The 61,194-nt window shown below is 40.5% G+C and overlaps 1 protein-coding gene across 1 annotated transcript; it reads right to left on the reverse strand.

The window, feature by feature from the left end:
• Window positions 1–11,853: 11,853 nt before the first annotated feature.
• Window positions 11,854–48,281, reverse strand: LOC105459222 (protein Wnt-6-like). Its single transcript, XM_011705079.1, has 5 exons — window positions 46,895–48,281; window positions 31,571–31,791; window positions 14,673–14,792; window positions 14,139–14,338; window positions 11,854–13,392 (listed from the first exon to the last, which is right to left on the reverse strand). Exons 1-5 carry the CDS (start codon window positions 46,960–46,962, stop codon window positions 12,931–12,933), a joined length of 1,071 nt encoding a protein of 356 aa, XP_011703381.1. The 5' UTR covers window positions 46,963–48,281; the 3' UTR covers window positions 11,854–12,930.
• Between the last annotated feature and the right edge of the window lie 12,913 nt (window positions 48,282–61,194).

Raw genomic sequence — 61,194 nt, forward strand, 5'->3', positions numbered from 1 at the left:
AGATTAAATCCTGCGATGATTTCCTCTCGTAATTAATGAAACATACCAACGATTCGTTACCGGACTAACATCTTGATCTCTAAAACATAGACTCTATCCTATGTACACATCGGGACTGCGCAATAAATATACCGAGATTCCAAGACTCGACCCGATCGATCCGGCTATAAATAATCCACTCGTCGAATCCTTAAGGAAATATCACAAGTTACTAGTATTATATCATATATACATCATCGAGCTCGCTGTTTGCGGTTAATTAACGCCAGTTACAGCCAAATACCCTTTCGCTATTTCGAATGTCTTCCGCTTTCCGTTTTTTTCTGGTCTAAAGTTACATCTAGATAAAGCATCTTTCATCTCAAAGGATTTCTAAGCAGTTTTATGGCACAATCAACTGTGGAATTTAATTCCAGTCACAATTTAAAATAACAATAGAACCAGCGCTTTGCTATATACTTGATTCTATATTTCAATAAAACATCATAACGGAATTGCTGTAGATATATATTTCCTCTGAAATCTTATTCATAATTGAAGTTTGCAACATAAACATACGTATATCATATTAATAAAATAAAAATGTATACAAATAGTAAGACATTTAAGTATATTCTTATATAACATAAAGAATCGAATGGAAAAAGGAAAGAACTGTATAATGAAAAATTTATTCTTACAATGAAAAAAGACGTGCGCATCCAATAAACTTGGCACAAAGATGACAATATAAATATTTTTCCAACATGCTCATTAATTAACAACACGCCGTAATAAGTCGCCGTGTGAGATTTACGATCGCTCTCCCCCTCGATCGACTTTCGTCCGCGAAGCCGCGCTATACGGCGAGATCGTCCCACCACGTGGGTGGTGGTTGACTATGTGCGCGCGTGCGTATGTTACATTATGTTACTGTCCGCGTATGTAATGGCGACGCGGCCATTCCGTAGGAGCGCGATGATTCAGGACCTTTCCGCGTATAGTCCCGTCGGCTAAATGCTCGCATCCATATCGCGGCCGTCGTAGGTGGACGCGCGACATGAGCGAGAGAACGACGGGACAAGTGCAGGACATGCCGCGCCCCTCCCTGTCGACCCTCATGAAACGACCGTTTAAGGAACGGGATGAAGGGACTAATTAATATCGCATTCCGCCGGATTGAGCTGTCGTCTCTCGCGGCTGTTCTCGTCACATCGAATGGGGAACGATAACTCCTATACAGGATATGGTAAACAGTTTCCGTAACACTTAACCGCAGCGTTGAAGTCGAAGTGTGCTTGTAATATTAATACTGTATTTTCTAAATAATTACAAATCTCCTCGAAGTAAGTAATATAAAAATAACACTGATTTAAAAAAATAATACTTTTTAATATTATATTAATAATGCTATAATAAACGAGACTATATTGAAAATTAGCACTAATTAAAATATATCATTATTACTTCATAGAGTTTACATTTGCAAGTGTTGCAACATATTAAAGATTCTCTGCTTCACAAAGGATTCATATAAAGTCACAAATGAGCAGTGGATACCAAAAAATCGAAAGGATTGTCATCGGGCTTTGCGGCATTGTCCGCGTACATTCGTCTCATATGGATATGCTCATTGTAATTATTCTCATATCAATGTCCATTACCATCCGCCACTATATCGTCCCGCATTGTCATGACGGGGAGACGTCGCGGCTGATAAATGGTTAATGACGATCACGGAGAGCCGCTATCGGGCTCGTCGATCGTCGTGCGTGCGATCCGCGGGGGTGCACAATCAACTCCGACGAGTGTCTCAATCGGAAAGACAACCAAATGCGATCGGATAATCTAAGATAGGAGAAAGAGAGAGAATAAGAGACGATGGGGGATCGTGAATTACGTCCAAGTTTCATCCGGGCGAAGTTCTCGAGGATCGATAGCCGATCGCGAGCCTAAACGCCGATCTCAGATCAAGTCTTGCCGATAAAAGATCGATCTCTCCCCCTCAGCCACCGACGGGACGACGGTGGGCCCGTTCACCAAAACGGCTTCATTAGGGCCCGGCATCTTTCGAATGCCCCACGCAAGGATGTCCATGCTCTCGTTACTGTCGACCGGTCGTACTCGCGTTAGCAAATGTCACGTGAACGCTGCACAATGTATCGACTCATGCTGCTCTAAAAAAAAAAATGATGATAGCGATCGATATGATGCCGGACCGTATCTTTTCCGCTTCGACGCAATATCTTTAAAGTCCTCATGGAGAAGAACTCTAATTTATATTTGTTTCGTGATCGTGTCAAATTTAGAGTAAAGTTTAAAAAACATGATTTTAAAATTGTATTATATAATATATATATAAGATAAATTATACACAAAATTCACAAATATTGCATAAAGTTGACAAATGCATTTTATCTTCTAACATGAATAACTATGAATTATTATAATAAGAATTATAGAAAATTGTTAATACAATATATGTCAATTTTTAATGTCACATATCTTAATGTTATTGTGTGTCACGCAATATTAAAACAAAAATTACAAAGGAATATGTGAAATGCAGATGTTTTTATGCCAATATTATAACAAATAAAATTTTATATTCTATATTTTTCTATTTGTATATTTCTATATGTATAGACTCAGTATTTCCTAGTATTACGAAAATACCGAAAAATACACGCGTGATCCCGAAGAGATGAAGCCGTCGAACGAGCTGCAGTAGCCGAGTGCGAAGAAATGACATAATTCCCCCAGGACCAAAGCGCGCGAACGGTATATATGAGAGAGGGGCGAGGGGACGGGAAGAGACGGAAGGGAAGAGGAAGAAGCGAAAAGAGGAGACGCGAGGCCTAGAGGCCTCGATAGCTCTCTTTATCTCGTGCTCGCATCGTTCCGTCGTCGCCCCTCCTTAATTCACAGCCAAGCCGGGCCATAACTCGCGTTTTACCTCGCGGTGTTTATGTACTTTTAATAATGCCTGATATCTCGTGGATAGGCGCTGCTCACTCGCCCGCGCTGCCCCCTCCGCGACGCATCCCCCGGCGCTGCGTCGTGCACCCCGCTGCGAGCCGATGTGTGGTCGTAATACGGACCGGACCGAGAAACTTTGGGCCCGTGCGGTCGAAGATATTGTCTCGCGATTACGACGTTTCTCTCTTTCGCATTTATATCCTACTTAGCACGTTTGAAAAACACGCGTGGCGTCAACTATCAGGTAAAGGATCATTATAGCAGTATAAAACCACGTAAAACAGAGTGTACACACATACTGACAATTATTATAACAATGGTGAATCTATTATAATTATTCATAAATATTATATTATATAAATTATTCAATAGATAGAATATCTATACGAATCAAAGCTATATATACCTAATTTAAGTATGAAACATATATGAAAAAACAAGGACATATTACATTTCCGACTTTTGAAATCTCGCATTTACGCATCTCTTTTATATATCATAAGACTTGCAACGTTAATTTTGTAAATATACGCAACGAGATTAGGAACACATTGATGATTTCGAGTGCAGCAATAGTTTTGCTGTCATGACGAATTCCCTCCGCCCACGTTCCCACCCTGTCATGCATTCCCTCGGGCAACCCCGTCTCTCTTCTCCCCTTCCACTCCAGCACATGTTAACAGGACTTTAAAGTTTTATTAATAAGGATAAATCAGAGGCGCCCTGCGGATGAAGTTGTCGGTGCCGCGCGGTCCAGCGCGTATAATCTGGCATCGGGTACACGAGAAGGGTCAAGGGGGGCGCGACACGAGGGCGCGGAAGGGGGACACGAACATGTCGGTTTACGACCATTGCCCACAATGTCGTGCGCGCTTGCAACGTGCAGCGCATAAAGATATTTATCGTCCTGCCTCTCTCGCGTACGCGCCGGAGACGCGTCGTGCCGACTCCGACTCGCTCTTGGGTCGCTTCTTTTTTAAACACCCCTTACGAGCATCTCGCGCGGTGTCTCAAAGACCCGTACACAGTGGACAATGTCGGTGCTCAGGTTTCAAAACAGTTTTCGAGCGATTGAAAAGGTAGGCACTTTCTTTCACTTAAACTTCATTAATAAAAAGAAAAGTATAGTGAAATCTTATTCTTCACAGTCAAGTTTCGATTAAAATCTTCGATAGAATTTCAACTTTTGGATTTAAATTTTCAAGATATAATTAATACAACTTATTTCAAAATATGCAATAAGATATTTAATGCTGAATCTTTGAAATCATCCATTACAAATGTAAATGTGCCACCAATTACCCTGAAAATCCCTAAATAATTTTCTTATTTAGACAGCGAGCTCCAAAAGTAATAAAAGTCGAGTTTTATAAGACAATTACCCAACCCTGTTAAGATAAAAAATATAAAAGCTTAACAACAGGCAAGCAAAAACTCGGTAAAATTCGGGTCTCAGAGCACATACATAACATAATCCATCGTCCAGCACATGCATGAAGACGCATTCGGTGCGCGCGGTGTTCCAAAGGTGTACCGGTCGTAATATAAGGGATCACGGCGATACTTTGTTAAAAAGGAGGATCCCCAGTCTCGTCGCCGACGATCTTGCGTATGTCATTTTCGGCAGGTTCATGATTATCCCAAAATCTCGCTAATTACCTACACGAAGGGGCCCCGCGTCTTAAGAGGCTCCAGGTATTCAGAAGGCGCGACGCGCAATCTCGTCACAAAGGCGTATACCTTTACGCTCGACTTTTACGTTATGTAGTCGCGTACCTCGCGGATATATTGAGGGCCCTAATTAACGATTCCCGGATGGAGCGTGGAAGCGGTGTGTCTGACCGGTCCGGCCGAGGCCCCCCGGCCGCCGAGTAAAATGGAAAATCTCACCGGCGCGGCATGTCGGGCCCAATTAGCGTAACATACGCGGGACGCGGATAGCATGGCACATTTAACGTTCGTAGAACCTATTGCGTCGTATCGGTTTACTACTCGCTTAAGAGAACGTTAAGTCGTGTTTTAGCAGCGATCTTTCGGTTATTAGAGCGCGGCTATTAAGCGTACAAGCAACTTTAAATCCGTGCGTTAAATCTTCTACCTGAATGTTGCCTAAATAAAACCATTAAGAAGTTTGAAATAATTTAATAATCGCAGAGATAAAAAAAAGAATAAGTATAGTGATGATTAATTGTTGTAGAGCAAGAATTAATTTGCATAAAAAATTAATTTATTAACGAATTGATAAATAAGTATTTGGTCTAATAATTGCAAGTATTATTTTATAATATAAATTACATGCTACCAAGCTAACATCAAGATTATATATAATTGTAAGCATTGCAATTAATATCTATTAATTATATAATTTGTATTGCTTTAAATTATAAAATAAATATTAATTTATTACAAATATTAATAAGGTAATTGCATAAAGAAGAATGTAGTTGGTTAAGCATTAAACCGCGTTGAAGTAGCTGTATCTCTGACGGACTCAACGTCGGTTGCACGATTCGCATAAAATGTGCAACTGCAGGTGCACTTATGCACGACTCAACTTTAAAGTCGCTGCTTACCTTCGCGTAACGATCTTTCAAAAGTGCCATACCGATAAAGTGGCATTCTCGAGCCATAATGCCGGGATTTTTAACAAATACAAAGTATACAAGATTATGTTCCTTGCGACTCTGCGGCTCTCCTTGAGTGAACTGAAATATGTCGTTATCTCGAAGTAAGAATTTGTCTGCCAGTTTCGTTTTAAGTGAAATTATTGATCATACATTAACAATATAAAAATATGAGTTTATGGTATTAATTAATTATTATTTATAAACAACTCATCTCCGACGAAAATTTAATGATTGCGAAATCTGTATTTTTATTTTATATACAAATGTCTTTTTATCTCGCAATTTATTTTATGTATTATGGAGACAGCACGTATGAATTATATGACTTTGCATTCGTCAAATAAAAATATGATATAATATGATGACAATTCTGTTTTCACGAACCGAAGGCTCGGGCGGCTTTCGATGCCCTAGGATCGATGATGCGATAAGCGTTATCTACCGCGCTATCATACTTTGCACTTCCGCAGTTGCGGGTGCACCGTCCTACTACGAGAATTAGCCTAATCTGTCTGGAGAACGCGGAAGGTCGCCTGGAGGAAGCGCTAAGTGCTCCTAAACGCTACTCTAACGAGCGCAAATTGCTGTTTACGCAGCGCCGCGGCGTGGCATAGCTGCATACGGAATACCAAGACTCTTGTACACCGAAAGAAAGACCTCTCGCGAGAGAGGAACACCATTAGCAAATGTTTTCAAAATAATATCCGGATCTGTATCATTTCATTATATCGGTAATACTTAAATGTCAACCTTCGTATCGATACGACATTCGATCGAGATGAAACCCATTTGTCTGTATTTTTGGCTCTATCCCGTATCTCAGGACTATCAGATCCAGCCAAGCACTTCCTCTCTCAATTACATGTGACGTAGAGAAATGTGATACATATATAAAGCGTACGTTGCCGCTTAATTTGCAAATCCTTTTCGCCGAAAAATCTTATCGCCTCCCGTACAGTAAAGGAAAATTACTCCCTGTCGAACCGCCGCAGCGATTCTCTCTCGCTGTCGCCGTCACTCGTCTCTTTCTCCTTTTCGCTGATTCGCCCGAAGATAGAGGAAGCGGGCATGTGCAAGAAAAAAAAACCGCGGGCAGGTAATTACGCAAGACCAAGTGTATATCGGTGGCGTCGAAATTCCGAGAAGCTGAAGAAACCATAAAGATTTCAATGACCTCCTCCACCGGTAATCGGTATTCCGCGTCCTTCGGAGGTGTGCTTCTGGCACTCCTCGAAGAAGCGGGCGGGAGAAAGAGGGAGAGATATTGCGCGATGGAGAGAGGAAAGACGCCGAGGTGGACATCGAGGGAGATCATCCCCGGGGAGAGCAAAAACGAAGAGGCGCTGCAGCGGCAAAGGACACTGTAATATCGCATCGGAGTGGAACCAATGACGCGACGGCGCGGCGCGGCAGGAAGGAACGGAGGATGAGGATGGGATCCGCAAGGAGGACGCAAGACCCGTCGCGTCGCGTCGCGAGAAAGACGGCCCCAGCGCGACGTGCCCGGTGGCCCGCGCTGCGCAGCCCGGTAGAAACGGCGCAGCCGGCTTAAGGCCCGTGGAATTATCCTCCTGTAAACACCTACCTAATTAAGATTGGAACATTTTAACGTCCCGCTCGGGGACCCCAATAAACCGCCTAACGTACGGCCAGTTTGTTAGGCGCTTATGGGATCGTTTAATTAATATTGGCGTCGGAGCAGCGCGCCCGGCTCGAAACGGCTGACGACCACCTCCGGCGCCTCGGTATCTTTGCCCCCGTACACTTGCAGTTTGCGACTTGCACGTGTAATCTCGTGTACGACGTCCAATTCGATTCGTTCGCGTATATGTGTAGCGTGCACGTGTGTGCGTGCTCGCGATGGGCGCCCACGGTCCCCGGGTATATTAGTCCCGGGGCTGATGGTCATTTGCTGTGTCGCGACGGTACACGCTCGATGGTATCCTTATCGGACCCTCGTCCTGCGGCCACGAGTGCATATTCTGCTTGCTACGCGCGAGCACGCAAACACTTAATCGATCGCGGGAATGTTCGCGCGCGGATATACACGCTCTTTTCGTTTATATGTTTAAGTTGAATCGTAGAATTTTTTAATACAAATTTTCTAAAATGTTAAATTTTCCATTATTGAAAATTTTATAAGTCTCTTATTCGCGCGTTTATTGTATTATTTAATTGAAAAAAAGCTGTTTAAAATATAATAATATTCTTTTCTTTCACATCGATATAGAAATTCAAAAAGAATTTATTTGAAAAATTCACGAACATGCAGATGTAACGAAGCGTCTAAGAAATACTGATAGATATTTATTAGATATTTATCCGCAAATTTCATGTAAAATCTACAGAATTTTAAATGTAACTGTGATTTTTGCGCATATTTTATTTCCATATCACAATTAAAATAAAAATTAAAAAGATAAATATTTGTGCGCTAATGTAAAATAATAACTCGCGGCTTTGAACCATATAACCACCGTGTTACCGACTTCCCATCGCAAGTCTCGAACACGTTCCTTCCGTGTCACATCCAGTATACGAGCATTCGCGAAAAATGCGACGGAGGTTGCTGCACCTAGCACCGAGACGCGCCGAGGAAGGGTACAAACGGACGCTCGTTGTCGTGGAAATTTATCATCGGCTTCCACGAGACGTGGAACGGGCGAGTGCTCGCGCATTAAGCGCGCGCTCGCGGGAGGGTTGCGCGAGCGTGTGGCATGAGGCCCCGGAGAGAAGAAAATAGAGTCACGGCGCGTTCCCGTGGTACGACGTGTTCTTGCGCGACCGAAGAGGGCGGCCAGGGCCGATTAATCACGGTCGCATTTTGCGGTTTTGTCGCGCGTCACGACCCACGTGCGTTCCGCGGGCTCCATTGTTCCGCGCCTAATCGTTCCGGGAACGGTGTCGGACAGTCGTACGCCGTGGGAGAGTTCCCGTCGTACGTAAAACCCGCGCGCGCGCGCGCGCGCACGCTCGCGCGGATCCTCGTATGCGCATTTTGCGCGAGAGCCCATCCTCCACACTCCTGGCTGAAGTGCGGTCTCGGAGTCCGGTTCACTTAAGAGCTACAACTTCAACTTAATATATTTGTTTTCTCTGACTACATCAGGTAGAACGATAAGCAAAGGATAACGAATTACTAGATTAGACTTAATTAATCCGGACCTTAATTAGTGCGATTTTAAAAGTATCGCGATTCCATCTTAATTTAAAAGCAATAACCCTAATGTAAAAATTAAATAAATGTAAATATTAAATTCTCTATACGGAACATCTTAAAGATAAAATAATTTTCATATATCAACTCCCCACTACGTAATTGTTCATAATTTTCTTAATGTATGTGTTCAATAAATCAATATATAAATAAATATGTTTAATAAGTCAGCATAAAATTATATCATTTCATTTTGTCCTCTCCGATGGATGATGGATAAAACCAAGACCTGAAACCGCATTCTCACACCGTTCCTGATGATCCAATGTTTTCATCAGCGCGTAATAACCGGTGTACCGCGTTTTTTTCCCAAAATTGAATTACCAAGAAAGCCTCTCCTCTCCCGAGGAGAGGAGCGTCCTCGTTCTTGGCCCCGGGGGAGGGGGGAGACGAGGATCGGAAATACGGAAGGAGGGGACGAAAGGAGGTGAGGGCAAGGTGGAGATTCTAAAAATGGCGTCGCGGACCGACGTGGCACACGGTAACTCCGGGGCCAATTTCGAGGGGCCATTTTTCCCCCGAAGGGGAACGTCGACGGCAGCCGAAAATTACCCCGCTCGGACCACCCAGTCGTCCCGCGGCAGACCAATCTCCTGGCCATGGGCTAATCGAGTCCAGACAGTCTCCCTTGGTGGGGCTAATTGCGCCTCACCACTTTCGTACCTCCGAGAGGTCGACCTCTCTATTAAGAGACTTTTACCCGGACGCGCTCGCACGCCGCGCCGTGCCGCGTCACGTATTAAATTGGAGGGTGTAAGCCTCGCCTCTCTAAGAGTCTTTTCTTTAAGGAGGGTTTTTTGGGGGGAGGGGGAAGGGTGGCTTGTGTGTGGGAATGCATGGAACCGTTGGTGGTAAATCGCCGTTGATCAAGTAATCTCGGACGTTCGTGACGGTATACAGGAAACGTCCTGTAAATATCCCCAGTTAGATTGCGATTTAAGCAATGCTGCACGCTATGTATTGTTTATTATTATGCTGTCACTTTGATTATTTTATAATGTATCAATGGACAAATACATTTAAAAAATCTACATTTAAATAAATTGTATATAAATATTTTTTTACGCAAAAAAAGATAAAAGTTAAATAAAATGTTCTTCGAAAAATAAATCCACGTATTTCATAAACTATATTTCCTATTAAAAACTTATTTAATATTTTATATAAATAAAAAACGATAACTAATCATCATTTTTACATTGATATTTAACGCTTATTATAGTTTATCTCAATATTAATCGTGAAATTAAATTTTCTCCAATTTGTGAATTTATACAAATGAAAATATATAAAAAATGATGCAAGAAACTCTGTTAGTCCCCAAAATTTTATAAATGAATAAACTGTCGCTCCAGCAGATTGGAAAATATAATAAAAAATAAAACAAGGGAAATTTTTTTCGGTTTATGGCTTCCGCTATCGCCGAGAGGCGATGAATGCACGCGATATGGCGCGAGCCTTCGGCAACCTTTATGGTTATGCGAAATTCCTCTTGATGGTGGCCGTAAAACTATTTTACAAAAAATGGCAGTAGTCCTTTTTACTGCCCGTGCGACTGTCGTGTATAAACCTGAATTACAGGTAAAAGCCCGTGTTCTACACGGCGCCTTGATATACGAGGCCTCCCAATTCTCGGTGTTTCCTTAATTTATCCCTATTATCACATCTCCAGGCACGAAGGGACAAAAAATTCCTCGTCGTGTGAGAACGTGTCAAACATCTTTCAAGATTAATCTTTTAGCACTTTTTTTTATTCTTAGTTTGACCAAAGATTTTGAAGTATCCTGTTCAAATAATGGTTATCATTAGAATAAGAAAAAGAGAAAAGAAAAGCAAACCAAGTGAATATCTAACGTCAACAATGGGCTGAAGCCTATTGACGTGCGCAATCTCTCAAGCTCAACTTCAAATTCTAAAGACAACAATGAAACTATTGTGCAAATATAATAAATTTTATATCGTATATCTTTACTGTTTCTAAACTGTTTTGTAAGTTTTGAAAATTGTTTTCAGCACATTTGAATTAAATATTAATAAATAAAAAAATGTTTAACGTGCAATAATATATCAGGATAGCGTTCATTGTATTAATATCTTAAATAAAAATATATAGAAATACTCTTACCTGTAATTTCAGTAGAGGAGACAGTTTATTTGAACAAAAGTTGGATTAAATAAACTGGAATATAAAATACACAATTGTTTATATATTTTTCCTTTTCATCCTAAGATAAATCGTCACTGCAAACAAACTGATAAACCTTAATAATGACAAAGACGAGATTCATCCGTGAGTATAATTTTATCTGTATATTGCGCGAAGATGCAATTCTAATAGATCAGTCTTATATACACAAACGAGAAGAATAAACCCTACAACAACGACGTATGGCTCAATAAGAAGTGTTCACCCGAAAAACGAGAGAATGTGTATATCTCGTTGGTCGGTAGACGCGCAGTAAACATTGATCGATCGAATCGTAACGTATGGCACAAAGCTTATGTCACGCGAAGGGAAAGCAGTGTAATAAGATACGGATACGCGTCAAACGAAAGCAAAGTCCCGAGTTTTTTCTCGGATATAATCAATATTTAAAAAATTTGTATTATAATAAAAATTCGATTCAGTATCATTGAAATATTTCCAATGCCACTAAATTCGAATTTATCACTTGGGACTTCGCTGAAAGTCGCAGCGATTTAAGCAGGAAAGCGATTCACCGGGCATCGCTGTGCGAATACCAGCGCGTTACGATACTTTGACGGATATGCATTACGTACATTACAGTATCTTATGTATATCTTAATACATATTACGAGCACTGGAGATACGTGGAAAGCCCGAAACATGATCGCCTCGCGCAGCGTTGGCGATGATAATAACAACTACATGTGAAGTCGATTCTACATAGTAGAAAGTCCACCACACATACACAAACACATATACACACACACAGACTTTCATCAGAGCGATGTGTTTTTATCAAAAGATATTCGAAATTGCATAAAAAAACAGTTTAATATTATTACATTTTTCTTAACAATACTTATTGTTAAGATAATTAAGACAATATTTTGTTAAGAAAAAACGTTTTTATATAATATTAGCGTAAATTATTATTCGTATTATTCTATTGCCAGCTTGGAGAAAGTAACAGTCTCATATCGCACATAACAAAAGGCGACGAAAATCTAGAATCGACTCTAATTGCAACAGTAAAAACCGTTGACTACAATCTATAAATCTGCCAACATTGATAATTACCATGCTCTACGTCAAATACAAACGTACGTGTCCAAAATGGCCAATTTTATAGCCATCAGCAATTTATAGGTACAGTCAAAGATAGGCATTATTTCGCGAAATGCGAGAAATCGCGTCTAACTGCATTCGCGACTCGCGTCTGACTTAGCTCGCGCATGCACTACTGACGTCCTCAATCCCGCTTCTCGCGTTTACACGTCGCGCACGATAAACCTTCTTGGAAATCCTACACGTCCTTCTCGCTCATCTAGATTTAATCCAGGCCTGTGTGATCGCGATAAATTGTAAATCACATATTGTCTGAATATTCGTCAATAAATATTCACGATCAAATCATATTCTAAAAATTGATATATTACAAACGCTATTACGTAATAGGGGCATTATCACGATCGTATCGAGAGGAGAAAAAAAACCGATTAGATCAACCGCCGATAGTGACGGCAACGATAGAAATCGAAAAGTTTCAATCGCACTAAACATCGACATTGAACAACCTCATAATACACTGCACACTAATACAAGCTAATTAACGCTTTTCGGCAATTATACTAGTAAAAAAACAGATGAGAAAAAGACTCGATTGCGTAATATTCCTCCCATTGTTAAATAAAAACGTACTTCAACACTCTGTAAATCTCTGCGCGAAACTTTTTAAAACTCTCAAAACCCTATAAAACTCTTCAATTATAACCTGGTCTATCGTTATGGCACACATCAATTTGCGCAAAGAATATAAATCATTCCTCTCAACATTGTCTTCTCTAATCCGCTAACACCAAGCAGAACAAGCTATCGCACCAACTCGATTCTCGACACTTTCAATATATCGGTACAAGTTTTTTCTTTCACTTACGTCGACACTAGCGGCAACTGTTGATGGTCTTCTTGATGAGACACATATTGCACGTGACCTCGCAACACCACCGGAACCTACACTGACAATTGACCTTCTCCTTGACGATTCTGGTGTCGTAGCCTCTACCGCAACAGAGGAGCTCACAGCCCTCGACCCCAGGACTAGTCGCGTTACACTGACGACCCGTCGTCCCCAGGGAGCCGGTTTTCCGGTTCGGCTTACAAAAATCCGGCGAGTCTTCGCTGTAGATCAGGTCGAATCTACCGGGCGGCTTGATCGTGGGACCCTCGGTAATGAAACTGTGGCCGTCGTTACTGGGGATGACTTTGGCCGCGCCGTCGAAGGACTCCTTCAGACGGTTGCCGACTTCCCGAAACGGCGGCATCTTACGCCAACAAGTGCGCACCGTGCAGGAGCCGGAAAGCCCGTGACACTTGCATTCGGTCCTCATGAAGTTACGTACGGCCTGAGGAGCGAATGCACATATCGCGTCGGGTGGTAACATATACATCCATTTTATCTTTTTAAAAGAGTCTGTCCTTTCAAATTCTAACAACGATATCTAGCATACAGAAATCGAGCCCAAAATGAAATATTTAATAATTAAAAAAAGTATCAAACTATATGAATCCTCGTCATAAATCGGTATAAATCCTACTCTATAATATCCTACTCTATGATATATATCCTCCAATTTTGTTTAAATAATATTTTGTTCGTCAGAATCTTGAAAATGAAATCAAGAACAATAGAATTGGAATATACTAATTTGGATTTCCATAAGTTCTTCGCAGTATTTTAAGATTCTTATAAGCATCGAATTGAGAATTGAAGATTAATTGTGATTTCGTTATTTCAACTTCAGCTAATGATTGCGTTGCAAGTCCGATATTGATTCGGTGCGCAGTTTAAATGGCTGAATAATGGATTTAAACATTCATAGAATTTATTAGGCACCAAGATCCAGTTGTGAAGATGCTCTTAAATTTTGTATTATTCACTTACGCGGTCTAGTTTAAATTAATATTGTTTTGCAAAATTTTTCGGAGACTGTCTCATAAAGCAAAAAAGCATGGCTTTTCCGTTGTATTGTGCATAATTGTGTGCAAAATTGGTTTCAGTTATCAAACATGAAATGACAATCAATTGGATAGAAACGCACGAGTATCAAAAATTATAAATAAACAGAGAATAAAAATAAAAATGACTTACCAGACGACCAGCGTCGTTATTGTGAAGCTTTACCAACGTTTTAATGTCACTTCTTTTGCGATACGGTGCGTCCATGAATTCCCGTGATTTTTTAAAACCAAAGTTTACATTATCGCCGCATCCTCCCCATTCCCAGTCTCCTTCCGTCGGCAAACTTTTCTTGGCTTCGATCGTACGCGCAAATTTAGCCAGACGGTTACCTATGGAAGTCGTCACATTTTTTTTCCTATTTTCAAAATGCAATCGCGAGAAAGACGGTGTAATAATAATCTATAATTTTTGACGCGTAAAAAAATAATCTCAATTTATACAGTTTTTAAGAACTTGCGAAAGTAGTGTTACGCTACAATCTTTCTCAAAATAGAGATATAAAAGTATGTATCTTTTAATTTATGTAAAAAGGTATTAATAATTTTAATGTATTAATGGACTTTTAAAAGGCCATAAATTACTGTAAATTCCGATGAGAAATTAATGGGAAATCGATATGCGGATATTAAATCACAAAGAGAGACTAAAAGAGTAAGCTTTTACCCTTCGACGTCATCTTATCGCAGGAGCATTCCACGAGGTCACCCATAGTGCAGGCTCTGGTAACCGCATAAGTAACTCCAGCGGCGGTGATGGCGTTCACGAAACCCGTCTCCCGCGTATCTGTGGGCACACATGGAGGGGAATCCGAGATCAATTAATGGACTATTACCGTGGTAGCGTGGTCCGCAACGTAAATCACCGATCGCGAAACAAGAAGAGGCGCGCCCGGCGCGCATATGTACGCGGTAAGCGAGTGGTAATAAAAAAATCAGCAAGAATCTTCCCGGTCGCATGGAGTCTCAAACGAAGGAGGATGCCGGGAGATAACGTCGGCAAGGGTTAGGCGAGGAAAGTTGAAGAAGGTCGCGCGCAATCAGATCGCCCGAGAAACAAATCGGATTACGCGTCAGCCGGCGAATAAGACAATTTAGAACCTTCTTACATATGTGCGCGTTGGGCCCTTAGAATACATTAATTAATGATATCGTTATTCGAAACGCGAAACATCTACCTAAGAGTACTTAACTTGATAGAAAAATTTTCCTAAGAATCTTCTGATAAAATTTATCGCTCCTTTATACAATAATATATACTTAAATTTTTTATATACTATATATCGCCGTGTTGATGAAAACGTAACACAAAAAATTAATAAAATTTGTTTTTGAAAATTTTTAATGTCAATTTCCTTTTATTATCGCAAAAATGCTAATTTTTTAATTTGTCATTTTTCTATCAATAGCAGCGATATTAATAAAAATATATATATACATATTATATTTACAATAATATTTTTAATATATATGTAGTTATTATTTATCTAATTAATATATATATGTATGACATGTATAAGTAGAATAAGTTAAAGTAGAAACTAATGTATAAGTAGATGATAGACTGATGCAATAATAATTATCTAAATTAGTACTTTTAGCGTATTTTCTATTAGACTTCGGTTCTAGAAACTTTTAAATAATCTCTCAATAAACACGTCTTCCAGAGATCGTTGGCTGAATAATCTAGGCCAGTTAATTTTCAAAGGCAGATCCGTAATTACGACAGTATTCAATTGCGAATGAGCTATGTGGATCGAAAACCGCCTATTCATACGGTTGCTAGACTCTCCTGCATCATTATCCGGGATAGAATGGACGCACGATAGAAAGTATAATTTGACATTAGATACAGTGCGCATGCAGTAATTACTTGTATAGCAATTAACGTGTATAGGAAGTCGGATACGTGTCAATTAATCGATGTAATGGTACGCGATTAACGCTTCTTCAATTTTTTTTTTCTTGATATGAGAAATCGCCACTCGCGTACATTTGCAAACATATTTCAGTGTGACGTTGAGATTTCACCAGATTTCAAATGATTATGCAGACAATTTAAAAAGTCACTGACCTAGCTAGAGTCAGGATTATTTAATTATAATATAATTATATTATATTATATAATTTAATTATAATATAATTATATTATATAATATAATTTAATTATAATATAATTATATTATGTAATATAATTTAATTATAATATTAAAATTGTTACATTATATAATTTTTCAACCAATGTTTAATTTTTTACTATATTTAATATTGCGCGATAAAAAAGTGCAATAATCGAATAATTAATAATTTCTTTATCTTTCTTAAGAAAAAGATCTATTTCAAATACGTTAAAAAAAATCTATTTCCAAAATTAAAATTGGCGGTTCTAGGGCGTTCTATACAAGACAAACATTCTAAGCTTCTTTCAATCATTTCACCTTGAATCCGTAGACAACCCTCGTCCAAAGATATCGAATTGCAAATTCTATCTGGTAGTTCCGTGAGATGTGGGTGGCGCCGATCGCCAATGGGCCATACGAAAAGATCAGCTCGCCAGTATGAAAGGGGTATCGTCAACGTCGAAGGTCTTGGGAGCAGACGCCCATCGGTGGGTCCCACAATTCGGGCTCACGCTTGTCTGGCTGCAATAGGTACCCGCGGAGACTCACGCCCGGTGCAATTTCTCGTGTATGTGTGTATTCGGTTTCACTTGTCATGTCTCCACTCAATCATTAAGCGGACAATGCACACGACGCGGAATTTCACCCCCTTTTCAAAACGGAAGATCGCCACCGCCCCAGCCGACCATTGTCTCTAGTCTTCGTGAACATCCGGTTTTTGCAAAACCAGGATGCATACTACCTTTCTATTTCCGCATTCTTTCCAAAAGCATTTTAAGTTTCTTTAATTCTCAGAGAACTAATAAATAAACTAAGAAAACTTACAAATTATTTTAAATATTAATAATAATTTTCTTGTGTTATATATATATATTTTAGGAGTCCCAACATACATATTTGTAAAAATGTATAGATATTTAATTAATTGTATATATTGTATATATAGTGTATTATTTATACATTAATATATGTTATATTAATATGCATGCATCTTAATACGCGTTTGAAGTTTAATTCATTTCATCTTTATAATTGAACGAGCGAATATATAAATTAGTTCATTAATTATATCCGAAGCATAATAATATATTGTATCATTCAGATTCCGTATGATTATTCGCGATGTCTCTATATAACAATATTATACTGCAGATCATTAAGACCTAAAAGACGAAATAATTTTCCATTCGTATCATATTGACATATATAATGTAAGGCTAAAGTAAAGTCCGAAAAGGAATCCGTTTCCTCGTTAAACCGACGATATTGCCATTCATTTTATCTTGTTGCGAAATGCCGGTCGAGAAAACCAAGATCGTCTCGTGGATCTCCGCGTCGATATGATCTCCGTCGACATCGACACGCCGGAATTAACTCATAACGTGGAATGCCCACCCAATTACGGATTCCAGCGAAAAGGGGAAGAGTCTGCAGAATCGGTAGCCATCGTGAATATCGAGCAGCGATGCATCGGCAATGCAGAATCGCTCCGCGATCGCATCTCGTCCTTTTCAGAAACTTGATGCGCGATCTTCTGTCAATTATCTCAATATAAACGGTGATGTCGATAATATCAGTCGTTGTGCCGCCAGAGAATAACAATATATATTGCTATTCTTTTTTGCTATTTTATATTTTCTTCTCTCACTTTTATCGTATATCTCATGGATTCACGTTAATATAATGAGAATTTTTCACATATCTGTTAGAATCTCTAAATTTCTAAACCATACACTTTTTAATCCAAAATTGTCTAAACATAGAACGACGAAATAAGAAGAGAAGCTTGAACGAAAAGGAAGAATGAACGTATATGTATCGAGGGTAGAAAGCCAGAGGGAAACACGGAGGTGAGGCGCAATGGGGGCCCGGGGTGGAGGGACCCGCTGGTGACGCCAGGGAGGGGTTATACGCGTTAAGCCTGGTTCTCTGTGGTTCCCATGGATTCCAGGCGGGTATCTTCAGCGCGGATCGACAGCGCGGACGGAACAGGAGGACGCAGGCCAAGGAAAGAGAGGAGGCTGCCTGCCATCGCCCGCGTATCTTCTGATGCATCGCCTCACCTTTCAGTGCGTATTTAAACGATACGATAGTTTTATACGAGCGATCTGATATCGGAGCGTCGAGAGAGCGGGAGAGAGGCCCCGGCTAGGCCTCCGCTCTCTCGACTCCCGGCCGTGGCTGCTGCATTCGCCGTTTCTTCGTTCGTACGGGCGGAGATCGATCGCCCGCGCTCTATCTCGTTCCGACTCCAACCTTCGCTCGAACCGACGCATCGGCCCTTTAACATGACGGAAGCATCGAACTCTTTCGAGCTCACGCGGCTGGATCGTTTACGAGAGAGTCCCGTAAACTGCTCCTTTTTTCGCAGCCTCCTCCGCTCCGGACCTCCAGGCGCCGTTAAAAATCGGTTCTGAACCTGAACGATTGTCGAGGAAAAAGTATTGCGGAAGTTTTCAAAATCATGACTGATAGTTGAAATCTTTAACACATTACGAAAATTATTTAATCTACTATATTAAATTACCGCGCGTTAATATTTTAGATAGCTAATTTATATTTCTGAATCACATTAATAAAATTATTTTTGCACGAGAAAGAAGGAAAGAGAGAAAAGAGAAATAGAGCTCTCTCTTAATTCTAATAATAATGATTTCATTTTCAAAAACACGACAAACACGATCTCAAAAATATATTTTTTTACTATTATAACCATTTTTACTGAGCAATCTATGTAACCACATTTTATCTTTATATATAATAATTTTAATATTTGAACTAGACCATAACTTCATGTCACTTCAATTTATATTAAATGAAAAATTTTTACGTAAATATAATAGTACAATTGGTTACAGTCCTATACAGACAAAGGCTCTATTCAATTTCGTGTCTTGCAATAATACTCCCCGTTGTCGAACGACAATCCATTTGAGTATTTTGATGGTCGCTTCGGTGCCCGGGGAATGTCGGAGGTGCAGAGGAACGGCGGATAATATAAATCACTTCGAATCAATTAGACACGAGGGAACGCGAGCCGATGATCTCGCGATGCCGTGCCGCCAGCTGCACCTGTGGGCCCTTCGTCTCGGGTCGCCCGGTTCAGCCAATTATCAGCATTCCGGGGCATTATCCTCAGAGCGGGACTTACGCCGTGTTTAATTGCGAATGGTCGTCTTCTTCTTTTTCAACCCCTCTCGCCCTTCTTCAGATGCTCTTCGCAATATTCTCTTCTTCTCCCGCGTCCTCGTCATTCCAGATGAAGGAATAACTCAGCCGATAATAAAATGCAACCGCATAGCGGATCATTTCATTTCCTGAACCTGAGGAACATTTTTTTCCGCGAGTTTTCGTCCCTTCCTTAAGACGTGTAGTCGTCTTGAGCACACTCGTATCGAATTGGTTCCATAAAAACATGAAGGTAATAACACAAGTAACGTCATAAAATACTCGTAATAATAGAAGTAATAAGTCAAATACACGATCGCTTATGCGACTTATAATTTCAAATTAATATATTGACATTTTGTTTAATCGAAAGAGAGAAATGCAATTTAATATAAGTACATTAAAATGTGAACATACAAATTGCATTAGGTTCACTGTTTATTTACGACGCGTAACACCGCGGCAATGATATGTGAACATCGAGTCTCTCAAATATTGGCTTCGACGAACAAGTGCAACGTGAGTATCGAGAAAGAGCGCAGGGGATGAGGGTATTCGCGCAAGATGCGATGATCAACATGCACTTTCCAGTTTTATGAACCTCCCATAATGCTAATAATGTCCAGCATACCCGAACCCTTTAATGGAGAATCGAGGCGACGTACCAGGGTCCCGTTCATGGGTAAAAAGAGATTACGCCGCCTGTCTCGTGGTGATTATACCCGCGTTGCATCAGCGTCGCCTGCACGTATGCATAAATAAACGCGGTGTGCATCAACGTTCGACGTTCTTTCGATATTGCTACATCGTAAGCGTGGAATGTCGCCAACGAACGTTCCACTTGCCGCGGACATATACATGTCGTTCCCGTCGAAACGATCGTAATATACTTGATCGTCAATTATGTAACGTCGCTCGTGGATCACACGGTCGCGCGTATATAATGTTCTTGTAATACGCACCGCGTAGTTTTTAAGTTTACTGTGCAGAATTTCAATGTGCGGTAAGTGAGGAATCTTGAAAGGCCGATATGCCAACAGTAATAATATCTAATTAGAGATATTATTGATAAAAATATGTGTTATATTAAATATGAACAGTTATCAAATTGTTAAGACGGATCATCATTCGGCAATGAAACGTATTGCAAGATGCGAAATTAAACGACTTCTTTCTTTTTTAGACTTGTTTTTTGCTGCACGTGATCTGCGTCATCAAGCATGGTAATCCTCCGACGGGAATTCCAGAAAAATTAATTATAATTGAAATTGCGAATATTTTGCCGATTTTATAATTAAATTTTTCATTAACAAAATAATCAAATATTCCATTTTGTAATTTAAATATTTTTTTATGTATCTCTTTCAAAAATAAATCATCCTAAAATTAAAAAATCTCATAACATTTTTCATAATGCCGTATTAACGCACAATCTACACCTAATATGTATTTATTATTGGAATATGTAAGAGTGTACGAAAGCAACGCTGCATTTTTGCACATCAGGGTTAATAAATCCCTCGTAAATCTCGCAGTGATTAATCGATCGGTCGGATTATGCAAGCAATTTGCGGCGATGCGTCGGGACCGCCATTGATAGGAATTACCGTCGCCGTTGTGCTCGATCGACGCACGTAGATGCTATCGATCGTTCTCAACGGGGTGATTTGTTTAGCCGTGAGACGATCTATTGAGGCGATTCATGCACCGATTCATGCGCAGTAGATCTTACTCTAGCAGTACCTAGTATCGATCTTCGTTTATATACGTTTTCGCCTTTCTTACTTATTACTTATACAATTTGTCCTTAACACATTTATCGCAATTTTCCACTTTCGTTACTTCTGTATCACATATATGATGACATGTCTCGCAAAATAAATTAAATTTAAAAAATATGAAAACAAGCTGGTGAATTTATAAAGATATTTTTAGTTAATAGAAATGTTATACCTTGTACAACTACGTTATTTTAAAAACATTGGAGGGTCGCTAATAGAAAAAAAATATCACGTGTTCTTTTAACACAATGTTAATATAGGATATTCTTATTTATGATACCTTCCCCTTATAGTAGCTTAAATGCCATACTTCCTTACACGTGTGCATCATTTTTCGTACCGCGTGATATTGTAAAAGATGTATCCAGTGGGGTAACGTAGACGAAGAAGAAAAAGGAGAAGGGCCAGAGGAAGGGAAGGAAATAACATTAGACGCGCGGGATGTAGCACGAGCGCGGGAAAGGCAAGGACAGACGACGTTAAAGCAGGACGAAGCAGGTTAAAGCGAAAAGAGCAGCGCGAACGACGATAAATCTCGACGGGCATCCGTAAATAAAGTGGAGAATATTCAATGAGAGAAGAAGATAGGCGCGCGCGTAGGGCCCGCGAGGGAGGCGAGTGCATTTGCAGCGGGGCAGAGGACAGGAGGACGGAGAGGAGCGCGCACGAGATCTCGGCTCGCTCGCTCGCTCGCTCGTGCGAGTACCAGATCTTCCGCGATGGCCCGGCTCTTCGACTCTCCGCGAGAGCGTAGACCCGACCGGGGGGAGAGAAAATCTTTCCAATAAATACCGCGAGGAAACGGACGCATGAATGCCGGCAGAAATCGCCGAATGACCAATTGCGGCGGGAGCTCCTCAGGCGCGCACGCCTTTTCTCCGAGATTCCAGCGGATTTTTGAGAGCTGCCGCGCCATATCGCCGCTGGATTCTCCGCTCTTGCAGGAATTTCTCTCGCTCCTTCTCTCTCGCGCACCCGCCGTTCCCGTCGAGCATTCTAAGTTGCATTCGCCGTGGTGCACCGAGCGCGCCTCATCGTCGCACGAGATATCGCGGTAATTACGAGAGACCGGGGGTAAATCGAGGGAAACGCTCGATCGTGCTATCATTTCACCTATCATCTCCCCTAGCGAGAACGGAACTATCCGAATTGTACGCTTTACACATACACGCACACACACGCATATCTTTATCAGTTACGTATAAAGTTTAACTGATCTTTGCATATATTCATATTTGCAAATTTTGTTTCAATTATTTAAACTATACTTTTTATTTTTTTTTTCTTTCAAATATAGCTACTAAAGAGCAATTAAACTTTCCATTTAAATTACAATCAAGTTTTGTGTGTCACGGTTGCTCGATAAAAAATATAAAAATTTGCATATCGTATATGTCTCAGACGTGATTTACGAGTGTAACGCGACAGTAATTGTGCGGGGAGGAAGGAACACATTTACCCGCAGTCCCGCCGCGCCGGTAAAACTCGTGAAGGAATGCACCGAAGTTTGACAAAAACCCATAAGATACGACGAAAAGAAGGCAATATAAAGACGACAACCGCGCGCTGGTGAGCTCTCCTTCCTTCGGGGTTTACCCCGTTCTTCTCTCGACGCCGTGGAATCGACGAAGCATTCAAATGTCAGGCCGACGAAGTCTAACGGAGTAACAGATCTGTCCTGGTCCTCCCGCGCGGCGTACCTACTTTTTTTCGTCGGTTCTCCTCTGTCCTGCTACCTCCGGCCTCCCGCACCCCCTAACGCGTTCCCGAAACGATGGAAGTTAAACGTACGGTAGTCGAGATACAATAAACGTACGGGACACTAAACTGTTTGCTGTTGTCAATCCTTTGTGAGGACGACCGCGGCCCGGGTGCTCCCGGGTTCTCGCGGTGCAGTGGAGCCCATTGCTCCCTTAAGTACAGTTCTTCTAAAGAGTAATCGCACAGAAAATTCGTTAAGTTCACTTGCACATCCATCGCAATTAACAAAAATAAGAAATTAGAAATATTTATAACATTGAATAAGTGCAATTTAATGTATATATAATTATATATACTGCTATTTTTATAAATATCGACTTAATTTTGATGTCTAAATATTCAATTCAATCAAGTTTGACCAGTATAAAGACGAATTGTACTGTGAAATATATGTTAATTGATGGAACTTTTTTTTATGCGCGCGTGGTGGTAGCCTCAAGTATTTCGGTCCATTTGTAGTTTCGTTCGCCGCGAGTGCAAACGGTTCACGTGCAGTTAACATCGAAGCTAATAGTGTTAATAAAATGACGCAGGCTTTCGTCCTCTCACAAGGAACGAAGGAGACGAAAAGAAGTCGAAGTCTGTCTCTCTCTTTTTGTATTTATTTCTCTCGGGATACTGCGATATGATGCCTGTCGAGACCGGTCGTATGAGGTATCTCTTTAGTCATGGATAATTTCCTTCCTACCGGTTTCTACGACCGCTGGAAGCGAGAAAAATCGGCTTTTCCTTCATACGATACGCTTCCATGATCGACGCTCATGACTGCGCCATTGTTCCTCTTGTCACGAAAGTGCCACTGCTACTGTGCTTCATGAATGATTCATGTGGACCCGCTCGCTACGGGTCCAGCATCCGGTGTGCTAATAATATTTCGTGAATATCTTTGGCAATATTGTATGGAAGCCGGAGGCAAGAAAACCCCCCCATATTCCTGAGAAGTGGCGCCGCGGGTGATGGTTACTGTGAGCGAAGTGCTCTCGACGGATGCAGCTTGTAGTCACGTTCGATTGCTTTTGCTTCACTGACCTTGCTTGGGATAGAGAAGCACAAGGTCAGTGCACTGTCCCAACGTGACTATAGCTTGACATTTTTAAAATGAATGTCCAAATTTTTATATAAGATCTGCTGTGAAATCCTTTTCAAATCAGAAAGACACTAACAAAACACATAAATAATTATAAATCAAGTAAATTGGAACTTCCAATAAATAAATCCAATCTAATAATTAAAAACAAACAAAGGTAATAGAAATTTGGCGCGGTAAGTAATGCGCAAATTAATAAAAATATGACATTGTAATGTCTTAAAATTAAAATAAACATATGTTTAAAAAATATTTAAGAAAAATGAACGTTTGATGACTAATGTTGTAGCCATCTTCAGCGCATATGTTGGTAACAAATAAATAAATGAAAGGTATTTGATATTTTGACAGGTAATATCTGTAACTATTTTAAATTTTACAGTATTTCAGATAAATTAATTAGCCTTACAATACTGAATATTTTGTTTTTATTTTGATATTAATTGAAAATAAGTAATTATTTTTGTTCTGCGTTCGTTAAAATAAATTTTCATTGTTCAAAAGATTTTTAATGTGATGTGTTTAAACTTCAAATTGTTTCAAAATTAAAATAAATTTAATCATTTTTATATACCATAAATATTTCTTGATTTTAGAATAAAAATATCATTAACTTCCAAGACTTTTTCACCGCAAAATTTATTAAACGTTTTTCTTAATTCTCAAAAATAAAATTTTTCAATCTTATACACGTTTATTGTTAAACATTTACCTTTTATTGGCAATGACCGACAAACATCGAATCATCATGAACGAGTAAAGATCCACACGGTACGAAATAAACTCGCGAAGTCAGAACGACGCAAAGGACAAATATCTTTTAAAGGCCTTTTAGTAGGTGTTTGACACGTACGCGTGACGTTATTTAATTTCCGTACGTGCGAGATGGGAAACCGGAGAGGCGCGAAAGCTGAGAATCCTATACGGAGCGCATTAGTTAGCGCCGCATTCGCGAGGCGACGAAACACTTAGCGCCATGCCGCTAAATCCGTTTCAGTCCCTCTGATTATCGCTGCTTCGTGTTCGCATGAATTTCAACGCACCGTCTTAACCCGTTTAAGGGATAAGTCAGGGCCACGAATCGTAAAATATATTGATTTCAATCAATTAAGGGAAAGCACGATCGAATGCATGATAAATCTAGAAAAATCACTCAATTAGTGAATTTGAAAATTAGAGTTTACAATGTTAAAAAAGCATCACCTTCGTAGAACTCAGCTCAGATTCCTCAAATTTGATATTTCACGCCCTCGTCGTTCCCTCGTGTTTCACACATTTCTGTGTTCCATAAGGAGTCATCCGAGGATCGTAAAATAGGATGAGCCGAAGATTTTACGAGCGATATTAGCGGGATCGCCGGCGCCCTCACTGCCGAATAATTAGTCCCCGATTTAGAGATTCCACTAAACTTGCTGCCTCTCTATCCTATTAGGGATAACCTAAGCCAATCCTGTTAAGAACGATTCGAGAAGCGTATCTGTCAGACCACCGTCGTGGAGAGAAGCTGCGGTAACACTTTTTATTACGCGTAAACTGTCCTTTTTATTTTCATCAAGTGTGCCAGCCAGTATTAAGGATGGACTCTCATCTTTCCCTACTCTCTTCTCTTCTCTTTGTTCCCTCAATAACTCATGTGTACTGTATATTAATAATTTACAACGCTCGACAGAAGCTATAATTATTATACACTAAAGTTTCTACGCATATATAACAATAATTTCATACAAGTATTGCATCCCAACAATAGAAATAATTAACGCAAAATTATTTTTCAAGTAAAACGGTGTTCACCACGGCACTGAAAACTAATTGCATTTGTCGTGAGAAGAAGTTTTAATTTGCAGAAACGTAAACGATTTCGTTCTCACGGAAGAAAAGCATTGCAAACGGACGAAGGCACGAACTGGGGTTTATTAATGCTCCAAGGTGAGCATCCTCGTTAGAGAGTTGGGAAACCGCAAAGAAAAGGGATGTCTCTCTCTATCTCTCTCTAAAGCAATCCCAAGCAAAATACAATCAATCGCAATAATACAAAGTCGCCACAAGAGCGATCGATCTATAATTGTAACGATGAATCAACGTGACGCGGCTTATTGCGACACAACCTCTATCCTCGGATCCGCGACTTATAATGGCTGATGCGTGAAAGTTCTTCTTTCGAGAAAGCCATAACGCCGAGACCGTTAACCCTCGAGCTTCTTCTCAATGAGAGAATAAAATCATTACATTGTGACTCCGGCCACATCCTTCTTCCCCCTTCCATTTCATCGAATTCAGAGAGAAAAGAAGAGGAGAAAGAGAGGACAATTTGTTGATTCGAGGAGGCGACCACTTAGACGACCGTTTTCTTCGTCACTCCGTGAATTCCGTGGAATCTCGGGATGAATGAAGGAAACCACTCTCTTAATTTGGTCGAAGCCCATCGATTCGACGATCGTACCCGGCCGGAGGGGGAGCCGGGGATCTCGCTGCGCGCGGGGCAGCGCAATAAATTCCTACCTCCTCCGCTTCCCTTTACTCCAGAGGTAGCTCTTTCCACGGGTTTTTGACGCCCGTGTTCGTCTTATCGCGACACGCGGCACCCCTCAATTAAGAGGTGCTGCTCGTCCACGAATGTTATACCAGGCTCCGGGGGCCCCCGGGGTCCCCGGGACCACACAGCGGGAGCTACCTGCTGGGCCTAAGCTATCGGCCGGATCGCGCCCATAAAAATTAAACGTCGCCAGATAAATAAACGTCAATCGGGAATTAAGATAGGCGCCGCCGGTAGCGTGGATCCTCATGCGCTTTTTCCTTCCCCTCCCCTCCCCTCCTTTACTCGCCCGTTAGGAATTTTTCCCCAGAGCATCCGGGAATGGACGGATAGATAAGCGAGCCTCCGATGTATCATCAGTCGAATTGACGATTTGAAAAAAAAGAAACCTACAAGAATCTCCCTCGGTATCGTTACTAACAATAAGACATTATCGAACGATCGTACTTGATCTCAAGTACGTGACGTAATCGGGCAATTTCATCTGTTTTAGGACAACGTTTCTGAAGTAAAATAGTTCCTTATATCACACGGAAAAAAATCCTACTTTTATAAATAAAGACTGCTGTAAAATATGAACAAAAAATATTTATGTAGTACTATGTTATTACTTTTATAATATTTATTTTATTTGTAAAATACTTCTGCTATTTATAATACTGCTTATTTATTGCTTATTATTTTTTATTTATTATTTCAGCTGTCAATCAAACAAAACTAGCTGAACGCTTCGGAATTTGCGTTATTATTCGCTTTTTGTTACTCCTGCTACAAGAAGTATTTACATTTCCTCTTTTCTTATATAACTCTCTTTTCTATAAAACTTCCGAAAGGAAAAGAATAGCTCGAACAGCAGGATTCGGTAGCCCTACTCCACGTGTTGCTTAAAATCTTTCTAGTCAAGACGGGTGGCCTAGAAAGTCGTATATTTCTCCCGCCTAGATTCCTAACCGCGATCTGTCTTCAGCTTGTAACAGATAATGGTCTCAACGTGTGTCAATAGATCCTATTTACGACGTCTTGCAAAAGCTGGATTTCTAAGAAGATGTTACATTAAAGATTAAAATACGACATCGTACGTGTACAATTAATAACAGATTTATCCTTTATAGCAACATAGTCTCCGCATACAATTTACAGATTTGTTTAAAATATGACATTGACCGCTTTGTATCATTTGAAACAAGGAAAACTCAACAATTTTGAAGTTTCAAATTTTTTTATCCATCAAGAGATAAAAATATAAACTTTAAAAAATCCGACAAAAAAAATTGAATTTTTAATCAAGTATTCAAAGTGAAAAAGAAGTAACAATAAGAAACAGATCATTATGTACTCTGTAATGTATACAATCATTTAATAACAACAATTTAGTAATAATGTTATTCCCTAATAACGGTAATTCAATAAGCGAGTGCAGTGTAATACGGAAGTAGGAATACATAGAATCGCTTACAAGGCAGTTCAATAAAAACGATATAACGGTTACATAAGACTTCCTAAGGCGAGCTGTCCGCGAACGGAGTCACAGATAAATGACGGCGAGAATTGTCACCCGGAACGACCGGTTAACACATTGCCTCCCCTGTCATCGATGCACACCGTCCAATAATGCATTTTGTAGACGAGATTTATGTCCAACCTTTTCCCGACAGGAGTCCACCATTCATTTTTAGGGCGTAATTTTTGACTCCACTGAATGCTTCGCCAACACAAAGCGATTTTTATTCGACAAACTGATTTGTCACCTACCCTTTTGTCGCCTTTCTTATTTTTGCTATCAATTTTTTTGTTAATATTATTATAAATTTCGTATATAAATGTATTTATCTCACATACAAATACTAGTATTTTCTCTTCCGTATTTTATATTCAGCATATAATTCTATAATAATTCATAACTGCCATTGATGTATAATATACGACAGCTCATCCAAAACTAGAAGACAAAAAGATAATTACTGCTTATAAAAAAATAAATATAATTAAATTTTTACCTAATTTAAGAACAATTTCTCAAGTAAAATGTTACTATATGCATCTCAAGAAATAAAACTGAGTGAATAATAAACGAAGAAAAATGGAGTTATCGTAAAATTTTAGATTATATAGAAAGTAGAACTGAATGTCGAATCGTCTTAGCTTTGTGCTTCCACAATTAATATGGTTGTCAATTATTAGCGATCTTATATAAAAATATTCTGTATAACAATTTTTTTATATCACATATTATTAACACATAATTTTATACGCGATAGCAAATAACGGCTATATCTGAATATTGCGGAGCGTTTGAAAATATCCAAAAATAAATGAAAGCGCGACGTTTATTCACTTAATTAAACCATCGCTTTATTTCTTCGGGCCGACGAGCTGTCTCGTTAATAATATACTATCTCCCACATCTCACGAATGAATGCCGATCGTCAGGCATCCCCGACGGTGTCGTGCTTAATTCGATCATCGATCGCCAGGCGTGGATTCCACGCGCGTCCGCATTTAGCGTCTTACCTGAGAGACGGTCCTACATCAAATCACGATCGATTGACGACGATCTCTAGATCGCGAGAGAGAGAACGGGCAGAGGGGAGGAGAGGGCGAAAGTGGGAGACAAAATCGCTGGCCGCGGCCCGTCGTGGCAGAGAGGCTTTAATTAAAGGAACATATTGCCACTAATATCCGACGGACAGTGTCAATCTGTCAAGCTACCATAAGACACCGATCTGATATAGCGGGCTCTAGAGACCAGCACAGACTATTGAACACGCTGTCTTCGATTTGGTTGTCGTGGCCAATCATCCGAAATTAATATATCGGATGATTAACCGAGCGAGCGAACCACGCGGACAGCTCCGTCTTTCGTCGGATGCTTCGGGTTCGGATTTACCGCGTGGAAAAAGAAGATGATCGTATTTGACTATGTGTGAGAGCCGATCGATCGATTGTCAACGTGATCGCGATCGAGATGAAATTCGTTTCGCGCTTGACTACCGATTCCCGCGACACGATAAACGCTCCCATTGTATTCTTATACGTAAGCCCACAAAGACTTTTTTTTTTAGTAAAAGTGTACATTCGTCTCAAAAATAAAATATAAAAATTGTCAGAATTTTGTTAACATTTTCTTGCTAGCTAGCGCTAATTTTCATTTAGCGCTAAATTTGCGTAAATAAAAAAATATATTACAAAATAAATATTTTTTATAAATTAAAAAATATAAAATAATACTTTTCTACAAAGAATATGATAACACGTTACTCTTCTATAAAAAAATACGCTACAATGTATTTTTGCCAAAACAGCTTTTGAAAAATAATCAGTAAAAAATATAAAATATAAAAAATCTCTTGTAATTCTTTAAAAAAATATCTATGTAACACTATATAAAATTGCTGATATAATTAAAAATGAAAGTAATAAGACATGTCAACGGAGAACTTAATAAATATTATATATTTCCTCGTTTATCGCGAGTCTATTTATTTAAAAATTATTATATTAAAAATTACTCTTATTTAAAAGAATTCCATTCTATAGAATTTTGAAATTTCATAAAATATATCACAAAATACTGTATTGAGGTTACAAATGAATAATTTTTAACAAAGTAAACTTCTCTTTTTTTTGTTTCGATACACTTCTTACAATCATCTTAGTTCTTTGACATAAATTGCTGACGAAAAAAACAAGGAAGTCATAAAGAATCAATTTTTTAATGGATGATAATGACACGAACCACGGATATGACATGAGCGGTCTATAATAATATAGTTCGTGGAACTTCTATTTCTCAACATTCCGGCCAGTTAAGTATCTTTGGCAATAGCGATCGCATTATCATTATTATCATATTACTACACGCTGCTATTTGCTGTGACACCTTGCAGTTTGATCTCATAGGCGTATACGTGTCGAAGTGGTCCCAACATTAAAGAGAATAGTCGTTATCTTTTTTCTAGCCACCGAAGCTCCGTATATCTAGGATCTCCCATTAAGGCTAATTTAAAAATAATTACCACTTATTCGTCCGTAACGTATTTTAACTCAAAAAAAGGCATATGGCCTTAAATTGTGAGATACAAAGGAAAACTGTGTCTCCTCCAAGTTGTACAATAAAATAAAAAAATGTATTATAAAAGATTATAATACAATAAGAAATATACGTTATATATAAAGAAAACCGACATTTCCTTCTTTTTTAATATACCTTTAAAAATAAATCTAACCTACACTGAAAATTAAATTCTCTTTTATACATCCATTTTCATTCCAATAAAAATTCTAATATGTAAATATAATTTAAGGATACGTAAGCGTAAAACAATATAAGAAAAATAATATGCAATAATATAATATTATTTTTCATTGAATAGTCGATTATCCTAAATGAAAACATAAAAATACTAAGGCTATTGTTGTGCATCGTGTTTTACGATCGTTAATACACTCGTATCGGTATAGAGTGGTCAACGTCATGCTCTCCACATGCGCACAGGCCCCTTAAAGGCCCCGCACGTAGAAAGGTCCTTAAAGGTCCTAAAGGGGTAGCCCATTCTGGAGGTGTGCCGATCGGGCACCGGCATTTAATCGTAACGAATCGCCCTCAGGCCCTGTAGGGGAGTGTGTAATCGACATCCGGTTCGCCTAATGTCGAACGAGTAGCGCCCTGTAATCTGCCGCTAGCGTGTGCATTGTCGTGCGCGGGCCCCCTTCTCGCTTCTGAAAGGGGCACCATAGGACCGGAGATCCCTTTTTCGACGAGAGGGCGAGACCGGGGCCCGGAATAGCGTCTGCTCGACCTTGTGCCCATGACTCGCGAATAATGCGACCGGATTCACGAATTTACGGGATCGAGTGTCCGACGTGCGCAAAAGACAAGCATTCGGATCTTTAAATGCCCGTTATTTATTACAAAATGTAAAAAAAATTATTTCTTAATTTAAATCCATTTAAATATGGAAAAAAAATATTAAAGATATATGTGGTCCATTATGTTAAACAGATATATCAAATAACAAATTAAGAGTAATAAAAATTATTCAACCTGCGATCTCTATCTCTGACAATGAAATTAATTATTACCGATTTGTGCATCTCAATCTCGATGAGACTTACCGCGGAGCAGAATCTTCTTGAGAGATCTCTTGACGGTTGTACAGTTCCACCTCCGATTTCGGAATTGGTATTGACATTCCCTAGTACCCACTTGAACGCCCTTCGCGATTTCTTTCAACAGAGATGGCTCCTTACGACAAATGTCAGCTAGCTTCCCCTTCAGTCGTCTCGTTTTTTTACAGACCAGCATCGGATCCATCACCAGCTGGCTTCCTACAGTCCTGTAAAATCAGAGATTTAAATACCAAAATTAAATATACCAAATTATATATTAATTATTAGGTTGAACGCGGAAAATTTGTTTCATTTTTGTTTTTGCTAAAAGGCATTAGTCTAAATGCAAAAATGGAACAAATATCGTTCAATCCAATATATTCAATATAGTTTTGTTGTCTAAAAATTACCAAATAAATAAAATTGTTATAAATGCTATGTATATCATCAATTGTTATAAATGTTATGTATATCATCTCTTGCATCTGTTCAAAGAAATTTTGGCAATTTTTGGCAATAATAACATTGGATAAATATTGATATAAGTCACACTTTTTCAACGACAAAAAAAACAATCTAAACGCGAGAACTTCGATACGCTACCGCGTTTAATTAACCTTTCTGCGCTCGATACTCAAAGCAAACGATATAATCGCGCGAACCGCGAGGAACTCGGAGCAACGTCATTCCCTTGAGACACGACACGCGCTAGAGAGGAAAACGCCGCGGTCAGAATAATTTACGGAAGCTACAAATCCCGCCGCGGCCAAGTTGCGCGGTTATTTAGCTACGCAATATCTTTCCGCGCGCAATGTGGAAAAAGGAACGATCTCGCGTGAACGTGAGATTAAGCGGAAGCTCCCCTTTCCCGCGACGCCCATCCGTTCCTTCCAGAATCCGTAGAATCTCCAGTTCCATAAGCACGAAGTGTTGTGTCTCGGCGCAGCCCTGATCCTCGCGATTAATCGCTCGTGTTTGGATCAGAATTTATTTCTCCTTAAGCACACCGTCGTGCCTCATAAATCAGCCGGAGCTTCGCTATTTACAGAGAATTCGGATTTACCCCATTAGCATCGTCTGAACATGAGAGATTTGTCATTCTCAACGAATTCTTTAATACTACTAATTTTTCGTGTTCGCTACGTGAATAATCAGATCGTATTCTATAACAAATTATATAATAGACCAATAAATTAACAAGGAAAAAAACGCTAAATTTTCGTACGCGCTTTTACTCGATTGTGGCTGCTAAAGTGGCGGTGTCAGCTTTATACGCGTAATTTACTAAACGACGAGTGAATTATAGTAATTGTATTGACGCCATGCAATTGCGGTCGACACAACATAAGATTATTATGCCAATGAAAGTACACTGTCTCTCGCGCGGTTTCTCTTCCCTCCTCTTCAAATATACTAAACATCTCTATAACATTTAGTGGCAATGCATGAAGCTTTGTTATCTATCATAGGTCGATGATCATATGGAACGATTGGCCATATGAACCGACAAAAAAACAAAGAATAAAGTCAGAATCATAATTATATCCCGCAAAGCAGCGGAACTTCCTAAGGAAGAGAAAATGAGAGTTACGATACGCTATATGATCGCGCGAGAATGACAACGCGAAAAAAGTCGTCGAAGAAGGCGATAGAAAAGGATGAGTACATCGCGAATAGTATAAGTATACGACAGTACTTGAATCTGAACACGCTAACACCATTATGATAATTAAAGCTCCGGCGCATTAAACTTGTGGCGACGTTAAACCAATTTTACGAATGAAAAAGAAAGACATAAAGAGAAAGAGGAGAAACGAATGTTATGAAGGGAAAAGAAGACACTATATAGAAACGGAAGGAACGCTGCACGAGTACACCGAGAGGGTGTAATGCGGGAGGAGATCAGACAGAGAGAAAGAGCAGAGAGGGAATGGCTTGATGATTGCACCGGGGATAGAAAAAAAAAAGAAGAATAAAGCGAAATGGATTCTGAGTGAACTACGAGCGGTGGGAACTACGAAGTCGAGGAGGCCGAGACTCGAAGGCAGGAGGGTACCAACAAGAAGAGGAGAAGGACGGAGGTGGAAGAAGCGCGGAGTCCGCGGAGGACGGGGCACGAAGGCGGAAAGGTAAAAAGAGAAACGGTGCAGGGAGGGTTAGCAGAGGAAGGGGGGAGGGGGAGAAATGGTGAAGAAGAAGAAGAAAGAGGACAGTCCGGGCGACCTTCGTTACGAAACGTTAATTAAGATCATTAGTTCTGCGTCGGTAGGATGCCGGGGCGCGTACACGACGGCCTCTCGGGAATGCAACGACCTTAATGGCAATAATTCCGTTAAGGACGGTTGCTCGCGCGCCCGTGTACATCGCCACGCCGCGTCCGTTCCCGATGTGCCTCCTCGCCCGCCTGCCCGCCCCCCCCCCCCCTCCCCTCCCCCCTCGTCTTTCCCTTCGCCCGCTTTTCGTTCTGCACGAACGGGAATAAGAAGCCAGAGGTATAGGACGACGACATGGAGAATCGTGCTCGAGAGTGACATCGTCATTTGGGCGAGGAGGATTCCACCTCGAGTGGCGACTATAACCGAGAACCGACGACGACAAGAACGAAGATGATACGCGAGATGATACGCGGACGGGAATTCACGAGAAATCCCGTCGCGATCGAGAGATCGAGGAATGAATTTCGCGCGTGAGCGAAACAGAGAGGTGGAAAGAGATATGAGCAGGAGGAGGTAGAGAGGGAGAGGAAAGGGGGAAAAAAGGAGAGCAGCATCGCTCTCGTTGGAGCAAAATATGGCGCATGTAACGTCTCGCGGGACGATCAGGCCCACTGACAGAGTACAAGCCGCAGGAACTTCGATTCGTCGATATTCCTGTTAAGGCCCTTGGTCCCCGATAGAGTCTGACGGACGACAAGCGCCGAAGCTTCTTCAATCTGTTACGAGGGTTCTCCGAAGGAAACGGTATCTTGCCTTCGTAACGAAAACGTTCGTATAAAAACATATTGCATTATAGGATCAAGCAGGATGTTCTCAAAGGGATATTTCTCGATATTTACCAATAAATATTGCTCTCTCTCTCTCTCTCTCTCTCTCTCTCTCTCTCTCAATCTAAATCTAAATCTAAATCAGTGGAAAAGTACTGAAAAATCACTGACTGAGTCAGTACCTGTAATCTAATTAAAATTTCACTCATAATCTATAATTAAACTATTAATATTAACTATAATTTCACTAATTACCAGTGAAATACTTGGCACTGATGTATTCAATGAATAACCATTGATAATCAGTGAGTATGCACTGATTCAGATTTAAAGAACTATTAATATATTTTATATTTTTGTTAAAGTATTCTGTATCTCTTTCTTTCTTCGAATACATTCCTAACTTCTCGTGATATGATCTGAAATAATTTTTCCAGATTGTCTTAACTATCGATCGGAAGGGGAAAGACACGACCTTACGCTGCACATTTCCTAGTTCTCTTAGATCACGACCAGCTGTCAGAAGCTGCGAAATCTTCCTGGAATTAACGCATGTACTATTTCTCGACTCGGCATCAATCTACAGCGAGAATGCAACGAAACCTCTAGGCATGAGATAATAGACGGGCGACATAGATATAGCTATTCCGAGAAGTTGCAGTATGCGAAACTACACGAGAAGTTAAACATTGTAGTTAAGTGTAAGCTATTGTGGTGGTGCAAAAGTCTTATGATGTGTGAATCTTATGGAAGAGTGGAAATGGATATGCCGGAAAGATAGTAAACATTTATGCGTAGCCTTATACACGGCTGTTCAAATAAATTGTCGGATCATCGTGTCTTATGCAAATTCCGAAAGATGTGCCTTACCTATTTTATTTCTAGTAAGTAGTAATATACCTATAAATGACTTCATATCGTAAATATAAGTTAATCTACGACTTAATGAAATAATATTCATATTCAGATATTTTGCTACGCGGCCATAAACTATATATTATCGTGCATTTTATAGTCTCATTATTACGATAGCAATTAATTAGGAGATTTCTGTCGGAACATATAGTCCAAATAGTAATTTATTTACCCGTTGAATTAAATCAAAGCACACTAAAAGTTAAAATAATCAGTTATTTAGCAGTAGTTCGCTAATTCATCACGACGACACTTCGTTCTATTCTCATTGCGCCTGTAATTTGCATTGGTAGTTTCCGTCGAAAAAGCGTCACATATGCCGCGAAGATCGAGGCGAAGGCAACTTCTAACCGGAGGTTTATCCGACCTTTTGACTTCAAAGACCCGTTTCCTAGTGGCCACACTAGCCACGCGCATCTCACCCCGTTAGTCAAATAAACGGCGGACCGCTGCGCGTCGATACTAAAAGACCAATCCCCGAGGCGGATAATAAAGTTACGGCGTTATTGCAAACACGTCGCGTTTGACGAGCGCCGCTTACGCGAACGTTTTGCACCCGCGTCTATTAATATCGCCGCGGAGGCGAGTTAATGGGAATTGGAGTGGTCAGGGGAACTACGTTGCCATTCGTCTTCCGTCCGCCGATTGCGATTTCATAACTTTCCACGGACCTAACATTTGCCAATTTTATTTGCTTCGTTCAAAATGATTGGCAAAAGATATGTAAAATAACTTAAAGAAAGCTTAATAAGAGGCACAAAATAAAAATAATGAACGAATTGATAAAGAAATTAATTATAATGTACGTAAGTATTTGTATTCAATCCTGTAAAAAGATATATCCTTCAATTATGACAAATAAATCAATTTGCCTGTATATCGTATATCTAATGATTTGATATAAATTTTTTATTGTCTATAAATTTTTTAAATATTCGTACACACACAAGTACACCTAATTACAAAAACATTACGCAACGGAGTAACCACATCGTTGAAATAGTAATCGCGTATGCGTGAGCATATCGCTGACTCACCTAACGTTTCTTAAATTAACAAAATTCAGCGTGCCGAATATATGCGCAACGAGCTTTTAACAGTCCCGTCACTCGCTTGTACTCCTTTTCTTGCGAGGCAGCCCTCGCAAAAAGGCATCCCGGGATCCGCTACTAGACGAAAAAACGAGGGAAGACTCGGTTTAATCGACGACAATCGAGCCAGCGGAACGCTCGAGCAGGGGGAGGGGGGGGAGGGCGAGGGAGATGAGGCTAGAGAATCGAGGAGATCGGCCCCACCTCGTGTACGCGGAGGCAAGAAAAGAACTCGAGGATGGACACGTCGTCGCGAACGAAAAGCGTGGAGAGGCCGGTTAGGGCGGTCGACTTATTTATTGCCTCATTAGACGCCCTCACTTTGCTCGAAGGCAGCTCCACGCTGTCTGCTCAGATAGACAGTGACGAGAGAGCAGCATTGCTGGCCCTCTTTCGACCGGCCGGTTTGCAGAACGAGCGACGAACGGAGAGAGAGAAAGAGAGAGAGAGAGAGAGAGGGGGGAGGGGAGCAGGAGAAATAAGGAGGTTTCGCGAGAGAAAGAGTGAAACGTTTTATAGAGAGCAGACAAGAAGAAGGAAAGGGATCGCTTCAACGGGAGAGTCCGCGAAAAGAAGCAAGAGAAGAGTGAAGAAGGAGAAAACGAGTTGATAGGCCCACCGGCAAATTCCTCGAATACTCCGCACGGTTCGAATGAAAGTGTATGGAATAGGAAGAAGCTGTAAAGAAAATCGGAAATCTCGCGACCAAGAGAGCATTATCGTTGCTTCCATTAATCTTGTACGGAGGCAAGAGAAAAAAACGAGAGTTTTATTGTGACTTTCTTCACTCAATCGTGAGAATTGTTGCACTAGCTGTTGTATAAAGGAGTAAATTTAAAGAAAGAATTTCTACTTGAAATCATATAATCTCAAATAAGATTTCAGATAAAAAAATAATTTTTTTTCACGCAAAGAAAAAGTGAATGTAAATTCTATCGCGAGTATCTTCGAGTAAGCATATGAAAGAACGTATTCTGCATCTGAAACGTGATGCAGAATAAGACTAATCATTTCGCGCGGACGAAGAAGCCGGTAGAGAAACGGCAATTTGTGAAAGAATAGAGCGAGCGGAAGTAGAAAGTCACAACAACTCGTGGCTGCTAAATATGCTCGTTCAATCTAAATCATCCTCTTGTTGCTCGACGACGTGAAGCAGACAGCGGCGTCGGGCCATGCAGATGACGAAAAGGACCACGACGGAACGAAGCCACTCTATCACTGAGCTTACATATGCCAAAGTGGTCCCTGGCGCGTGCTCATTTTACGTGCTCGCTACTATTCCGTTCTCTCGACTCTCGACTCACCTTCTTCGCTACCGTCACCATGTCGATCAGGGAATTTCCGTCAAAAAATTAAACTTAAAGTAATATGCTCTAAATATGCTTTCAACAGAGCTTAAATTTTTCTCCAAAATAAAGTTACGACATTCTTCGAACGTTTTGAGAAAAAAAATCAATCTAAATTAATAAATATATGTATAAAAAGTTAATTTTAATCATATAGTTTTGAACCTCTATAAGCTTAAATTCATGATATTTTATACAAATAAGTTTATTTTTCACTCTTTTCTAAAAGGATTTATTAAATCTATCATTTATAATCTATCTGCATTATAAATTTCTTTTGTCAGCTATGTTACAAATTACGCAGTATAAAAAGGATATAAATCTCTGACAAGATAAGATTATTTTCTAAATTGTTATTTATGCAATTGAGGTTTATCCGCTACAAACAACATTACATATAATACGCTGAGATCTCTCGTTAAAATAATCTTCTTCATAATTAAGCTATGGTTCTGGATATTTATCTCGGTCTGGGACGTGATTAAGTTTACAATAGTTATAAATGAAGAAGGGACAAAGAAATGGAGTCAGAACCATATGGTAGCATGGGATCGTGAATCCAATAAGGGCTCGCGGATGGAAAAAAGAGCAAGTTGATTCAACCTGAGAATGTCCCGAACAAATTGGTGGCAAGGGTCACCGGGACCAGGTTACATTTTCGATAGTTTTTTTTTCTTCTAGTGAATCCCGAAGAATTCGTGCTCCGTTTAAGCCTGGACGCTGAATCGAGCGTCCAGAGAAGAGGAAAAAAAGACGCGCGGCCTCGCCACCATATTGTGCGAATTTTTAATCAGCTTCTTCGGACTCGAGGACTCGGAATTCACGCGCGAGCTTGCGCCCACCGTAATGAATTATGCGTGGTATGCGTTCGCCTTAATAAAACCGATATTGGGATCTGACCGATAAAGTTCGAGCAATCTGTGATAGTGACGGGGTCTTAAAATTCCGTACATAGCAAATGCGCCCTGCACGCGCCACTAAAACAATTTCGAATTCTTCATCTGGCATGCTCAAGCACACAGAGATGCTTTTTCTCTCTCTTTCTCTCTCTCTCTCCTCCCCCCCCCCCAACTTAACATTCCATTAAAATCGATTGTAGTACACCGTAATAACATCATGACAAGAACAATATTTTCGGGTATGCATTCCAGAAATATTAATTGCACCATAAATTGCTCGAATGTTAATAATAAATGACACAATGAGAAAATATAATATGTCAATAATATTAAACAAATTCTGCATTTTGTGAAATTAATTGATGCAATCCTTTGAAAAACTTTTTTATTTGATATTATTGATATGATATTTAAATTACAATAATTTTAACATAGAAACATAGCGAAAATTTCCGAATGTTCAATAGAAATAATGTTTTTCATCTAATTGTACACTCCGTTCATAGGGACAATACAATGAATAAAAAAAAATGATATAAATGAGAGAAGAATGATGGAGGACTCAAATTGAAAAAGGGCCACGTACTCATTCACGCCCGACATAAAGTCGCATTAACACCATACTATTGGCGCAGCGAAACCATGACCAATTCGGTACTCTATATAGGGGGAACGTCCGGTAAATCATTTATAGGCACGGTAGTACACGAACGACGGTAACAGAGCAGGACCAAGAGAAGCTCAGGAAGGTCAAGGCGAGAAATACAACGAGAAAGAGAGAGAGGACGTCGACAGAGGAAGAGAAAAAAAAAGGTAAAAAGGGAAGGAATGGTAGAAATAAACAAGAGCGATAGCGCGGAAGAAAGAGAGAAAATTATTACGAGCATTGTGCGTGGCCCGCACGTGGTGCGTGTTGTTGCGTCACGCCATGCTGCATTTCGCGCAAAGAGAGGAGCCAGTGTGCGAGCACGAAGGCTGGAGGGCGAGGGGCCTCATTTCCCAACCGCGGACACCCGTCGTTAACCACCCCGTTTCTGATATCCGTGTCATTGCCGGCTCACTGCCGTTATTATGCCCACCGTATTTTGACCCGGCAATGATTGACATGCCCCGCGTCGTGACAAATCGAGCATTTCTTTAGCGTGCCGCTCGCCAAAAAAAAAAAGAAGAATCAAATCTGTGACGTTACGGAGGGCAAACTGTGAACCGTTCTAAAACAGGTGGGCTTAATAAACATTTTCCGTGCGAACATTGATCATATTTTAATATTTAGTAACGTAATATACATCAATTATTTCCCATAAACTTTGGAACTGTATGCTAAAAACGTATATCTTAATATTTCACTAATTATACTAATATTAAATAAATACGAGCATTATTTGTCATATACACGGAGAGAATTTTTTTTTAATTTACCCTGCAAATAATGTTAATTGTGGGACAATATAGTATTTAGGCAAATTTTACTGTGCACTACAATAAATTTTACTGTATTTTACTATACTGTAAAATTTATTGTAGTGCACAGTAAAATTTGCTTAAATACTATATTGTCCCACAATTGACATGATTTGCAGGGTAAATTTAAAAAAAAATTCCCTCCGTGTACGTATATGAAAAAATTGTTGATGCGATGATATTATAACAAATCATGCGCATTTTTATTTAATATTAGTACAGTTATGTACAATATATATAAGAAAATTATTGTGATAATACCAATTATAACAATCTGTATACATGCGAATAAAATGAAATAATTATTAAATACATTAGTGCAAGCGCAATTAGTTAGCGCTTAAAATATTGCAAAACATGTTTAACCTATATTCACTTATATTCATGTATAAGTTCATATTATATTAACATTTTAAAATTAAAATTCTGGGTAGTAATTAGCGCTTAATCAGAGTGAGATTAAACAAGGGTGAAAAAGACGCAAATTTGATTACACGTTGCGTAAAAAAATTTGCATCAAGTTCAATTAAATTTACCGGAAACATTGCGGTATTATTAAAGCGTCGACAAAACCATAATTAGAGTACCAGATTCTCGCTATTATCACCCGCGAACGTTTTACGATTCATCTTACCGCGACGAATTTACGGCGAGTGTCACCATAAACTGACGGAAACAGTCGTAATTACAGGATAACCGACGAGCGGTTTTGCTGATTACAACCACCGTTAAATGACCGCTCGGCACTCCTCGGAAGCAAATCTTTTGTACAAAGACATTTTTGAGTCTCTCTCGTCGTGCTTTTTATATTTTATAATACTAAGTAATATTAACTCTCTCGCGCACTAAATAAGATAATTAGTACATCGAATTAATTTGTACATTATTAAATAAACAATATTATATTTGACGTTAACGAATAACACTCTTGCTGAAAAATGCAGTGCTCGCTGGAATGTCGTTCTACATATATATATATATATATATATACGTATCAATTTGGCATGCGTAGCGCACGTGAATACGTGCGTTATGCACCTATCGTATTTCCATGTCGCAAGTACCGGAACGCGACCGCCTCGGTCGCGAATGATCGAGCGTATTCGTGACTCGAAAAAGTCGGAGGCACTATATTTAATTCAGAAATCTCACAGCCACAGCGGCGTACGGCATATCAAGCGCGCATGCGGGACAAGGAGATGAAAAGGGGATGAATTATGCGTGTTTACGTTGGCACCGTATGACAGCGACCGACCTTCTTCGAATGCGAGGATCGAGAATTTCGCCATCCACGCAAGAAATATCTCGAAGTAAAAGGAAAATCTGCGCGGTATTGATTCGTATTAATCTATTAATCACAGTCGTACATCTATAAATTCCCGAAATATCTTTGTCCTAAATTTTATGTTTATTTAAAAAAAAATGTAAATTTATCCAAGTTGTCTACCCGTGGGAAAAGTATGTATACTCGTGTTTAATTGAACAATTCCGGTTACAAATACATTAAATGAAAAATATCGCCAATTTACGATATCTTAGATCTTGCTTGGCATGTTCTGGGAATAAAATTCGTACCTGTGATTAAGACCGCTTTAGCACCAGCGTCACTGCTCGCCTATCGACACGATCAGCCACGTATATCGTGTAATTATAGTAATCAAGAATTATTACGCGCCATCCGGACTAATAATACTCATATTAGAAGCGTGTCGTAAAGTATGCCTTTCCGCGCAAGACGCGTCGTAAATTATCATAGATATCATATAAGAATATATAATTAAATTGGTTTTAATTTAATCTAATTTAACAGCTCTAACACCATTAACCGATTTACGAAGCCATATTGGCAAATGATAAATTATTAGTTGCGAGCTATATGAGTGTAGATTTCTTATTCTATTCTAAGAAACATTTTCGCATTCTTTATGATGTAATAGATATAAATAAATAAGATATAAAGAAATAAATAGATATAAAACTCTATTATATTATACATATAATTTACTGCAAACTCTTCGCAAATATTAAACACATAAAAATTCATTTATTTCTTATTTGTAAGAAGCGTCTCTGAAGGTTCAAATAAAGTTTAAATGTCGGTAATTTCAGTAATATCTCAGTTATTTTAATTAATTCTAGTCGCTTCTCACCTCGGTGCTCGTCACCCACGACACACAGGCTTATCTAATTACATGCAAGTTGGAAACTTTTTAATCAATAAATCCACCTGCTTCTCCGCTCGCAATCTACAGCTCGTAAGTTCGCCGATCGCCGATGCATACGCGATCTAAGCGCATGCGTGCTCACGCACTCCGTGAGCGTGGTCTTATGATTATGAATATATACAGCAGGTGAGAGAGAACGAGAGAGAATGGTCCAGGTGGGAGCGTGGGGGAGCGGATCGAGTTGTCCAACCAGCGGGATGGTAGCCGCGGACTGCCCACCGCGGCCCATTGGCCGGGTTCGCGAGCCCGCTATCGTATTATCGCCGGGGCTCGCCGTTACGATACATCGGCGGCCGACCGATCTATCGCGCGCGTTCTCCGACCTGTCTGCGTGCCACGCACCTGCGATCGATCGCGCGCGACTATCCGCCGTTCGATCGCGTCGCTCGCGGAGACGAAGCGACGCGTGAAAGCGCGCGCGCGCCCGCGCGGGCGAGCGGATGCTTATTAATGCGAAACGCGTGACGCCCACCTCGTATGAAAATCGGAATGGTCCGTGGCGTAATTGGTAATCACGGTGATCCTCGACGGTAATTTCACGGAAAGTTCGTAAAAATTTAACGGAACTCGTGCAGAGATCGTAGATTGGCGACGAGGAAAAATCGCGGAACTATAACGATAAACCGCGCAATCACCGGCTAAATATATCTGAAAATATAAAAAACGCCTGTAGGCAAAAACTTTCCACGAAAAAATTGTTTCAAAATCGCTCAACTGTGTAACAAACTTTTTCATACCGTTATCTTTTTTTTTTTTATAAATACTGTAAATCATCAATCGACTAACATATCTCACGCTCGAAACAAATAAAACTATCGATCCCGTCTTATCTATTCTGATATTTAGAAATTTATCATGCGCCAACACATAATATTTATCTAAAGAATCCACACTTTTCAACATATAAAATGGCGTGTTTGTTTAATAGTTAAAGAACACGCGCATCTATCAGTATTTACTCTTGGCCGCTGAACAAAAGTATTATCATAACTTACAATATTCAATAGATAAGATTTTATCTCTTTTAGCGCTTATATTTCGTGCTATAATACTATATACCATATAGAAGATAAAAAGCATTAGAGTATCTGATAGTTTCACGACACAGTGTATTGTTCTTCTATATTGTACCGATACGAAAACCGATAGTATATCGCGTTCAGCGTGTAGCACTTCGAAGAAATGCGCGAGTCGGCCAGGGACATACGATTGCTGCGTAGGAACGTGGAACGAACTCCGTGTATATCCTGAGAGGGAAGAAACGCAGAGAGGAGGCAACGGCTGCCGGAGGAGGACGACGAGGGCGACGGAGGACGAAGAGGGCGAGGGGGGCTCCTGCCGACTTACAAATTATACGCGCTCAACGAGATTTACGGGTGACGCTTTGAGCGAGACCATTGTCCATCCTCGCTCACTTCTTTACCTCTTTACTCCTCCACTTGGTCTCGTCTTTGTCCCTTCGTGAATCGCCCATCCTCCCTCGGCTCCTTCGCGAGTCCTTTCGTTCCCAGAGGACCGGCACGAGAAGGACGGAAGGACGCGGCGGCGCGCGAGCAGAAGGGAACGAGAGGAAGATAGAGCAGTATTCGTCGCGAAAAAACCGAGGAATGCCGATCGACGAAAGGGAATCCGGTTCCAATCGGATAATCGGAGCCCCCGGGTCCTTGCCGGGCCCTAGGAGGACTCGCGAGAAGGACGTAATGCGCGACTCGATGACGAACGATCGTACGAGCGACTGATTTATGGTACCCGCAATATTTTCGGAGCAGGGATAGCATTCCGCAGGAATGAGGATCGCAGAAATGACGTTTCGTCGGTTCGGTTAGAAACATTAATCCTCATCGTTTAATTTAAAGAATTTTAAGAATTTAAGTAAGTTGATGTGCGCTTAATACGCCGATAAATTCGTGTCAAAGCAATGCTTTAATCGATGAACACTCTCACGTGAAATGACAAGGAATTTATACGTTGCATTGCGATATTTATCATCGTAGTACGTATATGATCGATAAATATACTATTTTTAATAATGTCGAAATATCACGACAGAGAAATAAAAAAAATCTTTCAACTTCTAATCTTGTCATCGAGAAGCCAGTGCGTATTATAGGAATAATATTACTCTAATAGATTTATAAGATTTATAGATTGAATTTCGTGGCTGTGGTATGCGCCGCGATAACTACTGAAGCGGATAAAACGGTGCGACACGTGTCTTCATGCGCGATAGTAGCCGCAGATTAACTCGCAGATGATGAACGCAGCACGCAGAAAGAAAGAGCGGAGAGTTTCCAGTCTGGCCGTTAAGTACCTGTTATCGAAACACAAACCGTCATCCTCCTAATATATTTATCAAACACGCCGTGAACGACGGCTGCGACAGGTAAGCGAGCCAAAAAGCAACAAGGTACGAACTCACAGCATCGTCAGGATGCAGAAATCCGCCTTAAATCGGAAACAAATATTTAACCACTCTCAAGAGGGACTCCTCGTCTCTGCGAGACCAACTTCCTAGCTTCTGTCAAAATGTGCCCCGTCATAAATGTGTACTCGAAAGAAAACGTTTCATTCACAATTTAAAAAATCTATCTGATCATCAGAATTGATATAATATGATGACAATAATCACTGCAGGTAATTATGTAGTAATTAATTTTATAATGTTTTTTCAACATATGATAATAATTGAATTATATTATATATTTTCATCTTGTTGATATATGCATAAAATTCACGTTACGCCAGATAGATACGACACAGTCTCCGGATGCTGTAATCCCAAGTGACACGGGCACGATAACGTTCTATCATCGTGCAAACATTTGCATAACAAAGTGAAGTACACAATAAAATGTCGTGCTACCGGGTAATTTATTGTTACTCGTCGAGATAATTAGAATTCAACCGTAGCTACTGAATGTGTCACGTGACCTCGCGTTGCGATAATTATTACGTTCGATATTTTAGACTCTTCTTCATCAACCGACGTAATCGTCACGCAATTCAGAAATAAACTGAAATAGAGTAGTTTAATAAGCAGGCAAAGTGAGTTCGCTTAAAATCACAGTCAGAAATAAAGAGATATTTAGAGAAGCGTTTTGCGTCGTCAATAATGAGCGATTTACGTAGCACAAAATGAAGTCATAAATCTCGACGACGGGGCTTGCTTATAAGAGCATGGATAACTACCAAAGGAGGATTTATAGCGCCATTACTCATCTTACGTGCGCGTAACGCGCGACGTAATTGATAACCCAGATGACGCGTGCACCTCGAAACTGGAGCACTCGTTAGTTCTTCACGTTCACCAAGTATTGGCGTTAAAATGCAACCAAAGCGACAATCTCGTATCCGCGCGTAAGCTGTAATACTGTAGCAGCGCTTGTACCAAGATCGAAGATACAAGTACGCGAGCAAGAACACAGCAATCAATATTGATGTTAAACGCGAAAACGATAATTTGCTAAGGAGGGTTATACGGAAATTTAGCTGCGTATAATGAACAAACATTTACACTTCAAATTTAACGTAAGCGAGTAAGTTGCGTAAGAAAGAGAAAATCGTGACGAATAAATCCGTGATGTCAATGAAATCGGAACGCTCGCGATTGTCTTTACTCATCGAAATAAACAAGGTTCAAATTATGCAAGAAATATTTGTTCTATATTCCTATTTTCTTATCTAAAAGCGCAAAGTAGGAGACTGTACATATGACTTATGTTTTTCTAACCCTCGTTTTTATGGCCGTCACGTGTAACGGCGCCAAGGACATGACAAGCTGTTCTCTCTTTATCTCATTTTTGGGAGACTTCGACGAGGGAAGCGAAAACGCGTTGTTATTCCTATCGCGGAGGCAACCGTCGCTGCCGGTCAAGATAATCACGTTAAGATAATCGCATTAAAAATACTAGAGTGAGAAACGTTTTACCGCGTTCCGAATTCGTAAATCCAAAGGAATCTCACGAAAATTTATTCACTATAAATGTGTGGTGCAAAATTCTTCTTTATATATACATACATATATATACTATATATATATATATATATATATATATATATATATATAAACATAACACATAGAGCTGTACTATTATAAATGTAATTTCTTACATTAAATCGAGATATTACTTATAACCTTTAATTAGGAAAATAAAACTCATTGTCCGAAGCAATCAATCACATACGAATATAATTTATCTACTTCGACAATGCTTATTTTTTAACAAAGGAGTAATTAAAAAGACAGTGAGAAAAGAACATTCTTGAATTTTAATTCTGTACAATTTATGTTTCGCTATTAACTTCACATAAACTCTATGAGCGATCTTGTTAGGTTTTAGCACAACGCATCTTCGCAATAACCGATAAAACAAAAGAGAGAAAGAATCATATCGCAGAAGGGTCACTCACCAGAAAGAGCCGGTGATGGGGGTGACGAGGAGAAGGCAGATCGCCACGAGAACGGGGCGCATCTCCATCCCCTCCGCACCTGATAACACCCTCTCGAATCGATCACCGATTTCCTTTGTCCGCTCAACACACTGACGATTGATGGAAATGGTCGCTGGAAGTCGCGACAATGCTGTTCGTGAGTGCACCGATGTCCGGCTGCAAAGACGAGTCAACCGCGAATCACCGCGAGTTCACCAGTACGTGTTCTTTGGTTTCTTCGAATGCACCTCGTGGCCGAATATTGGCACGCAAACTGACGCACTGTCCCCTCTACCACACGACTTCCTTATCGTGTGGTCCAGCAAAACTCGACATTGTAACGTAGATCAATCGCTTGCAAAATGCCGCTAGTGATCTTCTTACGTGTTCTTCTTGAAATGTGTTCTCGTTGACTCGACGACGTTTTCGCGATTCAATGGAATAGATTCTCTCCGGATTGATACAGAAGTGTCGGAGGACGATGGTCATCGCTTACGGATTTACTTGCAAAATTCTTCGTCCTTGATCGTTACATCTATTGAAGAATTATTGATGGTGCATGTCTCAACACATTTTGCAAAGCAGAGATATCGAGATTACGCAGCCATGATGAACGCGGGGAACACTCGATCTTCATGATCGCATCGCACTGAAAATGCTTGAGGGCGATCGGAGATATCCTTCATTGGAAGAGACATGTCTTCGAGATCTCGAAAAAAGAGCTCGCGATTCAAGAAAGACCCGGAAGAGGAGCACTGACTTCCGGTCACTTGAACCATTTGCCCCCCCTCTTTTTCCCCCTTCCCCAACTACCCCTCTGTCTTTCTCACGCACCTGCTGTGGCTCCCTCTTCTCTCTTCTATCTGTCTGTCAAAATATTTGACGTTTCTCTTCCTTCTCCTCTTTTTCTCTATTTCCGTTTCTTATTCTTTCTTTTCCTCTCTCCCAAAAGTGTCAAACTATGTAAGATTACAGATGAGGCGTAGAAAAGTTCTCTTTTCTTGCTACGTGCGCAAAAACGCGTCGCGTTCCTGCCAGAACTACGTCACCACGATCTTTGAGTGTTGCCTTACCCCCACCAATAAAGTTCTGGGGAGTAGAGAAGAGCTGCCCCCACCAATATACGCCGTTTTCTTCTTCTTCTTCTTCTTCTTCTTCCTCTTCTTCACCGGCACCAGCACCACCACCACAAGAACCATCACCATCGCCGCCGTCGCGAGACCATCGTCATCGACGCCCGCGACGGGTGCATCTTCGATTTCGCCGTCACGAGAAACGCGATCTTCGGGAAGGAGGCCATCCCCCTCGAAGATGCCGAAGATTCTCTTCAAGTGGATCGACGGATCAATCGGAAAGTAAATCGCGAATTTCGTGTAACGCGTATAAAATTGTAAGCGAGAACGAGAACGAGAGGAAACACCGACGGAAGATTGGAAATAACGGTGGCAGGAGGGGGAAGGAGGGTGGAAAGCCTGTGAGAAAGTCTGGCGTAAGTGGAAAAATCCAAATGGTAGGGGAGACAGTCGAGGTTGAGCCGTCTGCGATCGCCGGCGAGGCTCCTGGCCGGAGCGAACCGTACGAGACTGTTGCGGACTAGGCAGGTGAGCGCCGCTCGGCGGCAACGAGACGCAACCGAGCCCCTCTTTTCCTCTTTTAACTCGCCTACGGAACCCGTCGACACGAGGAGGCCCGCTCGTCGGATCCTCTCTGCTCGCGCCGTGCTGCCTAGGATCCCACGGAGGGAGGCGCGACCACGTCTCGGGACTCGAACGCGCGATGTCAAGGTGATAGACGCGATGCTGCGCGATGAGTAATAGCGGTCAGAAATCATTAACAGGTCGCAATGAGATAGCACGGCCTTTAGGACATTAAAAAATGATCCAGTGTATGCTGCGCGTATAACAAATTCTTGTGGCATGACAATATATATCGGGCGTAAGGATTGAAACTTCTGGAAAAAGCGCTTTACTATGAATTTCAATAAAGTGAAATATGAGACAGTTGGAATCAGCACGAGACTTATCTTAAACTATTGAAGCTATATTGAAGTATATAAAAATACTTCAGCTATTAGTATGTAATTTAAATGTTCGCGATCGTGTTCTTAGAAATATCTGTAGTAATATTTTGCACAACTTAAATTTTTATCTCAATTTTACGATAAATTTATTACACTAATAAACGAAGAAATATATGAAATTTCATGTTTCTTTCATCTCATTTATAAGGTTAATCATTATCACGATATAGTAACGAAATTAGAGCGAGAGAAATGAAAAGAAATTGCTACCGCAATTTACTGTCTCGGAAAAAAAGAACTTCATCGGAAGATTATCCGGAGATCGATTTGACGCACGAATATACCTCTTATCCCTCTTACCCCCTATCCTTCTATCCACTCTTATTTCCGTAATAAGAAGTTTGCTGCGCCCTGTCAAGTGAATTTCACCCGAACGTGTCGCTGCCCCATCCCTTTCTCGCTCTTCGCCAATAGTAGCGCGACAAAGAGAACTCTTTTACCGGATGAGTTTTCAGGTTGAGAAGCGCCACGAGAAAAGCAGGTATCGATGATGATCCTGACATTTTCCGTGTCGCCATCCACCTTGACAGAGATACACGGGAGCGGTGTGTGTATGTGTGTGTGCGTGTGCGTGTGCGACTCGACGCGAGAGATCCGATCTCCCCTCGGTCTCGTGGCCCTACCAATACGAGTACGAAGCGAGTAAGGACTAATAACGGGGCCCCGGTAAGTCCCATTCTGATGCTTTGTGAAGGCGAGCTCTCCGCTCGGTAGCCGTCTCATGCCTCGTCTCCCTTCGACCCGCCACCTCGCCACGACTGGTCCTTTCGCGTCTTCTCCCTCGCTTCTTTCTCTTCCTCCTTTCCGACCGGCGACCTGCTCCTTCTACCTCCTCGCCTCCTCCCACCATATCATGGCTTCGGTACACGCTGCGGGCACCATCGTAGAGGGCTATTGAGGGCTTAAGCTGTCGGCGTGTGGCTCGCTACATCCTTTTCATCTCCGCCGCCACGACAAAGCCGCGAGGCGCTCGCGGCCGCAGCCTTTACCGGTTCCCGGAGCACTTCGCCGTTTCAGAGAGTGTATATCGGTGCTCCGAATTCTATTACACCATCAGAGACGGCCTAGTAATAGATGCAGCTTCTGCCGCTAACAGCGTTCTATTTCGGTAGCGGCGTTCAGCCTTTTAACAGTCGTCATTACGCGGAACGTACGGTAATTATAGCTCTCAGGAATATGTTTACTGCCGCGCTATACATGACGATATTTTACAATCTATGCATCTAGCCTCGCGTCCGCGCAATAATGGTAATCATCCAGCTAATAAGTCGAATCGTTAAGAATTTACGAGAGCTCGCCGGCAAAATCCTCTCATTCATGATCGAAATACGTGATCTCTGAAAAACAAATGATGTCTAACCTTGGAAGCTGCTTCGCGCAGCGTCTAATAAAATCAAGAGGAGCTTAATTATAATTAAGAGTCCTTAATTAATCGCTTCCGTGCCATCGATCGTACGGGTTACAGCGCTGATCGGAACGATTGACCTAATTGTTGGATCGGCCGCTGAGTCGCGGGTCAACTGCTTCGTTGACTGAATAGTTTTACGAGCAATAGCTCTCTCGATGTCACGACCATTTCCCGTTATTTCTCAGAACAATAGTTGGGACAACAAACTGCAAACTAGTTCGTTCAAACAAGCGGAAACAGAGTCTTCGTAGAAGAAAAGTGTATCGCCGATAATGTAGAATTAAAATAAATTTTACTGCGTTTAACAAAAAAAAATAAACAAATCTAATCGCATAAACCAATTAATATATATATGATTACATAAATATGGCTGCTTATATTAAAAAACTGAAATAATAGTTACGTCATTAATAATGTGTTACTAATATTTTACATAATAAAAATATGTATAATTATATTATTAATATAACAATATAAAATAATATGTATTTTAAATGTGGCATTAGAACAATATATGTCGAATAAATCATAACACAATTTTGCATACAATAATTTATCTTCATAAATATTATTTTAACGTTAATGAGTAATTATATTGTAGAAAAATGTTCATTCGACAAATCGATTTCTTAAAGAAAATTAATACTGTTATATTCCATTATCGTAAAATTCTTTTCTTTGCCTACTATCTCCGTAAGGATTTCTTTTTCTGAGCTCAATCTCCAGGAATGGGGCAGTCATTGATGGGATCTCAGTGATAGAGACGAGGGCGATAATAGCGGCAATGAAAGAGGGAAAAAAAATAGATGACAGCCAAGAAGCAAAAATATTGCAGGAAGAGTCGACAGCAGAAGAAGTCGTCTCGTGTGGTCATATCATAACCTGCGGGGCCAAGCAGCGTGAGTGGTTTTAAGCGGCGATGAAAGAGAGGGGGAATATCTCGAAATATGGTTCAAGAAGGGCAAGACGGGGAGAGGAGAAGTTCAGCGGGGGTCCGTATTACAGCTCATTTAGCAGCGGGGTCCTGTGCCCCTTTCTTCGGCGCCCCGAGAGATCCACTCGGTCCAGAACAGGTCCACGGACCTACGGCAAAGATGTGAGCCCGTTTCGTTCCCATAGAATCGGACCTCCTGGCACTTACAACCTTCTGCCACTAAGTAGCACATCTCTTCATATTTAGATACTTTATTCGTACAAAAGATACAATATCTGACTCAGTGACAAGAAGATACAGACAAACGCATAATTATGTGTTGAATTATGTTAAAAAAAAAAAAAAATTTTTTTCCTAAGAAATTATTCATATTCAATTAAAGTCCAAAGAAGGAATCAATATAAAAAAATAATGAACAGAAATATACGTGAAACAAACGGTTGTGAAACTGACAGAACGTTAACAATCAGTTCTTATTCGCGAATCCTTAAAGTCTCGCGTTCTCGCACCTCACATCTGTCATTTACACGAAAGAGAAATTTTGAGTGACCAACCGCTACGAAGAAGCGTAGGAAGAGAAGAAAGGGAAGTTGGAACGTACCGGGGCGGGAGGGCGAAACGGGTGTTACCGACTCGTGACCAACACAAACGCGAAATAGCCAGTAATTTATGGGTGAGACTAATTACCGGGGAATGCAGCTCCTTCGACTCTTCTCTGTTCCTAAGACCGCAACTGCACCAGACCAGTTTTCAGAGACGAGGAGAGCCACCTCTCTTATCCCGCCACCTTTTTCGTTCTCTTTCTCTATCATCCAAATTCGTCCTCCCCTCTTGCACTCCCCCTGCGAGCGTTTATACGCTTGCATATTAATTTTCGCGGTTTCCGATTAGTCCATGCGTAATTACATTGGTTCTGCGAAATTATCTATCTATTTCTATATATCTCTACACGTGAAAAAGAATATAGCCTATAATAATAATTATTAAAGTATGTAAAAAAATGTGTGTGTGTGTGTCATGAAATTTCAAACATCTAATTAATGTTAATTAATCTAATAAAGATATCAGTATTTTTATGAATTTTCAATATACTGTATATTTCATTGTAATTCTAATAAAATTAAAGTTAATCAATTTGACTTTAATAATTAAAATCACTAACTAATACGAGAACTGGGTAATGCGACTTACTACTCGATTATATCTATAACTCGATTTATCGGACGATAAGATATAGAATTGAAGCGATAGAGATAGAAACGATCCACGAAATTAGGGACTGATATCCGAGGATAATGGAAGAAAGGGCGGGCGCGTTCTCACGGAGTAACGCGCCCGGATAAAGGTGTTAGAACAATGCGCACGATCGTCATCGGACGTCATTTGTACATTAGCCCGACCCGGCAATTTAAGCCGCGCTCGGTGCACCCGGTGCAACGATTCCTCCTCGTTAAATGCCATTATCCGTTTCACCCGGACACCCGGTCGCCGCATGAGTCGTGAATTCCTGAGAACCTGCTCGAACATGCTGCCGTTGCTTGTCGAAACGGTAGAGGCGGTGCAGCGGCGTTATAGAGGCAGGAACAGATTCTTTTATTATGACGAGAGTATAGAGGAAAGAAGAGAGAAAGAGGGAGAAGGGGACATGGAAAAAAGGGACGGGACACACTAATGTACACGCGCGATGAGTGTGCCTCGACAAAGCTGCAGAATGTTCCACGGCATGATTTTTTTCAGTCCCGGCTCTCGGTATCCTCGCTGTTCTGCATGCCATTCGGCCGATGGCACGCCCGGCATTCGCGGCAAGTAATAGGAACGGATCATTATAACGACCGAAGTCACGGGTGTCTGGTAATCAATTCGGTTAATTGACTGCGCGAGAATGGCAAGAGTTTTCGCCTAGCTACTAATGACTTTGCGGAATGGATTTCGTGGCAACGCAAACGATCTCGGATCTCAAATGCTCGGAAGGAAGTATTGCATTTGCTGGTGTTGATTCCGATTAATTATGTTGTATAATGAAATTGTATTCTCTTCTTTTGCAGTTTTTGATTCGGATTCTATTGCGCTCCTCGTTCATTATTTTCGGTTGCGTCACTACATATGCGCGCTAGTTACTTTTTTTCCTTGTCCTTTGCAGAACATCTTCCCGCGTATTCGATCGCTACTGTTTGCCACATTAAGTTGTAAAAAGAGAGTTAAGTTATAGCTGTAATAAACTTTCATAAAAATTGAATCGATTTGTGTCTGTTTACTGGAAACCAAGCATAACAATAAATTCTATATTGTACAAAATAAATATACGATGGTTTAATTAATTGTCAAATAATAAAAAAGAAATAAGGCTAATTTTATTTTAATTAATGGTAATTTTAATATTTTTCTTGCATTTAGAACAAGTCTCATTTTTAAATGTGATGCAAATTAGGTGATAAATAAAATGAAGATATTTTAGTATGTAACAAATGTGATAATAACTAAGAAACAGATTGTTGAAATATGTTTTAGATATTTATTCTAGATGCAAGTCTTAATGTGTGATAAACAACAAAGATTTGTAAATTTTTTTGAAAAATTAAAAATGTATTTATATATGTATTCAAAATGACTTATTGTGTCTTATAAAAAATAACTATATGTAATTACTCTTTAACATATCTAACATAAACATATATAATTACTTTTTTCCTTCCTTAACAAAAAAAACTTCCGAAATTCACATTCCATGGTCACAGGGATCACAGATCTTTTATATTAATTTCGCGTGTCACAACTTTGAGCAATCAAAAAGTCATCCGTGAAATCTTGGAAGCGGTCTTGATCCTAATCATGCGAATCTATGAGCGACGAGGCGAACGAGGCGAGTCAGAACGAGGATAAGGAAGAAATGGCGAAGGGAGATGCGTAGACATTTTTTGTCACGAATTTCGTAAGGCCGCGTCGCAGAGACGGTCGAGCTGGGTCTCGTGATCGAGTAGAGTGGACCCGGGAGCTACGGTTGGGACCGACGGCGTGTCATCGGTCCCACGACAAAGAAAGAGCGGGACGAAGTGAATCCGTCCGTTTTTCTGCATCATGACGTCTCGCCGATTTATTGCGCTCCACTCTATCATCTACATTCCGATATCCTTTCAAATCTTTTGCACTCATCACGTTAAAAGACGTACGATCTCTTGCTAAACATTCTCTTTCGGGACATCGTTTTAAATGGAAAATCGCAGGCGCAATGTTATACTCGAAGTTACTCAACCCAGGCTGTCAACGCAATCAAGTCTAGTCCGGACATCGAGAGATGTTACCGGAGATCGACACGCTTTTCTCGACGTCGGAGCTATTACCTGCCTCATCTAAGTTTTTTCTTAATTACCAAAGGCCACCGGGGCGTGTAGTTGCGAAACAACATTCATGTAGCGTCGTTAATACGCGGTAGATACCAATCGGCAGCCCATTTCTGCGGTTAATAAGCACGCTCTTACCAAGATGGAAACCGATTCGAGCGATCGCCAATGGGCGTTTATTACAGCTCGGCGCGTTTTGCGATCAAAGTGGGTAAACAGATGCCCGAGTAAACGCGCCGTAGCAATTATACGGCACTTACGCGTCTCTCTCGAGGTCTGTAAGTCTCGCGCGATACGCTACGAGGTACAGTCTCTCCGTTTCTCTTTCTCCGTTTCTTTCTACCTCGCTCACCGTCGGAAATCTCCTTCACATCTCTACTTTCGTACCCCATTTCTCTTTCTCTTCTTTTCTCCCCGACGCGAGTTTCAATGGTAATTATGAGGCGGCTCGCTCGTAAATTTCACATAAGTTAAACGCAATCGCGAACACCACGTGCTCGCTTTCTATTTCCCATAGAATCCCCCGCGCCTAATGTGTACGAACAAACATATATAGATACGTTTGGATCTGTGGTAAAAGTTCGGAGGGAACAAGGAGATATAGAGGATAATCCGGTTGACCCGACCGGGTTAGATGACTTCGTGTGTGCAACATGTTCTCCACTTGTTCCGTGGTCGATGTCGCTTGGATATCTGTCTCCTCTCTTTCTTTACGCGATATTATTGTCATGATCGAGTTCTCGATTCTCGTGTATCTATATATTTCAACCGGTACGTCGTAAATAATTCACTGGCTTGCAAACATGGAATTTTGATATTCTTTACCTTTATATATACACGTATCTTTATCTTTATATAGTAAAAGTATAGGTACATCTTGCTTGTTTATATAGGTATACAAAATTAAATCAAAATTGTTTAACCATTTAATAGGCATCTTTTTTAGATGCTCAATACTTAAATTAGAAAAATTATTTATATATTGATATAAAAAGCATAATGCTTTTTCAAAGTAATGAGAAACATCGCACTATACAAAGATTAACCTTTCAAAATTTTGATAAATTAAACTAGAAATAGAAAAACTAATTTGTTAAACTGGATTTTTTGTTTGTCAAACCAAACAGAGCTGCCCTTAGCGACACGTAATCTTAGTTACAGCATTGCGTGTACATAAGCGTGAGAATATTTTTAGATGTTGATATCTTTTCGTATTCTATACTGCATGCGCCATGCATACTAATCGTCTTCATGCCAAGTATCTACGCGTCGCATCTACGTCGAGACTACATCACGACTTCTCGAGTACAATAAATCCGGCGCAATCCACTCTGTCCGTATCTCCGCGCGATTTTTAATACCAAATGGTGCCATAACGCGTTTAGTTTCTTTCATGTATGATGATCTATGCAATACCGATCGCAACGTATATCCGAACTCGCAACATGTAACTCACGCGACTGTTCTTACATAACTTGATGAATCGCCAATCGATATATGTAACGATGTTAACGATGAAAGGCAAACATGGATCGCGAGTCACGGAAAAACGTGAGGCACACGACAGTCCCATACAAAGCTTTTAAGAGCTTCATATTTCATTAAATCAATATCGCAAATACTGTATTAATGAAGAAGAAACGTCGCGGTTTTTTTGCTTGAAAATATTATTTTTATGAAGTGGAAATCTAATTTAAAATCTTTGCAAAATATAATTTTGAATTATCTTTTTAATAGCATAAAAAAATAACGGACTAGTTAGACGAGACAGAATTTATAAGTTATCAACATCCGTAAAAGTATGATGTATTGTTTTTGTGCCATCAATCTCTATTAGCTCATTTTGTAAAAAAATGTAAATTACGTTATATTAACAGATATGTTAATATAAGATCAAAACATGCACACTAAAAAAAATTTTTTTTTTTTTAATTAAATATTTTTGTGCTTTGCTTCCCTCTGTGTTATGATTTTTCCAAATATCTAATTTGTATCATTTTTCCAAAAATGACATAGCATATCATAGTAAAAAAGTAAAATTGATTAAAATATAATATAAGGTGATAATATCCCCATATTGAAAAAATGGCATCCGCGCGAAATTCATAAATGTAGGATACTCAAAGAAATCGATGGAGTTGTTGTGAAAGTTGTTGTGAATAATGTCCAATATTGAAAAAAAAACAAATATTCAATTACTGCCACATTTAATCATTGCTTTAACGCATAATTTTTTTTTTACAGCCTTCAACGTAACGTCTGTAACATGTACGTACATACACCACATTTGTCCGAGATTAAAGATATTTTCAAATTGGCTAATATTAGCGAACGATTAACGCGGAACATGGAAATTCCTGTCATCCGCGTCCTGCGAAATCGAGACCGAACCTGTTTGTGCCTCGCTAGGAGCTTAAAATGTGTCTCGAGCCCATCAAAAGCGGGCCTGAGCCCGAGCCGGCGTTATAATTTGAGGCGGTTTCAGGGAGGTCCTGGGCCCGAGGCCCAAGCGGGTCCAGTTCAATGAAGTCATCAGCTAGCTCGGCCTGTGTGCGGCGCTCTGTTATTATGCCGCGGTACCGCGGCACCATGCTCGCTCCTTCCTTCCTCCTTCGCAACAACTCCGTCGATTTCTTTGAATATCCCACGTTTATGGATTTCGCGCGGATGCCGTTTTCAATCTTCGAGTTACGAAAATCGGAATTTATAATGGCAGGAGGCCTCAATCAATCAAACGTATACTTTCGTATAGGAAGTTAAAACTAAGGTAGCATATAAATTACGTAAAATTTATGGGTTATAAATCATACTAGAATAAAACACGCAACTTTGTTAAGATTTATGATAGCACTTATAGTATCTTTAATATTCGTATAGATATCTCAACTTCTCGAAGTTCGAAGCAGCAGTATGACAACAATAAAGCAAAAAAAAAAAAATAATAATGTAAATTACATAAATTACATTTGTTAAATCAAAAGATGTCAGAGCATTTTGAATATGTTACTTTGCTCTATACCAATTATAGAATATAACATATAAATACATTCCAGATATTTAATCGTTAACAATACATGAGAAATGCATAAGCAGTCGACTTGAGCGAGCTAGAAACGTTTCTACTCACGAAAGAGAAACGCGTATCTCCAAACGATCGGCTGTAGCGATAACCTACGATCAATATATTCGGCTCTAAGTAACAGCAAACTGTTCCCTCGGATGGTAAAGGAGACGTAGAGAGAAAAGAGAGACGCGATATACGACAGGTATAGTTTGTTATTAAAAATTCCTGCGGGGCAATAGCCACGAGTATTAGTCTCGATAACAGAGCCGATAACGACACGACCAATAGCGAGCGAAGTATGCGGAAGCGTACGATTAGGACCGTAAAGCGATTGGAAACCCGAGGGAAATGTGGGTAAATACAGGCAGGTTCTTCAACGACAGGTTGGAGGCCGGCAATGGGCGAGAGATAAGCTCTCCAGAAGGGTAAATATATACATATATACACGAACTATACGAATTTTAATCTCACAGCCGGCAGAAAGGGCCCCGACGAGGGGTTTCTTTTACAATCGGGGTCGGGGTCCAATTAGATTCGAAGTTCTTAATCCGTTTATCAGCTACGCCGTGATGCACGACTCGCTTTCATCGGAACGGGATAAAAGGGGCTCTGAACTCGGTGGCGAGAATAAAGGTGGAACGGCGATTACACCGGTTGTGCAGTCGGCATTACCGAAGAAAATAAACTTCCACTTGTGAGCAATTTTACAATGACACAAATAATCCATAGGTGATAATTTATAATACGAATGAATCGTAAGTAAAATATTTTTATCCGTAAAGCATGTAATTGATTGTACAATTATTATTTCATGATGCTTTTTCAGACTGTGTGTATCTTCATTTTATTAAAAATGTAAAGAAAAGAAATAAAATATATAAAATCGAAACATAGTAAACTTATCTTACTTTCCAAATTACGCATGTCATTTAGACGTGCAGTATATGCTTGGCTCTTATATGTATTAATCGATTACTCTACCCGTTTATGATTAAACAATATATTTTCTAACAGCATTTGTCAATTTAATTTAATTTGCACTCGCCTGATTTTAACAAACTACGAAAATTAGAAACTAAGAAAAATATATTTATAATGGGCAATGATGTATGCACAAATATTAGTCACAAATATCACTTAATAACCTACATAAATTCCTTTCATCACCTGATATAGGTACAACAGCAAATACAGTTAGTTATTACAAACTAATCCAAGGGTTACATCGCGTCGGACAAGAAAAAAAAAGGTCCTCGCGGAGGAGATAAAAAATATGGTCTGAAAGAAAAGGGCAAACAATTAAATGCTGGTGCAAACACCGTAACGACTGCGTTTATTCCCTGGCTGGGGGCTTTGTGGCGGGCGCGTTCGGTAAACCGAAACACGGGACCCGTGGGCCCCATTACCCCTCTAAACGATTCCTTTTTTCTTCCCCCCCCCCTCCTCGTCCGAGGACCGGCCCTAGCTGCTAGCCACCTACTCGCTCTCGTGGAGAGTGCCTCGCCACGAACGAATCCACGAGGCGAATCGCTGAATGCCGACGTGAAGCGCGCGATGGTAGCGTTGAAGCTTCCACTAATGACGCGCCGCATCCCCGGACAATACGGACATAGTTGCGTCAGCAACAACGTGTTTTTACGCCGCGGGCCCGACGTATAGGTGTCCCCCCGCTCAGGCGTCGGGAGAGGCTTCCATAGTGCATTATTAATGATCGGTAACGATAGGTATTAATCGCGTGCGATATTGAACAGACGCAGGGTTAACTCGAAACATCATGTCTTCAATACATTACAAATTCAAGTCATTGACCCCCCCCCCTTCCCTTATCATTGTAATTTCTTATATAAGAATTTAATTAGCAAATTGTTACCACGTATAGAACATGCTAATTTACAATTAAAAAAGACAAATAGCAATTGTAATATAAAAAATTGAATACAAAGTAATCTTTGAGATTATTATGTCGCTAAGTCTTAATTATAAGATAAAAGAATCTTAAATATTGTTACTTGTTGAAGAAAGGGACAATTGCGTGATCCGAATGATTGTTGAAAACACGCGAGTGTGGCTCATTTCACAGCAAAGAAGGATCAAAAACCTCGGGACCGGAGGGCTGGAAATATTTTCGTAAGCATTCACGATTTGTTTTGAGATGGAAGCGCGTTAGTTTCACGAGAGACAGTCAAAACCCAGCAACATTTCAAGACACGCGAGGTTAAAGGTAGAAAACGACGAAACAGAAAGAAGGGCGAGGGAAGAAGAAAGAACGGAAAGATCTCTTACTCATCGCGAGGACTCCGGCTGCCTCCCTCATCGGCGGGCCCCGTTGCACCGTGGGGGCCTCCGGCACGGCATTCGTGTGGATATTAGGGCGATTGTCGTGCCTGATTCGGTACGGTCTTGAAATAAGGCCCCCGCGGGCTGACAGCGGCAAGGGGCCCCTCGTACAAAGCCGGGTAACGGGGCCCACCCTTCGACTCTTCTGCACGAGGAGTTCCTCTCCCTCCCCTTCACTCTGACACCTCGAGCAGCCTAATCTCTCTCTCTCTCTCTCTCTCCCCCCTCTCTTCTCTCTTTCGAGCTTCTTTTTCCTCCCTTTTGTTCCGATCCGCGACACGCACACGACCGCGATATTCTCGACAGATATTAGAAACGGAGCGAGTGCATCGTTAAAAAATTATTACAATTATAGTTATCTCGTTCTTTAGCCGCGCGCCTTTAATTAGCCGAGCCTCTTTTTAAAGTCTCCGCGAGTGGTAATCGTATCATTATCATTATTTATCATTATTAACCTTCGATGATGGTACAAATGTTTCACACCGATGAAATTAACTAACAAACGCCTAAGAAACTGGAACACAGCCGACATCTTCCGGAAGACCGAATGATCAGAACGATCTGCAAGAATCGAGGGGAGGGGGGAAGATCGGAGGTGGTAGCTTCTTCCGCGACTTCAGAACCTCTCTCGGAGGTCCACACTCTCGTTCCATCTCTCTCCATCCCTCACGCGACTTCACTGGACTCTGTATCATCCTCCGGGCCGGTGTACCAGTCGGCATCGTGTGAAGTCCGGCCGAGCCATTATATCCCCCTTGACCGCCTTCGAGGTGTATATACTATCCAGGCATCTCCAGGCATCGCGAGAACGAAGAGGGCGAGGGAGAAGCCTCTCTCTTTCTCTCCCTCGCTCTCCTCTTCTCTCGCCGTTCATCTCTCGAGGCTCTTCTTCTTTCACACGTACCTACTCGTACAGGCAAAAGAGAATAAGACAGAAGAGAGAGGGAAGTGCGTGCTGGATCGCAGAGCCGAGAGGGGTCGGGGCCCGCATTAAGGGGGCGGTACGCCTCGAAGGGGCCCCGAATTATGACGTCACGGACCGCACACGACGCGATCAGGTGAGCCGAATACAAAATGGATTGTTAATTACGGAGTCCTCCTCCCCCCCCCTCCCCCTC

Source organism: Wasmannia auropunctata, unplaced genomic scaffold, assembly GCF_000956235.1.
Source record: "Wasmannia auropunctata unplaced genomic scaffold, wasmannia.A_1.0 LD334204.1, whole genome shotgun sequence".
In the NCBI taxonomy this organism is placed as follows: Eukaryota; Metazoa; Arthropoda; class Insecta; order Hymenoptera; family Formicidae; genus Wasmannia; species Wasmannia auropunctata.

What these genes read in the sequence shown, in the direction of transcription:
- LOC105459222 (XM_011705079.1), bottom strand. Translation starts at nt 46,962, where the DNA reads ATGGAGATGCGCCCCGTTCTCGTGGCGATCTGCCTTCTCCTCGTCACC. An exon ending in CCCATCACCGGCTCTTTCTG is followed by an intron (nt 31,792 to 46,894) that starts GTGAGTGACCCT and finishes CTGATTTTACAG; the next exon opens with GACTGTAGGAAGCCAGCTGG. An exon ending in CGATAAGATGACGTCGAAGG is followed by an intron (nt 14,339 to 14,672) that starts GTAAAAGCTTAC and finishes CGACTTCCATAG; the next exon opens with GTAACCGTCTGGCTAAATTT.